The 60,948-nt window shown below is 45.7% G+C and overlaps 1 protein-coding gene across 1 annotated transcript; it reads left to right on the forward strand.

Moving 5' to 3' along the window:
- The first annotated feature begins 14,287 nt into the window (after positions 1-14,287).
- Positions 14,288-60,405, forward strand: EPHX4 (epoxide hydrolase 4). Its single transcript, XM_090048856.1, has 7 exons — positions 14,288-16,510; positions 20,308-20,393; positions 29,325-29,482; positions 37,428-37,556; positions 44,308-44,411; positions 45,421-45,569; positions 59,419-60,405. Exons 1-7 carry the CDS (start codon positions 16,280-16,282, stop codon positions 59,651-59,653), a joined length of 1,092 nt encoding a protein of 363 aa, XP_089904982.1. The 5' UTR covers positions 14,288-16,279; the 3' UTR covers positions 59,654-60,405.
- The last annotated feature ends 543 nt before the right edge of the window (positions 60,406-60,948 follow it).

Genomic DNA, 60,948 nt, shown 5'->3' on the forward strand with positions numbered 1-60,948 from the left:
AGATTCTATGTGGAGCTACCAACTATTATAAGAAGCACATTATCAAGTTATTTGATCAGCTGGATCAGCAATGGATGACATTGGATTTTCAAAAAATTCATAGGAAAGACTACATTTGTAATTCTACCTTATAACCCTGTAGGGAAACCCTGGGAATTAGCTGGGATATTTTTAAGTGGATGATTCAAAGCAATAGATAATACAAACCAATATAAATTGATTAATACAGATTATTTTATAAGATGAATGGATGCATTTGTATTTAAAAATAAAACAGCACATATGATCAGGGTTCTGTATGCAACAAAAAGGTAATGATTCTTATTTGGCATTCCTGTTCCTATTTTTTCAGCAACACAACCATGTAACAGATATTTGAAAATGATCATAACCTTCATTGTCTTCATAATGTTTAATGGAGAAAATGTTAATGTGAACATTGGTATGTATCTTCGTGTAGCCAAAAACTAACTTTTGGATTCACCTGTTCATCAACATTATTTCCTAATGTTTTAACACAGAAAAATTAGTAGCAAACCCTTGTAATAACCATCATGTTAGTGAGATCTAGAGATAGGAATATAAATGAAGATATTTCTGAAGCACACAGGATTAAGGATTATAGGAAGATTAAGGAAAATATTCATTTTCTCAGTCTTTGCCTTTGTGACAGAGGATATAAGGTACCTTTACCAAGTAAATGAATGCATTGGTTGAAAATTAAAGGACTTTCTAAGTACCCATAGAAAATAGAGGGGAATATACTACATACTGCATACTATGAAAGATCTTCAACATTGAATTATTACATTGATAACATTACTACATACCAAATCTAAAATAGAAAGTTATCATAGCAATGCAGCATGATTTGTTTCGCCCTTTACACTTGGCAAATTCCACATAAAAATTATCTTGCCCATGAAATTTGCTTCCTAATATTTTAACAAACCAACCAACAAGTAAGATGGTGAATGATTATCAGGGAGAATGGGATGAATGTATTGGAGCCATTTTCTTTGTAACTGAAGCATGCTATAAGGAATACACAGCATTTCTTTTCACTGATGTATGCCCAAGAAGTAAGATTTCCAAAAGAAGTCGTATGGCATTACATGACAGATGTACTGGTATTTAAATACCAGAGCCTTCTTTGATTTTGTTTCTTGATCCAGCCAAAATATCTGCAGTGTCCTGATAACAAAATTTGCTTAGAGTACTACAGCATATTGAAATTAAAAAATGCACACCTGTAGTTCACTGGCTGTAAATATATTTCTAAAGAACAAGAAAATTGGCAAAAAGAACAAAATCAAAGGGATTTCTAAATATAAAAAGTAATATTTAATAATGCATTATATTATTCAATTCAACGTGATCAAGAAAGAGAAAGCAGCTCAAATCCACTCATAAATAACCACAAATTAAGCACTATTGTAAGTAAAAATTAAAGCAGGAAACTTGTCAGCAAACAAGTTATGGTACATGTGTAGTTCCTCAGAATAAAGGTGTTAAAATAGACCTATAAATAGTAGACACTGAAAATGGAGTATCAGAAGCAGAAATTGCCATGAGTTCTTCCAAAGGTTATTAAAGATATATATGTTCAAGAACTGTAATACAGACAAGGGTCTTTAGGTAAATGTGATATCTTTTATTAGACTAACTAAATAGTTGGAAAAATTGTTCCCAAGAACAATTGCAAGAAATAATTTTTCTAACTATTTAGTTGGTCTGGTAAAAGACATTTACTTACAGAACCTTGTCTGCCTATGTCCTTAGATCAACACAGCTACAGCCAACAACCCATGAACTGTAATGATACTTAGAGATCACACAGAAGAGAAATTAAATGTATGGCAACAGAAGTTATAAGTGACAGTTCTAATATAACATAACATGATTATGGAAGATGAAGAATAGTTTCACACAGGCAACTGATTAATAAATTGATGTAATTTACAAAAAAAAAAAACCCCTATCTGGTAGAGAAAAGGTTTTTAATTTGCAAAGGATAGCATACAAAAGAATAGTGAAAAAGAAAAAAATGCAGTCATAATCTGAATGGAAATATGTGTTAAGTTTTCTTTTTAATTAAAGAAAGTTGCTGCCATAAAGTAACAAGCCAGCTATAAAAGGCCAAAGGAAGAAAATTCAATTTGTATGACTCTTCTTTCCCTGTTTTGCCAAGGATTGGTTGGATGGTGGGGTACATTGTCCCAGATGTTCAGAAAGAAAGCAAGATATGAAAAATGCAATTTTAATTAGGCACAACTGTATTAACCTAACTCATTGAGAAACGATCTGGTAACAACTGCTGCAGTATGCTGTCCTTAATAGTTTATGTCTGTGGAGGCTTGCAGTCAGTTCCCCATTCCTCTAAATCATTCACAGGACCCTGTCACTTTCTCCTTGTATGCAGGTTAAGGGGACATGGAAACAGGATTGTCCCCTCACTATACCAGACATTAGGAGTCTCAAACCTGTTCCTCAAGATTTAGGGGATGCCTTCTCCTATTCTACTTCCAATTCTGTCTTACCAAGGAACTAGAGCCTCTTTGGAACTGGACATCTGACACATGCCAAGTAATGACATCATGAACCTTATTTCCTGATCTACCCAACTGGGACCTTGGCCTGCTCTAAAGAAGGCAAAAAACCTGCTCTATCCCAACCAATCTCACTGTAAGAAGAAAGTTCTCTCTCTGTTTCCAGAATAGGCAATAGATACAAACTTTACAGTAATGCCAGCAGAGCTAGGATCTGTTAATCTGGATGCAGGAGAAGGCTTAGGCTGAAGGGCAGCAGTGTAACCAAAGGTGGGTGACCAGGCATCAACTTTGAGGGACTGCAAGAATAGCAGAAACTGCTTGTTGTGCTTCTTGCTGGAGGGAAGTATGTAGAGGCCAGCAGGCAGTATGGTCCCCATTGGTCTGTCATCGTTCTTAGGGGTTGGAAGGGACCTTACAGATCATCGGGTCTAGCCCTCCTGCACTTGGGCAGCACAGACCACTGTGGTCAGATGACCCCAGCAAGATGGGTGTCAGGATTCTTTTGAAGATTGCCAGGGTGAGTGGCTGTACCACCTCGGGGGGGAGACTGTTCCAAACCCTCAGTACTCAACTTGTAAAAAAAGTTTTTCCTTATGTCGAGTCTGAAGCAATCTTCAATCAGTTTGTGCCCATTATTTCTTGTCCTCCCCTGGGGGCCTTGGTGAATAGCTGCTCCCCCAGGCCCTGATGTACTCCCTTGATCAGAGGCGACCCGAGCAGGGTGCAGGGCCCAGGGCAAAACAGCTCATGCAGGGCCCCACCCCCACTCTGATACTGGACCTGAAGAAGCTGCTACTGCCATTGGCGGAGGTGGCAAGAGGGGGCAGGTAGTGAATGGCTGGACATAGAGCTGCTTCTCCGCCCAGCTCCGCACCGCTGCTGCTCTGCCTGGCTCCGCAGGGCCCCCCAAAGCACGGGGCCCAAGGCGGTCGCCCCAGTTCACCCCCCACTAGGGATGGCCCTGCCCCTGATATACTTACCAGCTGCCACCAAGTACCCTCTGAGTCTCCTCCTCTCCAGGCTGAACAGTCCCAAGTCTTTCAGCCTTTCCTTATATGACCTGGTCTCTAGACCTCTAATCATGCACATGGCCCTCCTTTGAACTCTTTCAGAGGGCCACCTGCATTAAGTCCATCCAGACTTGTTGAAATCACCATTTATTTTGCCACTGATTTCAGTGAAGCCAGCACTTTCACCACTGGTATCTATATTTGTAAGTCTGTATTTAGAACAAATTGATGAGTGTGGGTAACATTGGTCCCACTGGTTTGTCCATCTACTTAGATGATACATTCCCCCCACAAATCCCAAGGGAGGAGGAGAGTATCATCCATGGCCAGTGTAGGCAAGACCCCCTTTCTCTGAAACTGAAGAACTTGCACAGTAAATATGGGTGGTGACTGAAATGGATCAAAACATTTTTAAATGTTAACACTTTATAATATCTTACATAGGTAATTCATAAATATTTGAGTTGTGTTGATAAAGCAAAAGGAAAGGGAGGTCACTTCTTGTTCTATTACTTGGAAATGTTAATGTTATCAATAATAACATTCTAATATAATAAAAGCCTTAGTCTGTCTGTCTGTCTGTAATGTTCTATGAGCACTCTGATTGGTTGTATCAGCAGTCAGTCACAATACTGACTGAAACAAACAGAATGCTCTGCACAGACAGACACATAGTGGAGCGCTGCCATGACAGTGGGGACTGAGGGCTGGAGCTGGGGGGGGTAAGGCCTCTCAGCCCTGCTCCGTGGAGGTGGCAGCAGTGCAGAATGCTGGTGGTGCAGTGCTGGCCTTGCCCCACCACTCTGGCCTTGCTGCTGTATCCAAGGGGTGGCCTCACTCCCAGCCCCCATGCTCCTTGGAGGCAGAGGCAGCGCTGGCCAACTTTGTCCCCGTCGTCATGGTCATGCTCCGTTCCCGGCAGAGGGGACACAGAGAACAGCAGGGACAGACTGGCATGGCAGAACACCACCATGATGCAGGGGACAGAGTGGAGGGGCAAGGCCAGCTCCATACCGCCAGCTCCCCACACTGCTGCTGCCTCCAAGAAGCAGGGCTGGGGGGGGGACAAGGGGCAAGGCAAGCTTCCCCCCACTCCAGCAGGCAGTGGTGGCGTGGGATGGTGTGTAGCAGAGCTCCATCCCTGCCCTCCCCTCCTGGCAGGGAGCGGGGAGGCGGCAGGGAAGAGAGGAGGAAGGGAGGGAGAGAGGAGAGTGGGATGGGGAATGGGGGTGTTTCTGGTGGCGGTGCCCATCCCCCTCCACTGCGGCCACTGCCCAGCCCTGACAACAGCCAATAGAGTGGGAAGGCGGCAGGGAGGGATGGAGGAGAGAGGGAGGGGAGGCAAGAAAGGGAGGGATGTTGCGTGTGGCTGGACACAGACTGGTGGCAGCACAGGGCACTGGGTGTCGGCAATCACCACTGGGGGAGAATGTGGCGGGTGGGGGGGTGCACGGGGCTGGAGTCAGAACATCTGCACCACAGGGCTCTTGGTGGCAGTGCTCCATTCCCCACTCTGTCATCATTCATGATGGGTAATTTGCTAGTCATTAAAATAATGTTTTTGTAACCTTTAAAACGCTGGAGTGATGCAAATGTAAAAATGCACAACTAAATGTAATATTCTGTTGTACTTTCTGCACTGCAGTATGTTGATTTTAATAAAACAGTCCTAGACTTATTGCAATTAATATTAGTTTTGTCACTAATTTCAGTGGAGCCATCACTTTCACCACTGGTATCCATATTTGTAAGTCTGCATTTAGAAAAAGTAGGAGAGAGCATTTGGTCTGTTACAGACAGAATATTGTCTATAAGCTGTTTAATGTTAAAAAACAGAGTGAATATCCTTTTTGTACACATATGATTATGGCGACACTTGCCTGCCTGTACACTAATGCCAGGAGCCTGGGCAACAAGCAGGAGGAGCTCATCCTCCTGCTCAGTGCAAAGAATTATGATGTCATTGGGATAACGGAGACCCGGTGGGACTCCATCCATGACTGGACCATGGATATAGAGGGCTATACCCTGTACAGGAGGGATCGTGTTGACAAAAGGGGCAGGGGTGTAGCTGTCTATGTGAAGGAAAGCTACATGTCCCTGCAAGCTGATGTTGGTGACCAGCATGGACAGCTAGAGACCCTCTGGGTAAAAATTTGTAGGAAATATGGCACAGGGGACACAACGGTGGGAGTCTACTACAGACCTCCCACTCAAAGTCCTGAGCTTGACCAGGAGTTCGCCCGGGAACTGACTGAGGCCGCTTGCTCCAAGACCTTGGTTGTCATGGGTGACTTCAATTACCCGGACATCTCATGGGAGGATCACTCAGCAAAATCCGAGCGGTTGCAAAGCTTTCTCTTGTGCGTGGATGACCTCTACCTGACTCAAGAAGTCTATGGGCCAGTAAGAGGCAAAGCACTGCTCGACCTGGTACTGGCTACGGGGGACGACCTAATTGGCGACCTAGTGATCGATGGGAAGCTGGGTGACAACGACCACGAGCTGATCACCTTCACCATCCGCCGTAAAGCTGGCAAGTCAGTCAGCAACACAGAAGTCCTTGACTTCAGAAAAGCCGACTTTGACAAGCTCAAGAGGCTTGTCGGTCAGGCCCTCAGGGACCGTGACCCCAGGGAGATGGGAGTTCGAGAAGAGTGGTTGCTTCTCAAGGAAGCGATCCTCAATGCACAAGCTAAATCTTTTCCAACACAGAGGAAAGGCAGCAAGAAGGCACAGCAGCCCCCCTGGCTCTCCAGGGACCTAGCAGACCTCCTGAGGCTAAAAAGGAAAGCCTACAAAGGATGGAGGATGGGATTCACCTCCAAGGAGGATTATTCTGCACTGGTCTGGTCCTGCGGGAAGCAAACCAGGAAAGCCAAGGCTGCAACTGAACTCCAACTAGCTTCAAGCATCAAGGACAACAAAAAGTCCTTTTTCAGATATGTGGGGAGCCGGAGGAAAAGCAAGGGCAACGTTGGACCCCTGCTAAACCAGATGGGGCAACTGACAACTGACGCCCAGGAAAAAGCCAACCTATTAAATAGGTACTTTGCATCAGTCTTTCACCAGTCCCATGGGATGCCCATGCCTGCTATGGGACAGGGAGATCCAGGTGATGGGGATCCCCTACCCTCCATCAATGCTGACCTCGTGAAGGAACACCTTGAGAAGCTGGATACCTTCAAGTCAGCCGGCCCTGACAATCTGCACCCCAGGATACTCAAGGAGCTGGTGAGCGTCATAGCCCAGCCCCTGGCACGGATCTTGGAAAACTCCTGGCGCTCTGGTGTACTGCCCGAAGACTGGAAGAAGGCCAATGTGGTGCCGATCTTCAAGAAAGGGAGGCAAGTGGATCCGGCAAACTACAGGCCCATTAGCCTGACTTCTATCCTGGGGAGGATCTTAGAAAAGTTTATTAAGGAGGCCATCCTTGAGGGACTGGCCCAGGCTAACATCCTAAGGGATAGCCAGCACGGGTTTGTTGCAGGTAGGTCTTGTTTGACCAATCTCATTTCCTTCTATGACTAGGTGACCTATCACCTGGACGAGGCAGAAGAGATTGATGTCATATGTCTTGACTTCAAAAAAGCTTTTGATCTGGTATCCTGTGATCACCTCTTGGCCAAACTGGCCAGTTGTTGCCTTGGCTCCACCACGATCCCCTGGCTGGGAAATTGGCTCCCTGGTCAGACCCAGAGGGTTGTAATTGATGGCAGTCACTCATCATGGTGCCCTGTGACCAGTGGGGTCCCTCAAGGCTCTGTCTTGGGACCCATACTGTTCAACATCTTCATTAATGATGTGAACATTGGAGTCAGGAGTGGACTGGCCAAGTTCGCCGATGACACCAAACTTTGGGGCAAAGCATCCATGCCAGAAGATAGGCGGGTGATCCAGGCTGACCTGAACAAGCTCAGCAAATGGGCAGACGAGAACCTGATGGTGTTTAACACCGAAAAATGCAAGGTTCTCCACCTTGGGATGAAAAACCTGCAGCATCCTTATGGCTCGGCAGTGCTACGTTGGATAGCACTACAGAAGAAAGAGACTTGGGGGTCATCATTGACCACAAGATGAACATGAGTCTGCAATGCGATGCTGCGGCTAGTAAAGCTACCAAAACGCTGGCTTGCATCCATAGATGCTTCTCGAGCAAATCCCGGGACGTCATTCTCCCCTTGTACTCAGCCTTGGTGAGGCCGCAGCTGGAGTACTGCGTCCAGTTTTGGGCTCCACAACTCAAAAAGGATGTGAAGAAGCTTGAGAGAGTCCAGAAGAGAGCCACGCGCATGATCAGAGGTCAGGAAAACAGATCTTACGATGACAGACTGAGAGCCATGGGACTCTTTAGCCTGGAAAAGCGTAGGCTCAGGGGTGATCTGATGGCCACCTATAAGTTTATCGGGGTGACCACCAGGATCTGGGGGAATGTTTGTTCACCAGAGCGCCCCAAGGGATGACTAGGTCGAACGGTCATAAACTCCTGCAAGACCGTTTCAGGCTGGACATAAGGAAGAATTTCTTTACTGTCCGAGCCCCCAAGGTCTGAACAGTCTGCCAGCGGAGGTGGTTCAAGCACCTACACTGAACATCTTCAAGAGCAAATTGGATGCTTATCTTGCTGGGATCCTATAACCTCAGCTGACTTCCTGCCCTTTGGGCAGGGGGCTGGACTCGGTGATCTTCCAGCCCTGATGTCTATGAAATCTATGAAATATTATCTACCTTATATCTTTAAATGACTTATTAAATGCAGTGTTTTTTGAGTTAACAGACACATTCTGTCTTTGCATTAATTTCCGCTAATATTCATAGTTTCATAGTTTCATAGTTTCTAGGGTCGGAAGGGACCTGAGCAGATCATCTAGTCCAACCCCCTGCCATGGCAGGAAAGAATACTGGGGTCAAATGACCCCAGCAAGGTGTTCATCTAACCTCCTCTTAAACACCCCCAGGGTAGGAGCCAGCACCACTTCTCTTGGAAGCTGGTTCCAGACCCTAGCCGCCCTGCCCGTGAAGTAAATCCTCCTGATATCTGACCTAAACCTACCCTCTGCCAGCTTGTGACCGTTATTCCTGGTCACTCCTGGCGGTGCTCGGGGGAACAGTGACTCCCCCAATGCCTCCTGATCCCCCCTGATTAGTTTATAACAGGCCACAAGATCCCCCCTCAGCCTTCTCTTTTGGAGGCTGAACAGGTTCAGGTCCCGTAGCCTCTCCTCATAGGACCTGCCCTGCTGTCCCCTGATCATACGAGTGGCCCTCCTCTGGACCCTCTCCATGCTGTCGACATCCCTCTTGAAGTGTGGTGCCCAGAACTGGACGCAGTACTCCAGCTGCAGCCTGACCAATGCCACATAGAGGGGGAGGATCACCTCTTTGGACCTGCTCGAGATGCATCTGTGGATGCATGACAAGGTGCGGTTGGCCTTCCTGACTGCATCCCCACACTGCTGGCCCATGTTCATCTTGGAGTCAATGATGACCCCCAGATCTTTTTCTGCCTCTGTGCTGACAAGAGGGGAGTTCCCCAACCTGTAGGTATGGTGCCGGTTGTTCCTCCCGAGGTGCATCACCTTGCACTTGTCTGTGTTGAAACCCATCCTATTCTCATCCGCCCACCCTTGTAACCTGTCTAGGTCTGATTGTAGCCTGTTGCATCCTTCCAATGTGCCCACGTCCCCCCACATCTTAGTGTCACCAGCAAATTTGAACAGGGTGCTTTTTACCCCCTCATCCAAATCACTGATGAAGATGTTGAACAGTGCGGGCCCGAGGACCGAGCCCTGTGGAACCCCACTGCCCACGTCCGTCCAGGTTGAGAAGGACCCATCCACTACCACCCTCTGGGTGCGGCCCACCAGCCAGTTGGCAACCCATTTGACTGTGTGGGTGTCTACACCACAGCCCCCCAGTTTCTTAATGAAAACAGGGTGAGAGACAGTGTCAAAAGCCTTCCAGAAGTCCAGGAAGATTATATCCACTGCTACCCCTACATCTAATGATCTGGTGATCTGATCGTAAAAGGCCACCAGGTTGGTCTGACAGGACCTGCCACTGATGAACCCGTGTTGGTTCCCCCTAAGCATGCAGTCCCCTGATGGCCCCTCCTGGATGTGTGCCAGCATAATTTTCTCAAACAGCTTGCCTAGGATCGAGGTAAGACTAACGGCCCTATAGTTTCCCAGGTCCTCCTTCCTGCCTTTTTTGAAGATGGGAACCACGTTGGCCCTCTTCCAGTCCTCCGGTACCTCACCAGAGCACCACGAGTGCTCATAAAGCCATGCCAGGGGACTTGCAATGACCTCGGCCAGTTCCTTTAGAACTCTAGGGTGGAGATCATCCGGGCCAGCTGACTTGAATATGTCCAACCCCTCCAGAAGCTCGCTAACTAAATCCTTGCTAACCCGTGGCCCAGGTGTGCCTCCCCCGGGGCCCGAGGGGGGCCCAGCAGGGAGGTGGCTGTTCTGGTCCCTACTTAGGAAGATGGAGGCAAAGAAATCGTTAAACATGTTAGCTTTGCCATCTGGTGTGACGACCAAGTTTCCCATGGCGTCCTGCAAGGGCCCCACATTACCCGGGACCTTCTTTTTACCCCCTACATATTTAAAAAAGGACTTCTTATTGTCCTTAATCTGGGAAGCTAGTCCCAGTTCCATCTCTGCCTTGGCCTTCCAAACTACCTCCTACATCCCCAAGCAACTACAGAATAGTCCTCCCTGGTGATGACCCCTTCTTTCCATTGGGTATAAACCTCCTTTTTAGCAAGGAGACATTCCCAGATGCTTTTGGTGAGCCATGGAGGCTTGTGTGCTCTCCTACTCCCTTTGATCCTCTTTGGGATTACCTTCCTTTGGGCTTGGAGGATTGTCTCGTTAAGGAGCGACCACTCTCCTTGGACACCTGGCTCCCCTCCCCTCCGGGACCTCAGCACTTCTCCAACTATCCTCCTTAGCTCATTGAAGTCTGCCCTCCTAAAATCTAGGGCCGCTACCTTACTGCATGCCTTTGCCACCTTCTACTGACAGCAAAGAAAATGACTTCTAAAAAGGTAAATGTTAAATAGACTTTTATGTCCAAAATGGGCCCAAGGACACCAAGTTGCCCTGTATATCTCTGCAGCAAGAAGTATGTTTTAGACCAGTGTTTTGTTTCTTGAACCAGTGTTTCATGCTCCCAGAGAGCCAAAAAAGCTTGAGTGCCACAATTTAGACCAATCAGTTTAATCAAGAAATATCACATAATCTCAGCTTCATCTTTTGAGTCATCAACAAGTATAACTCTAGATTTTATTTTACCATTTTTCAGGGAACACAGAATTACACAACTCATTGACTCTTGCTTTCTTATAACACAGATATCATTGGTTTATTGTAGTTATTGTTCTTTGTTATGGATTGTATCAATCATTTCAGTACTAAATAATACTATTAAATTAGAGCTAATAGCTATTATCAAACTACCTCTATTGGAGTGTTTTAATAAGCTGAAAATAAAAATACAAAAATAGATTTTCTATATCAGGTTTTAAATTTTGGCACTACCATTCAGAAGTAAATTGTCACTCTTTTTGAGAAATGAATTCTGCTTGAAATAATATATATGTAAAGAGTACATTTGGTGTGGTTTTAGTAAAAATACCTCACAATGTTATTTTAAATGAATCTCAATGAAATGCTAAAATAAATTATTTATGAGTTGTTTGAAAAGATAATTATAAAATATTAGGCTGTGATATACCTATATATTTATATTTTAAAAATAATGGAAACAAAAGAAATGCTAACAGTTGACACCTCCACACACTCCCCACATCTCATTTGCTGAAAAGTCATAAGAAAGAGTCTTTCTAAGGAACTAGAGATGATTTTTCAATAATTAAATATTAATAAAAAACTAAATATTAGAATTGTAACTGTGTGTGATTACATTTTGGATGAATAAGTCATAAAAATTCTGCAGGACAATACTGTTAGTAATAGAGAAATAGAAATTTAAAAGTACATAACGGATATACATGCTGTATCATCTTAATACTGAACACTGTATTTACAAAATTAGAGCATGTTATGAAGTGCATTGCAGAAACTAGGTATAAGATTGCAGCATTCAGCATGACTCTGAGAATAAGGTCAGGGATTGGCAACATTTTTGGGCGGAGTACCAAAAACACCCACAAACTTGACTTGTAAGATGTGGACAGTGGGGGAGTGGCGAAGGGGCCAATCCTTGTTGTGTGCAGTGCAGCCTTGACCCCTCCTCACCACCCACCCCAAGGCATGTGTGCCAAGCAAAATGCCTTCAAGTGCCATGTTCTGGCCTATCCCTGAATTAGATCATTTTAAACATGGTTTAAATTGCAGACATCCAAACCAGTAGTTCTGCAAGGTGCTGCAAGACTCTTCCAGGGGTGCCGCAACATGGTCACTACCACAGCTGCAGCCAGGTGAAAGTGTACTTACAAAGCCAGATTGTGACGTGACTGTGGAGGAGTGCCCCTTCCTCACTGCAGCCCTTCCTAGTTCAACCCCATACAATACCTGTCAGAAACAGATAGGCACCTGGGCCAGGTGGGACTGTCCGGTGCACCTCTGTTTCCAGGAAGAGTGAGATTTTTGAAATGTCCAATCTATATGTGTGTCTACACTCTCAAGTTACTGCTCTAAAAACTCAACTTCTCTTTCACCAACTGAAGATTCCTCACATTGGACAGAACTGTTCTTCAGGCCATTGTAGAGGACACATCAACCAATATTTTTCTTCTGGCACTTGAGTTCAACATCTCCAGTGCACTGGCTTTCAAAAAGGGCTATATCTGCATAGGTCAGGTAACAACATGTTATCCTATCCTACACCAGTTGCTCCTAAGTATGGGAGTCTATGTTGCAAGGCTGGAGCTGAACCTTCAGGCAGTCCTTAGGGCAGCTATGAAATTTACCATTGGTTCATTTACTAGAGCACAACCTGTCACAGAAAAGCTTATTTGGTAAGTGTTCATCCAATAACTTTTCTTTATATGGCCAAGCACTGCAAATGTCCTTTGATGATCATGGCATGAATGATTGTTCTCTGCATCTCAGTGAATTACTGTGTTCAGAATGTTATCTGCCATTCTCACTTTCACAGTATTCTGGAGACAGCTGAGGTGGAACGAGTCCAAACTTTGGGTATACTTCACAAAGCAGGAATGTTAGGACCACTGCGCACACTTTTAATTTGGTCTGGAGTGTGATGCCTCTCTGATTCCAAAGTGGTCTTGTAGCTGTCCAAACACTATGCCTTCTTAGGCAAGAAACAAGATTTTAGGTGGTATCTTTTATTGGACCAACTGCATAGATGGAAAAAATATTAGATAAGCTTTCAGGCACAAAGTCCCCTTCCTAGGATTCCTAGGCAATTCTGTTTGAAGTTTCATCAGTGCTTATGGTGTTACACATCATAACACTATCAGGATAGTGAAATTTAGGAATGGATTGGAGTTCCTGTCCAGCAATTTCAGCTTTTGGTGATATATGAAATTTTGCTTGAGCAGGTTGATAGAGGACTTGATCTTTTTTAAACAAGTGACCAACTGGAAAAGGAAGCAGGCATCCCACTATGGTTCCTATGTGTGGCAGGGGCAGTAAGGTTGCTCAGCCATGGGAACATGGTGGCAACAGCAAGATCACCACACTGCAAGTCTTACTGACAGTGCTACAGCATGCTGAGCTGCAGGAACATGGTGGCAGCAGCAAAATCACCACACCACAGGACTTACTTGTGGAGCCATGGCACTGAGCCACAGCCAGCAGGGGCAAGGATGCCCAAAGGAAAAATAAATCTGCTGCCAGTGTGGACATGCTTTATAAGCACATGCCAATTCACCAGCGGGGTGGCAGGGCAAAGTTAAAAGCCCCACAAGCCAGTTCAAAGGCAGAACCAGAAGTAAGGTCCTAGCAGTGAGGGAATGCTGCAGCCAAGCTACAAGCCCCAGGAGAGGTGGCTGGTGGCAGCCTCTGACTGAGGAGCTGCCCCTACAAGATGACTCAGAGGAGTCAGGTAACTTACCTGGAGAGGTGACATGGAAGTCTGACTCCAGAGAGTGGAGCCAAGGCAGCAGCAGATCTGCAGGACAAGAAGAGAGGGACAACTGGTAAAGAACCATGAGTGAGGAACAAGCGAAGGCTGACACCCCTCTTGCCCCTTTGGGGGTATATTAGTTCATCTGGACTGAATCAAAGAGGAAGCAAGTATAGCCATTGACTTGGCCAGGGCGAACCAAGCTAAAAAAGGGACTGAACAAATCCGAGGTAAAATGGGATCCATGCAACAATGGAGTAACCATGGGTTGATGCTAGCTGGGGTGTAGGGGAGGTGAAGCCCCAATGTTCTTGTGCTAATGATTAGCCCTAACAAGATACCACTGAGCTGGGATTGACACCTTTCCCCCAAGATTGAAGTTCCAACAAAGACATGGCAGGCGAGAAGCACTGGTGGTCTTGGTAACTGGTGCCAGTGGTCAAACTGTTGGGCTGCAGGACCACGGTTAGTTCCGGGCAACTAGAAAACTGAAGCAGGGAGCTCAAGACAGGCACAGCAAGTTACAGTATGTCCTGATGAAATGAGTTCACTGGGTTGGTGGACTGTCAGTGACAACTGTAAGTGAAAAAAAATCACAAATGAGTTCATCAGACTTTAATCTTTGCCTGTATTAGCCTCAAGTTAAATAGATCTTAATTAGTCCAAATTTATTTTTCAGTCCTGTTGTCAACATCCCCAAAAAACCCAATCACCAGAATGGCAGCAAGCAAAACACTGAATAGGGTGTGCACAAGAACAAATCAGCAACATGCAACATGCCATTTCAGCAGGCAATAGATATGCACCATAGTGTAAAACAGAGTGGATACACAGAGGATCCAGTGAACACATATACTCAATCAGGTTGCAAATATTCATTCAAGAAAAGGAATAAATAATCATAGTTACTTTTTTAAATGAAACATCTTATGAAATTAAACACTCGCTGTTTGTAATGCATTTCAAAACCTCCCTGTACATCTATAAAGAAAGTTTGGGCAATACAAGAGACAATAAGATAAACACAACAATGGGTCACACAGCCTCAAAATATTCGATGTCAGATTTTTACTATTATTTTTATTCATCATGTACAATCATTATTAATTTTTAAATTAATTTAAAATCATAATATATTTATTTGCAGGAACGTACTTGGAGCATAGGTATCACCCACGCAGAAACCATATGAAAGACTCTAAGTATGCACAGAAGTAATGATTCTGTTAATGAAAGATTTGCATAATAACTTTGAGGCATATTTCTAATGAAGCCAGAGCATAAATAAATGAAGACTTGTCAATGCAAACTGAAAAATTATTTAATGTTCTTTCAATGTCAGTCAGTGATGAGATAGTTATATCTATTACCATGAAAGTGAGTAACTATATAAGACAAATAGATTAATGTACCTTTCATCTTTTTCACTAATGCTGCAGACTGGAATTTTGTAAAAAATGAGAAATTTGCAAATGAATCTTTTCAATACATATTGCATTAACTAACACTTAGGATCTCAGTGTAGCTCTCCTCATTGTGAAATCACCTATAAATTAGTGTATACTGGTTTTCAAGAGAGCATGGAAGACTACTACAACCACATTAAGGGCAAAAAAGAAGGCTTAATGGTAAGAAACAGAAATTTGTGGTATTTAAACACCATGTGTTTGAGCAGAAAAGGAAACAGAAAATGACTATCCACTAGCAACAAATAAACATGATTGAATAATCTGGGTTAGGTACTGGTATGTAAAACTTCTACTATAATGAGTATTTTACTTATAGTTTATAGTCATATCCTGATTATAGGTCATACCTAGTGAGAAAGTCAAACTTGCATGGAGCAATTCTATCAAAAACCAATTGTGTTGTTTCATGAGTTAATTGGAATAACATTTTGCATAATTGCACCTCTCCCATCACTTTTTCAGCTTCTGTTTTTCAGAGGTAATGTCTGACACCCCCAAGAGGCGGGTGCATGGGGTCCTGCCCCCTGGAGGGCCACTGTGAAGACATCGTCAAAAATAAGTGCACCTGCAGAGAGCGAAGTTGTGATCTTTTGAAGAACAGGTGTCTATTGCAATGCACGTATGTCTCTGTAACTTGGCTCACGGTGTCATCATTTTAACATACATAGTTAGGATTTGCTGAACCGATGCGGTTGAAATGCAAGCAATTAATATTTATAGAAGTGATATGTTCATGCTTATGTAAGGGGAGAGACAAAACATAAGGGAGGCCATTCCTTTTTTTTTAATGGCTTTTAATTCCCGTTGAAAGAGGAAGTGATAAGGTGCTCGTGCTTACACCTGCTGTTAGAAGACGGGGACGTGACTGCAGTTGCTGACACGACTTTCATGATGTGCGTGCGCGTGTTGTGCGGCGCGGGGCAGGGAGCAGTGCCGGGGGGCCCTCTGCCAGGACGGGCGCCCCGGCCCAGGGTGGGCGGAGGCAGGGGGGCAAGGTGCGGGGTGCATTTCTGGGCTGCCCGGCTGGCTCCCTGCAGCTGGCGCGAGGCAGACGTGCTGCCTCTCCCGGCTGGGCTGGTCTCCATGCCTCCATTCACGCGGCTGCTCTCCCTGCTGGCGGAGCCCGTCTCCTCGGCACTGACGGGGAGGGAGGCTGGCGAGAGGCAGCTGCCGCCGCCGCCGCCGCATGGCGAGACCCGGGGAGCCTGCGGGGCGGATCATGGTGCCGCTCAGGGCTCTGCTCTTCTGGGCGCTGGTCTATAGCTACTGCGGGCTCTGCGCCTGCCTCGAGCTGCTGAAACTTTTGTGGAGCATCGGCAGGAGGCCGGGCAAGACCTTCCAGTGGGTCACCCGCGAGAACCCCCCCGCCTGCCTCAATGACCCCTCCCTGGGCACCCACTGCTACGTGCGCATCAAGGTAAGGGCCCCCGCCCGCCCGGATGACTTGCCATGTCCGCCTGCGCGGCGGGAGCCGGCTCCTCGCGAGCTGGGCGGCGGCGCTGCCCTGCTCGGCCCTCGGGGCCCCGGGGACACCCGCACCCCGCCGCGGTGACCGGCTGCCTCCCTCCCTCCCTCCCTCCCGCGCCCGGCTCCGTGCGCATCACAAAGATGGGGCTTGCGAGCAGCGATCCATTTTGAAACGCTCACGGTCTCGCCGAGCAGCTGCCCCCTCGCCGCCGCCGCCGCTCGTTGCCGGCCCCGGGCTTGGCTGCGCGAGCGCCGGATCCTCGCGGGTCGCCTTCGTCCTCCGCGCCAGCGGCTCGACCTTAGCGGCAGCGGCTCCGCTCAGGCCGGGGATGGCCTGACTCCCTCCCCGCAGCAGGAGCCGCTGGAAACCCCGTGCCAATAACCCAGCGCGGCTGAGCCAGGGGACGTGGCGTGTGTCCTAGAGCAGTGCTTCTCCAAGTGGTGGTCACGAGCCACCGGTCGCCGGTCCGCAGCGAGTTGCCAGAAAAGAAGGACGTACATTTTCAGAAGCAAAACATTGATACGTCATAGCACCACAGTTCCTACGTTCCAGCACCCCAGATGACGTCACGTCGTGCGAGGTGAGGAAAGGGATAGAAACGGCCGGTCGCGCATTTGTGTAGCGCTGTTACACGCAGCTGCTGCCACCGGCTGAACCGGGCACCGGCCCCTGGCCCACTGGAAAAAACTGCCGGTCCGCCACACCAGCTAGTTTGAGAAGCACTGCCCTAGAGGGCATTAACAACCAGCTCGCTCCGCTGCTGGTAATTACTCTCAGGAAGCTGCAGGGACATGGGGAAATGCGAGGTGGCCCTCCCCGCACTTCTGGGGCTGCCAGATGCGAGGAGGCTGAGTCCTGCACGAGGCATGAACTGCGCGCACCTTCCTGAGGTGACCGCGGTCCTCACCTGGGGCTGAGCTGCCTCTCACCTTGGTGGGAGCACCAGCTCCCATGTTGGTAAGAACAGGATGGGGTTGTGAAGAGCAAAGATGTCTAGGCTGGAGATGTCTTGAGCAGCCAGACTAGGTTGCCCGCCTGCTGACTGACTCATGAGTGACAGGAGGCTCCTGAATCTGTGGGGGCACCCGCAGAAGCCACCGACCCTGTCAGGGGGGGCACCAGCCCTACCAACAGCATCAGTGTTGGCCGTCCGGGGGGCACGTGCAGCCCCACGCACCCCCTACCAGTCACCTCTGGGCCAACTGAATTCCTTCTGCTGGATTCTGAAGGTGGAAGGTGTCCTGTCTCCCACAAAAAATAACCTGATTTGCCTCCAACAAACGAGGCTGCTGCTGCTTGGTGCTAGCCTGCAGGGCTGCAGAGTGTGCCCTGACTTTAAATGAAGTGAGGTCTGGACAGGGTTGAGCTGGGATTGCACCATCCCACCATTTGGAAGCCAGATCTGAGTCAAGATGGTGGTGGCTCTTTTGCCTAAGTTACAAGATTGCAGGGCTCCCAGTATTGTCATAACGGCTAGTCTTCCATTCCTGTCTCTTGCTTTCTCATCCTTTTATCCTGTCATTTTTCTTAGTTTCTATCAGATCTTTCTCCATGACTCTTTCCAATATTCTGTTTTTACTGTCATCCTTCACTGTTCATGTAGTAGCACCTCAAGTCCCAGTCATAGCGAACACTGGCCAAAAGGCACCTTTGTGCCAAAGACATTGCAACTTAAGACCTATTTCCCTTGTACTGCTGTCATATTTCTGGTGACTCTTCTACCTGTGGTCCCCTACTCTAATAACTACACTAAATGAAGTGACATTGGCTGCAGTGAGGAAAGCATATATATAGTACATTTTAAGGTTTTTGTCAAAACAATATAAACACTATATTTTCTTGACTTTTTCATTAATTGCTGATGGACTCTTGAAAGTAGTGCTGGCAATAAGCATTCAGAAACTGTAATCTCCCAACCTGGTGAAATAGAATTTCAGTCTCAGTATTTGTTTCACTAAGTACCAGATATTAATAAAACATAAGCAGTAACGCTGTAGAGTCCATGGGGAACCTATGTGCAAGGTGCACTTCACTGCTGTTTTTCATAAGAAAATTTTGACAGAGATAATGAGTCAACAATATATAGTAAAAGAGTAGGCACTACTCTGTGTTATAAACCAATTTATAAATTCAGTTGTATGCATTCAGTTTGCTAGTGGATCCATTTAATTGAATCCCTGCAGAGAAAAATCACCTGATAGAAAAACTTTCAAATTTACATCTTGCCTACACTGTAAGAGATGGTCTGGACCCTCCAAAACAGACATTACTTTCCTTTGCATCCCCCTACTAAGTGCCAGCGCTGCCCATGTGCAGGATCTTCAGCATTAACAGGGCTTGAATAGCCATTATGACACCACAACAAGGTAGGATCAGGACTCCCAGGATGCTCCAGGGAAACTGAAGGATATAAGTGTGATAATGGTCATGACAGGGTAGACAAGCAAAGAGTCTGCTGATGGGGGGAATCTGTTGACAGGAATCAGCAGAACTGCCTTGGGGCTCCCAGTTATGCAGACTGGGGAGGGAACAGCTAAGTAACTTTGGGGTGCACACTGGACTGAGGACAAAGAGATTGCTTAACCCTTTAGAAGGGGCAGAGAACCTCTGGCTGGGTGTCCTCTTCCCCAGTAAATGCTTTTATTGAAGAAGAGCTACCTATTTTGCTGGTCACAACTTTGCACTTACTCTGCCCAATAATGAGACCAAGTCCCTCTGCCAGGAAATGAACTGAGAGCTATCTCATGGAATCAGGGTGCATGGACCACCAAGGGGTTCAGGGACTGAAATGCCAGGGTCTCCTGAGCCTAAGCAAGTACTCCCCTGGGGCACTCCACACAGGCATCTTTTTGCATCTACTACTGAACTGATTTCTTGGGTGAAGACCATACAAACCCAGGGGCAATATCCAGGCCATATTATTCAGTTCTATAACTATAAACTTTAGGACATGTCTAGTCTATTGTTGAGCATGATGTTTTCCTCATTAAGCAGGCAGGAATCCAAACAAATCTACTGGATCTTCATTTCAGTCTTTTTAAATTCTACTAACCCTGACCTTCAGCTAGTGTAAGTCAGCAAAACTCCATTATGTCAATTGTGAATGGCTCTGCTTCTGGCAAAATAACAACAAGTAACTTGCCTATTGATAATTTTCATCATGATAATGAATGATTGAAGCTTATTTCTCAGAAGGCTCACGGCCCCAATCAATAAGAGTGAATGCAGACAGGGTTGGAAGAAGACAGTGAATTAATCTTCTTTTCTGTCCCTCTGAATAACATCTTTATGGACCTCCAACTTTTAAAGGTAAAAATAAACATGCTTTAAACCACATCTATGCAGGAGAGGCAGAAATACCTGATTTTTAACAATCTTAATTTGTATCACGTTTGATTTAAAACATTCCATTTGGTCTGTCAGCTGTACACCAGATTGCAATGTGAGACAGTTTTAATTAGCTAAGAATAGCCTCATCTAACTGACAAGACTGACAGTAGAATGTACTCTTGGTATTGACTGAAAGCCTTCCCATTTAGTCACTGTTTGGCATCCTGTGGGAAATTAATGGGTGCTGGTTCCTAGCAAATTCCACATGCCCTGTTACCATCTCAGGTGGCATATTAGTTGGAAATATTATCAGAGTGCAATGGCTGAATAGGCAGAGAAATAACACCGCTTAAATCCCAATTCCAGCAACATTGTACAGCAATACAAACAGAACACTTCTTTTCTTTTCTTTCCAGGATTCAGGTTTAAGATTCCACTACGTAGCTGCAGGAGAAAGGGGCAAACCGCTCATGTTGCTGCTTCATGGCTTTCCAGAATTCTGGTAAATCTCACTTCTTGCTGTCCTTTTGTAAGATTTAGATGCTCACTCTTATGACACTTACATCCTCTGATATTTTCCATGACTATGTTCAAGTATCCTGGTAAAGCTAAATTTTAGAACAGGACAAACCATCACATTTGATTATGGTCTTTTTTAATTGCATCCTTTTTTTCTAATTGCACCAACTGCAACATAATTCCAGGAGTTGTTACAAACCAACATACCAAATCTTCTGCTTCTATTCAAGATCAAAAAATATTTCTTGAAGTGTATATCGTTTTCATGGTAGTGTTACAGTGAAATTGTAGCCATAATGGTCCTGGAATTATGTGGGAAGCAAGGATTTTTTTAGCGTGATGTCTTTCATTGGACCAACTGCATAGGTCCAGCGCAAGCTTTCAAATACAAGACATTCTTCAAAGACAAGGTCCCATAATTAGTTCACCAGAAGACAAATGATGGCACCTGTAATAAATGACAATGCCTAGTGGATCAAAGTTAAACAAACCATAAACACTTGCTCAGAATAATTGTTGTGATTGTTTTGGCTGTAAAATTTAATCCATGGCTGCCAAATTTAACAAGTGAAGTATTGTTTGTTCTTTATTTAGAGCAATTGCATTCAAGGAACAAATAGGTTATACAGGATGTGATAATTCAATAAACGGTTGTCTTTCCTTCTGAACCACAGATTTTAGCTTGTTTAGGTTCACTAGTGGAGACATTGCTGTGCAGGTGAGACATAAAGGGGTCTTGACCACTTCTAATAATGACACCCCCAATGACTCCTTTTCCAAACTTTGAGGTGCTATTCTTATTGTTGTAAACAGATGTCATTTACACTGATATTTATATTATATTGATATTTTAAAGTTCTGAGCTGTCAAACTGACTAGAGTGCTTAGAAATGTTTTACTGCCAACATACCTCCATCATAACTGAACTAATGAATCCGAATATTTTAAAAGAAATATGGTAATGATTCCTAAATAGAGATCAAATTGTGTTCAATTTATGTCCATGATGGGCTGACATAGGCAACCAATCTCAGATTTACCCAACATCTACAATATTTTATAACTATTGAAGGCATAGAGGCTGCTGGTGAAAGCATGAGCAATTTTTCTCATTAAACTATTAATTTAAAAAAACAGATTGTTTTAATAATATCTTGCTAATTAATTGGGTAAGGAAATATAAATATAGATTAAAAGGTGCCAGTTGGTTGTTAACTATCTTTTTTTTTTCATATTCTAGTCTAATAAGATATTTTAGATGACAGATTTTATCCAAATAACAACCCTGTTCTGTGTGCATGTGTTGTGTTTCTTCTTTAATTCAGACTTTCTGCTAATGTAATAGTATGAATAATCTACTAAATTTATAATACTGATATAATTTAGAAAATCATGCTCATGTTCCACTTAAAGCATCTAGTATTATTTTTAAAGAAAATTAGACAAGACTCCAAAATTTACTAAATTGATTGTTTGTCGTAGCTTTAGCCTCATTCAGTACCTGACAGTTCAAATGGAATAGAATATTAAGTGTGAAAAGAGCTGTTTGAGATGTATAAGAATAAAATATGCATGCTAAAAAAATTAGGGTTGTCATAACACTGAAGGATTCTTATGTATAAACCAAGATTCTGTGTTTAAAATGCTAAATAAAATAACTGCAATTTTAGAGCCGTTTAAGGCAGCAGTGAACCTATACTGTTTGGATAGTAAAAGCAATAGGAGTGATTCCATAATTGGGAAACTTAATTATAAAATCTTCTAGCTTTTAATGCCTCAAGGTTATACCTAGGACAAACTATATAACAAGCCAGGACTGACGTTAGTGAGCAACTGAGGATGTATAAAAACAAAAATCAGTCAATTACTATATATAAAGCACCACAGGCATTAAGTGCCTTATATGCAAAGGAATTTTTAAATCAATAAAAATGTTATGAGAAGCCAATATAAAGACTTCAAAGTGAAGATAATATGTTGTGACATCTGAGTGCCTGTAAGAAGGTATCTAAGCTGCTGAATTTTATATAAGCTGCCTTCCCAAAATAACACAATCAGAAAATCCCCAAAATAAGTTACAATTACTTAGCCTTGAGAAAAACACAGGCATTTACCAACATTTCCAAATCGTCCATGCAAAACAGAGGTCAGGTTAGATATACTTCATACATAGTAAGGTGTTCTATGAAATGCACAGAATTCTCTGAGGTCAAGGGCAGAATACCCTCACTGGAAGGCCCAGGTTTTGGATCTGCTGCTTTTGATGGTCTGCCAAGGTTAGAATTTGGTAAGCTTCTGGGTGCAGTGCAAGAACTAACTGTTCAGTCAAGCTTTTAATTGATTGATGGACCCTTGTGACAGCAGGATGTGGGCATAGAAAGTGGGCATATTCTTAAAAAAGAAAATGTTTGCTATGCCCTGTTACTTTTTCTTTGTGAAGTATTTCTCATAGCTCCTACAGTTACCATGGTAAACTTAACTCATGAGGCAGTGTATATTGATTTTTTAAAATTCATTATTAGAGAACTACATTACTTAAATCTTATACTTCCATTAAAGTAAAGGCAGTCACATGGAAAGGTGATAAATCCCATATTTATATAACTAAAATTTTCTTCGCTTAATCCAGTGCCAGTGTAATGGCCATATTGTATGCAGAACCCTTTATTGGTTCATGCTAGACTTGATGCAGAAAAGGCCAGGGTCTGATGTAAAATATTATTTGCAGGTTGGCAGAATTTTCAGGAATCTCCCTTATGGTATTTGACTACCCAAATGCTTCATTCATATTGTTACTTAAAATTGTTGCAGAAAAACTTGACTCTTAGCACAGAATAGTTCATCAAATGTTATCTATGGTTAGAATGATCACGTTATTTTTCATGTCCTCTTAAATTGTGTCCTAATGGGGCCCAGTTCTTCATGGGGCTGTGCACCTCCCAGACAGTGTTGAATAGCCACAAAATTAATTTCAGAATGAGTTTAGGGAAAGTAGCACTTTGCAGGATCAGGCCTTTACCTTTTGTGATTTTAGCTTTCCCCATTTTTATGCAGTCACAAACAACTATTGCTAAAATCAGGAATAATCTCCATCTACCTCTAGATTATTACTAAACTCGTCTTTATTCTGGATTTCCTTTAAGTGATTTCTATCTTTATAAATAGAAGCATAAACACTGAAATTCTGTGTTCAGTACTGATCCAGTGATAGCTGTTATTCTTTGTTATTTTAGGATTAGACTGAGTAATACATTGATGATGAACCATAGCCATATCAGTTGATCAGATTAATTTGTTACATTCTTTATTATCCTTTACTTCACTTAGTGGATGGATTACCCATTTTTTTTCCCTGAAAAAAAAAAAAACAAGTGTGTTTATCTTGTCATCTGAAGTCTTGATTTCCATTCTATCCAAACCCTATTTGGCATATGAACAAGGCAAGGAGGAGAGATGACTTTGTTTGAATTCACACTGAGGTGAAATAGTACCAGAACATGGGATGTGCAACTTCAAGGTTTCTCTAACTTATGTGGAACCACTGCAGAAGCTAGAAATGACTGAAAACATCCGGAGTCAGGTCAACTATTGTTCAGTTATGTTTCTTGTGTTGTGGGCTTCAATAGGTTGGAAAGGTAGAACTATTTTACCAACTCATCTCCACTCAGAGATTTCCCTTCTAATAGTAGAATTCCTACCTGGACAAAACCATCAAGCTAAAGCCTAAAGAACTGAATCTTATTTTACTTTTACACACCCAAGTGGCACTTTCATAATTGTGCCATTTTTTCAGGGGTATAGGTTTAGCCATGTTGGTCTAAGGACATGGGCAGACAAAGTTATTTGGGTAAATCTGGTATCTTTTATTAGACCAACTGAAATAGTTGGAAAAAATCTTCTTTGCAAGCTTTTGGGTATAAATACCCTTCATCAGGCGAAGGAAGCATCTGCACTTGGTCTGTGCTCTTTCTGGATGATACCGGTCAGAAAGAGCACAGACCAACTGCCATTTATTGGCACTTACACACAGTTCAGGATTCATGAGCATGGTAAGAAGGCTGTACTGCAGCTACAGAAGTGCCTAAGTGAAACAGAATTGCCCAGACCTGAGCATAATGCCGAGTAAGTCCCAAAAATTTAGTTGCCAAAAAAACCTCACCAGGAGAAGACCCTTCTGTCTCTTAACTCACTGGTTTAGTTACATCTTTAGGATATTGCCCAAGGAGCAGGGCACCTATGGACTGGGCCTGGGGTTTTCGACCTTTTTGAATCATCGTATCCCTCGGCAGCTGGACATGGAGCAGTGTACTCCTGGCCGCTGAGTGGGGAAAGGAGGGTTGGAGAGGAATGGTGTGCAGCCAGATGCCAAGGGGGGGGGAGGGGGGCATGGCAGCAGCTGCCTCATGTGAGCTTCGTCTGCCCTCTGCATCCGGCTGGGTGGGCGGTGCCTGCAGCAGCGCTGGATAGCACGTGGCAGAGCTCCATCCCCTCCTGCCCTGCACAGCCTTCTCAAGTACCCCCAGGGGTACATGTACAATCCCTGGCCTAGGTTCCCCTCAACCTCAGCCTGAGATTGTTTAAACGTACATCTCCTTCTTCTCAGCACAGCTAGTCCAGGAGAAGAAGCACAAGTCAGAGGGAATATAGTTAAGTGCCCTAGTGTACATGTCTACACATGCATTTATTCCAGCCTAGATTTACTTTGCAGTAGTTTACTGCACAGTAAGCATTTTTGGGTAGCTGTCTACATGGGCAAAAATTAGGGAGAAAATTTGTTGCCAGGTCCCTGCAGCCCGGCAGTGCACCCCTGTGGCCAGGCTCTGGCTGCAGCTGCCAGCACCCAGCAGCCAAATTTAGAAGCCAGTCCCACTCTCTGGGCAGTCCCTTTCCTGCCTAGAAGCAGTGTACCCAGCTTAGGGGCAGCATACAGAAGCTCCTTTCCTGCCCACTCTGCTTCCCAGTGCCATGGCTGCTCCAGCCCCTGCCATTAGCAGTGACGGCCAATACCCTGTGCTCCTGCTGGCCATGGTGCTGACCCTGCTGGTCCCAGCAGGCACCCCCACCCAGGTTCCAGGAGAGCCATGCACCCAGTGCACCAGGTGTGGGAGGACCTGGCCAACCACTTCTTCCTGCACTGCCCACTCTAGCCCGCCTGCACTGCTGCCCACAGACTCCCCTCTGCCCCCCCACCCCCCCATATCATGGTTACTGTAGACACACATCAGAAGAACAAGTCTTTATTTCCCTCAGAAACAACAGACCCCCCCTCCCTCCCCAGCACACAGAGCCCCTCCACCACCCACCCCAACACCCAACAATAAAAAGGCCTCTTCCTGCTGGAAACTATATACAAGGTGCGTTTTTTGTGAAGTCCTGGAGTGGGGAGCTGCGGGATGGGGGTACCTAGGGGGCAGGCAGCCAGCACCATTCCGGCCTCTGGCCATTCCCCCCATGGGTCTGTACACTGCAGTGACTGCAGCAGGCGGGGGGCTGGTCCAGAGACAACAGTACCTGATGCTCTGCCAAAGTGGGTGGCCTCCCCTCCAGCTGGCAGGGTCCAGGCCCAGCAGGGGTTGGACTTGATGATTCTTTGAGGTCCCTTCCGACCCTAGCATCTATGAATCCATGAATCTATGAAGCATCCAGTCCTGGCACTGCTCCAGGCATCTCTGGCTCCATGCCTGCATAGGGCTGGGTTGAGCAGCGAGCCTGGGGCAAGGGCAAGGAGGTGGGAGGGGGCAGAGGACCTCCCAAGCCCAGGAAGGGGTCTGCTATGGGGCAGTGGGTGACTGCTAGGGGGCCTGTGGGACCATAGCTGGAGCCTAGGCAGCAGCAGTCACAAATGAGGCCACTAGGCCCAGGAGTATCCAGGGTCCAATGATAGTTGTCTGCAGCCTGCATGGCCTGGCCCAGGATGGTATTTTGCACCTGCAGGACCTCAATACACTCCCATTCCAGGGCCAGGAGCTCAGCCCAGAAAACCTCCTCCCAGGCAGTGTCCTCCCTCCACCACCTGGCTTGGTAGGCCAAGTCCTCCTCCTGCCATCTCTCCTCCTAGGCCAAATCCTCCTCCCACTAGCCCCTAGTGGTCTCCTCCAGTTCCTGAGCCATCACCACCAGCTCTTGGAGGAGGAGAGCCCTGTCCATGATGCACCTCTGGCACAACCAGTGCATCCAGAGGGCCCCAGGGCTAAGCAGCATCTTCCCTGAGCCAGCATCCCCATTGGTGCCTGTGGCTTCTCCCATGTGCAGATGCTGTACCTGCAGAGCCATGAGACAGAAGCTTGTTATGAGTTTGCAATATTTCAGAGATAAGATGCTCTGCACGAGGGGCTGTGCATTGCCCAGTCTCAAATCCGGGGTCAGCTGTGCATGGGTGCCCAGGGACCATGATAAGTCAGGCAGGTAGGCCAGGGCCTAGCCAGCCGCTGGCCAAGCTCTCCATCCTTGCATGCTCCCCTGGGGCTGGTGGCCCACTGGGTGCTGGCCACAGGCAGCCTGCCTCCCCAGCTCCATTCCCAGGGCAGGAGAGGCCAAGTTTCTGGTAGCACCTGCTGCTGGGGCTCCAGACTCTCTTCCTGTCCCCCTCTTGCAGGCCACCTGTTCTGCTGTGCTGTTGCCCAGCCCACAGCACCTGGGCTCAGGACACTCAGGGCTCCTGGACAACTGGGACAAGGAGCTAGCCATTCCACAGCTCTCCCTGCTAAGGGCCTCTCTATGGAGGCTCCCCAGAGCCAACCCTCTGCCACGCTGCAGCTGTGCCCCAAGCATGCTTCTGCTGTGTGTACCCCAAGCAGCACACAATGAGCTGTTTGTGTAGGCCAAGGGGTGCCCCACCAACTCCGCCCTGCTGCAGCTGATCTTTATGGTGTGGTATGGCCTGTTCCTCCCTAGCTGCGGGAACATGAGCTGTTAAGCGGGGGGGAGGAAGAGGGGGAACCCAGGGTCAGGGCTTACTGTGTATCCAGAGCTGGCACAGCTAGCAGCTCAGCACAGTCCTTCCAGCAGATGAAGGCATCTGGTTGCACCCGGTGTCCTCAGCCCATAGGTCACAGCATGCAGGTGCCTGGCCAGGGGCTCCACCTAGGGAGGAGTTGGCATTGCTGACTGTTAGCAGTGATACGGCCAGTGGCTCCTTGCAGCTGACCCTGGGGCTGCACAGCTGCCAAGGCAGGTGCTGACCAGGGCTCCCTGAGCTGCTGGTGAAGCAAGCAGGGGGGGAGCTGGGCAGGACAGAATGCTGAATACCCGAGTGACCCTCTGGCAACACATCACTGGTGGTTCTGGGGTGGGGTGGGGGCTTGGGAGACCACCCATGCTAGTATAAAACCACACAGTTGCACCCTGAGTCCTGGGGTATCAGAACAGAGGTCAGCTGCCACATAAAGGGCACAGTCTTGTAGGCACAGCTGGACCAACAATTGTGGTTAGTCACAGCCACCCACTGTGCCCACAAGGCCTTGATCCTTATGTAGCACTGCCATGCTGATCAGTGGTTCCCTCGCTCCTGCATCCTGCCCAACAGGGCCTCAAATGTGGGTGTCAGAGCTCCCACCCTGCTCAATCTGGTGCAGCACCTCCATGTCATCCCAGAGTGCCAGGAGGTCACCAACCTCCTCCTGGCCCCAGTTGAGGCCCTGGGTGTAGGGCAAGGACATGTGCACATGGGAAGTGCCAGGTCTGGATGGGAAGGAGAATGCCATCCTGGGTCCTATGCCAGCTCTCTGGGCCCCCCATGTGGCTGTCCCTCTGTTGCTGGCCTTGGACAGCTGCCAGCAGCGCACAGTGCAGGGGCATGGCAAGAGACTGGCAGCTGTAAGGCAGAGGCTATGCCCCACAGCACCTGCAGGCACAGGGCAGGCTGCTGGAAGTGTGCACCAGGGAGGTGGTGCTGGCCCTGTTGCCAGAGACAGCCTGCAGGCAGCCCTAGGGAAGATGATGACAGGGCTGCACCTACCTGCCCAAAGCACTGCTGGCTGGGGTGGTGGGAAGCAGACACAGCAGGACTGTGGCCTGCCCAGGGGGACACAGAGCACCTGTAGTGCCCTCAGGCTACCTGGTGCATGTGCCCCAGGGCACAAAACAGTCATAGGCTTTTATAGCCTGCAGATGGGCTGCCATAGAGGCAGCCCAGCCCTGGAGCAGGAGAGGCTCCTATGCTTTAGCACCCTAGCGGCTGGGCAGACCAAGCAGCAAATCTGCTGCCAAGTCACATCTATACACGAGTTACTGCTCAGTTACTAATCGCGCTTAAATGTGCTACCTGCATTTTACTGTGCAGTAAGCATGCACATGTGTAGATGTGCACTTACCACACAATAAACTAGGCAGCTGCACAGTAAAATGTCTTGTGTAGATGCACCCAGTAGGGAAAAGACCAGGCTATAACCTAGCCCCCATACATCTGTTTATTCTGATTATCTCACTGTTTTATACAATGATTATTAAATGCAAGTTACAGCATTCCAGTTGCAGGAAGGGGGAAGGGCACACTAAACTGTGGCCTGGTGGTGTGAGCACTTTACAGGAAAGTAGGCAATGCAGATTCAAAACCTCTGTAGGTGAGGGGGCCTAGAACACAGGTATTCTGCTCCCTGGGTAAGTTTCCTAGTTAGCGCATTAGTGAGCTAAAAGGTGGAAACTCCTCCTCTGATGCACATGCTCCCAAATGTTCCTGTGCTACCACAAGGAATCCAAACAGAATCCAAACTGCATAAGTGCCAAAAACTCCTGTCACGCAACTATGTAAATGGCACTTATACAAGTAAATATGATTTAGCCTATTCAGGTTGTAGTGTTACAAAAACTGAACCTATAACATTTAATAACACCCCACCAAAGAAGCGGTACTTCAGACTGAGTTACAGCATTATATCATTTAGCCTTTTAACTATAGCTTTTTCCCTTTTATTAGGTATTCATGGCGTCATCAATTGCGAGAATTTAAAAGTGAATATCGAGTTGTGGCACTGGACTTGAGAGGCTATGGAGAAACAGATGCTCCTTCTCACAAAGAAAATTACAAGTTAGATTGCCTAATTACAGATATAAAGGACATTTTGGAATCTCTAGGTGAGTTAGCACAAGCCAAACTGCCGAATTTGTTGAAGATATATGAATAGCTTTCCTGTGAATTACAAAACTTTTCCAAAGTATTTTTTTTAATGCATACATGCACAAAGCTGAGGATTTGATGTAAATTTATTTTGACTTAATTTTGTCCATACTAACACTTGAACGACATGAAAAAATTGTATTCAAGCCAAATGCATAGACAATATACAAAATTGTTTTTCCATCAGATGTAAAGCCCTATAAATATCTCTTTCTCCAATCCAGCATTGGAATTCAGGAGCAAAACCTCGCTGTGTTCCACTGAATTCTATGCAGGATTTTCAAAAGTGTAGGATTAGGGTTTTAAGGTTCAGTCACACTTGCAGAGTCTTAGTTCTCAAAGAAATAACTCAAAACAATGTGGCAAGCTTTTTTGACATCCATAAAGTAAAATTTGTGTGCTTTACACTATATGACAGTAGTATGAGCACTGCATGGTGTTGCTAAAAAGAGAAAAAAAGGAAACAGCTCACTAAATATTACAGCATGTTCTCAATTGTTAACATGCATCTGTTTACTGGGCCCTTAATGCAAGGGTGCAAATGGTCTGGCTTGCCTAGTCATAAGGAGAAGCAAGTGATAAATAGTGGCCTGCCTTTTCTTACACTAGCTACCCTAGTAGCAGCACTCATGGGGATGCAAGCCCTGCACAATTCCTATGAATACCCTATACCAGTAGCTCTCAACATTTTCAGACTTGAGGCACACCTTTGTTCAATTCCAGGCACCCCCACCCCCCAACTCCTGTGAATTTAGCAACATCCCATTTTAAAAGCTATTTTATTTATTACTATTGTGATAAATTGTATAAACCCCTGCAGAAGGGCTTGGGTAGTGGAGGCAGGGCAGCCACCAGGCAGCAGCGACTAGCTCACATCTGCACTTTTCTCCCTGCACCTGCTTACTGCCTCATACCTCAGGGCACCTTTCAAAAGATCTGTTGGCACACTACAGTGCCCTGGCACCCTAGTTGAGACTCACAGCTGTATACAGGAAAAAGGTAGCTGTGCTGCATATAGACACAGCAAAAGATACTTGCCCTCAAGGAGATTCTCTGAGTCACAATCAGTCTGTCTTGCTGGGTACTCAAGTGGCAGTGAATACAAATTTTTATTCCTTACTCTGGGCAAACTATAAAGTTACAATCTAGCCCTCAGGTTTGAACTGAGAGGTGCCCTGGGCATTTTGAACTTCAGCAAGAGATTGGACATACAACCCACAAACCGTGTTTGTATTTTCCAACTTGTGCTATCTTTATTAATCTCCAAGGTAAAAAGCCATAGTTTTGTTTGCTGAAGTGCTCTAACAAGCAGCCCCTCTCCACAGGGATTTAAAGCCTTCAGGAAAAAGTGACTCCTGACACTTATCTCCTAAGTTTGTTCTCACCCCAAAGGTGAACTAGTTTGGAAAGTCTCACTAAAAAGTGGCCAAACATTTTTATCAAAGAGTGGTTCAAAGACATCTCTCCCCCAGCTGCCATTCTAATAGCACAGAATAGCAAAATAGTTTAGATTTTACATATCTGACTTGGCATATAGGTTCACTATTGTAATTCTCAGTGAGGAATAAGGACTCTGCAATGTATAAGAGCACTGGTTAAGGAATAAAGGGTGGAATTTCTGAAAGCTCAGTTTAAAATTTGACTCTGCTCACACTGAAGTCAATAGTGAAATTCCACTTGGCATAATCAGGTCAATGCTGAGTACTTTTGATAGCCCCACTCAAAAAGAGATTATGAGTATGTGAAGAAGCCTTCCAAGCCCACCCATTTCAGTGTGCAGTAACTGCTGTAATGAAGGTATGACCCCACTCTTCAGATGATGACGACACTTAGATCCAAATTCATTTACTAAAAATATAAAAGATGCTATACCTCATCAGACAATAGGTCATCCAGCCCAGTATTCCATGTCTCACAGTGGCACAGATCAAATTCTAAATGGAAAAGTACTTATGCAGAACCTATCACAACTAAGCTGTCCCTTTTCTCCTATACCTGCTAGCATTAGAGGCCTAGAAACTCCCAACTTGAGGGTTCCAGTCCTGATATCATGTTCAATACCCACTGATGGGCCTATCCTGCATGAACTGTTCTAATGCTCTTTTGAAGCTGTTAACCCTCTACAACATCTTGTGGCAATAAGCTCCACAAGGGAATTATACACTGGGTGATAAACAAATTAAAGACTTTTTTTAAGCTGCTCCCTAATAATTTTATTGCATATCCTCTAGCTCTAGTATTGTAAGAGATGAATAGTATATCCTTATTTTCTTTCCATATCCACACCATTCCTCATTTTATAAACTATAGTGTTCCTCTTCAGCCATCTTTGGTGAACTGAAAAGTCCTGGTCTATTTTAGTCTTGCCTTGCATAGAAGCCTCTCCATAAATCTGGCCATCACTGTTGCCTTTCTGAGTACCTTTTCTACCTTTTATAGTGGATTTGGGTTTAATTAGCTCAAATAGTCCTTTAACAATACAGAAAGTTTTTTCTGGGCCCACTGGCCTCTCAGGAAACCAGCATAAAACCCACTCAGTACCCAAACATTAAACACAGTCTGCACAAGGTTCACTCACAGTCCTCAACAGGTAAACTCAGACCCTGAGAAGGTGCCTCCAGCTGTCTGCTACCTTCTTCCTATACTACAATCCTCCTTCTCTTCCTTGGAGTGGAGTGATTTCCCCCTCAAAGCTGCTCTAATTAAAGCACCTTCCCCTCCACCCTAGAGCACATGTATAGATTCCCAAAGTGATGCTCTTCCTCTTTTTGCTTTCTTATCTTACTGCTTCCAGTTCTTTCACCTCCTCTCTCTCTTATCTCAGTCTCTCCAACTTCTTTCCTGGAAACGTTTTAATTTCTTTTGGCCAGCCTCTTGTCTTCCATAGCTTACTCAGTCCTAGGAGCAGGACTGTAATTAGCTTTACTGCCTACAGCTGACTGTAGTCCCTGCAAGCCCGCAGACTCTTTCAGCCTGGAGTGTTCAGTCTGCTTATAAGCCTTTGCCAGCCAGCCTGCTACTGTTCTGCTATACCCTTTTGGAGGTAGGAGGACCAGAACTGCATGCATTATTCAAAGTGGGCATTAGGGCTCTGCGAAGCTTTGGTCGCTGATTTGATTCGGCCCAATTCGGTGGCCAAATCTCTGAATCCGAATTGAATCGGGAGATCCTTTAATGTCTCCAAATCGAATTGGAACCCGCTGAATCAATACAGAAATATTCGGTGATTTGGACATGGATACAGCTTTAAATGTTTTTTCTTCTACATACCTCAGGGTACTAGGTGGCTCATCAATGCTGCAAAGCTGGGGCGGACAAAGCATCCCACAGGAGTGCAGGGGGGTCCCCTGGCTTGGTGATCGACTGCAAAGAGACCCTGTGTGCCCCACCAGACCCAGGAGATGCCAGCTGCTGAGCCAGTGAGGCACGAGGGGCTCCCCAGCATGCTCAGCAGCAGACCCAGAAGTGAACCAGAAGCACTTCCAGTCCATTTCCAGTTCTACGGGGTAGTGTGCTGGGGAGCCCCCCGCACCTCCCCAGCTCAGCAACTAGTGTCTTCCAGGTCTGGGGGGGACATCCAGGGTCCTCTTGTGTCTGATCGCTGAGCCGGGGGGCCCCCCTGCACTCCTGTGGTACGCTCTATCCACCCCAGCATTGCAGCAATCACAAGCCACACCTGGTACCTGGAGATATGTAGAAAAAAAACCATTTAAAGCTGCGTTGATGGCCGAATTGCTGATTCTCCAAATCAGCATCGAATCTTCATATTTGGATGCGGCCGAATCGGATCAGGGACAGTGATCCAAATCAATTAACTGAATCACTGTCCCCGATTTCAGACCGATTCCGAATTGAATAGGGCACATTTCTTACACCCCTTGTAGGCATACCACTGATTTATACAGTGGCATAATGACATTTTGTTTTGTTTTCAGTTCTCTTAATTCCTAACACTTTGTCCAATTGACACCTGCTGAACACTGGGCTGATGTTTTCATAGAACTATCTACAGTAATTCTAAGATTTTTCTTGAGTGGCACCAGATAATGTAAAGCCCATCATCATGTGTGCACATCACAAGTTATTTCCCACCTGTATTACTTTGAACTTATCAACATTGAACTTCATCTGCCATTTTATTGCCCATTCACTCAATTCTGTAAGATCCCTCTGCAATTCTTCATAGTCAGTTTTGATTTTTTACTACATGAATTTGGTATCATCTGCAGAATTGGGCCACCTCACTATTCACCCTGCTTTCCAAATCATTGAAGAATATGTTAAACAGCACAATTGCTTACTTCTCTTTATTGTGAGAACTCACCATTTATACCTACTCTTTGTTTCCTGTCCCTTAGCCACTTACTCATCCACAAGTAGACCTTAAATGTAATGCCAGGGCAGCATAATTTCATTAAGAACCTTATGATATCACATTTTTGGCATGAATGCAGTTAGCAATTCTACTACCTGTGCAGTGTGGACATTAAGGCTGTGTGAAGCTTCGGTCCCTGATTCGATTTGGTGGCGATTTGGCCCGATTCAGTGGCCAAATGTCCAAATTGGATCAGAGGACCCTCTAATCTCTCCAATTCAAATTGGAACCCTCTGAATCGATTTGGAGAGATTTGGAAAGTTTCGGAGATTCGGACATAGACACAGCTTTAAATGTTTTTTTCTACATACCTCTAGGTAGCAGAGTCTTGTGAGTGCTGCAATGCTGGGGCTCATGGAGTGTCCCACAAAGCGCAGGCAGCTCCCCAGCACACTCAGCAGCAGACCCGGAAGGGGTACCCCAGGGAGCGTGCAGGGACCCCCCTCCCTGGCTTGGCGACTGGTGCTTCCCGAGTCGGGGGGGGGGCATCCAGGGTCCCCCTGTGGTTGTCCCCCAGGGCCCCCCTGGCACACTCCCAGCAAACCTGCAAGTGGACCAAAACCACTTCTGGGTTTGCTGCTGAGCACGTGGAGGCCCCCTCCAATCCCCCACCCCACCCCACGACTCCTGTGGGATGCTCCATGTGCCCGAATATCACAGCCATCACAAGCTGCCCTAGTACCTCAAGGTACATAGAAAATGTTAAAGCTGTGCCTATGTCCAAACCACTGATTCTCTGAATCAGCATCAAATCCTCAGATTGGCATTCGGCCAAATCGAATCAGGGACAGTGATCCAAATCAACAAATCAAATCACTGTTCCTGATTCAGGCCGAACCCGAATCCAAATCAAATAAGGCGTGCTTCATACACCCCTAGTGGACATGTAAGCATGCATACAGCTGCCTCCCATGCTCAATTGATTATACACTTGCTAGGCAGGTATACTGATAGATGCACTAGTCACAGAATTCTGCCCATCAAAAGTCCATGATTGGTTGGAGGGGAAGAGAAAGGCCCTCGTGTTTTAGCTCCAAGAGCTGAGCTGTTAAAGTACTCATCCAAGAAAAAGGAGACCCCTAGTTTAGGTCCCCCTTACCTAGCAGGCTTGTATCTAGTTCTTTCTACCCTCCCATCACAGTGCTAAGTACCACACCTCAGGTTAGTCATTAAAGTATGCCTTCTCCAGCCCCCACACTCCCCTGAGCAACCAAGAAAGGGAGGTATGTGGGACCAGGAGAAAGAAAATGAGACTAGATGCGAGGATCAATGAGTGCTGCTACTCTGGAGCTCAGGTTTCTAGCCTATATCCTTACATGCAATGGAACAAAAAACTTCAACTACTTTCCACCTATATTATTCAATGACTGCTAAATGCAAGGTGCAGTGGCTCAACTTCAAAAGGAAAGCTGAGGAGTGACTTCATTAACACCTGCTTTATGACATGATGGTTAAAGCACTATTCTCAGATGTCAGAAAGACATAAGTTCAACCCCTTTGGGGGAGGGAAGACCTGGACCCTGGTTTCCTGCTTCCTGAGTGAGTGTCCTAAACACAGGGATAAAGGCAGGGCAGAAGGATGGAATCTTCCAGGTATGTAGGCATGTATGGAGCCATGTACTTGCCTGGCCTGTACATAGCCTACTGAGTGTGCACAATAACCGTGTGGACACTTATGTACCCACACTCTATTGGTAATAGAATCACAAACAGTGCATAAGTGCCACTTACATGGCTGGTAAATGCCATTTAGGTGTGTGAAGCATAATAGAATTCTACCCCATATATTCAAAGTGTTTTATAAGGGTTAATTTGGAACAAAAAAGGTGGTCTTTAAAGTCATTGTGCCTGCAGTGTTTAATTTCAAACTTTAAAGTCACGGTGCATTCTGGAAAAAAAAAATTAAGTAAACACTCTGTCATGACTACACATTGAAATAGACATTTGCTTCTGCAGCTGAGATTTTGAACAGTGTGTGTAATTCAGCTATACTGCATTATAGAATGCTGTGGGTCCACCCACAGTGCCTGGTGCTCCCCCCACCAGGTCTAACCCACCTGTTGCACTCACTAGTCCTCCTTCACCTCTAGTCTCTTTTGCCACAGTGTTACCATTCCTGTTATTTTACTGAGGAAGCAGTCCCAGGAGGTCCCTGAGGGGAGGAGCTTCTCCCTTCTGACTCTGTCCTTGAGCTTCTCTGCATAAATCAGGCTCAGGAGGGGTCCCCATGTTTCCCCTTAAAGGCAAAGCACTTTCTGGGACTTCAGCCATCCCAGGCTCAGCCCATTTTTCTCTGGCCAAGCCCTCAGCCCTAATCCACTGCCTCAGACCTTTGCTCCTAGGCCTCAGCTCTTTGCATCCCTGCCCAGAGCAAGTCTAGTTCTGCAGAATGTTCCTGGCACCCTGTCAAATGGCCTCAAAACTTCACCCATAGCCACAACCCAAATCTCCAGTCAAACTCAAAACAGCAACCTAAACAGCTCTAACTCAAATATAAATCTTTCCAGGTCTCTGGTCCTCAAGCCGTCCTACTTAGGTAGACTTGTTTCCACCCCCTGGTCTACCAGGTACTTTACCTGGGCCAGTCTGACTTAAACTACAATCACTACCACTCAGAACATCTTCCCCTGTAACAAGCAGGCTCAGATTGCCCCATCTAAAACCAGAGCCCAAGCCCAGCCCAGCCATCTTTTGGTCATCTGATCCAGTTCACTACTCCCATTGCTCAGCTGGTGCTGATTCCCACATCAGCAGGGTAGCCCTCTACACCCAGTGGCTCAGTTCACAGAGGCAGCTCACACCTGTTGTACGTTTGCTGTCAGGCTCTCTGGGGGAACGTTTGTTCACCAGAGCGCCCCAAGGGATGACGAGGTCGAATGGTCATAAACTACTGCGAGACCATTTCAGGCTGGATGCAAGGAAGAATTTCTTTACTGTCCGAGCCCCCAAGGTCTGGAACGGCCTGCCATCGGAGGTGGTTCAAGCACCTACATTGAACACCTTCAAGAGCAAATTGGATGCTTATCTTGCTGGGATCCTATGACCCCAGCTGACTTCCTATCCTTTGCGGGGGGGGGGCTGGACTCAATGATCTTCCGAGGTCCCTTCCAGTCCAAATGTCTACGAACCTATGAAACCTGCCCCAGATACACTCCCCACTTCCTAGTAACAAGGGTAGGGGTTTCCTGTTACATGCATACATATAGAAAAGCACTGAAGTTAACCCACACAATAAGATGAAATACTGCATGCAAGCAAGGTATAACTGCAGTGGAAAACTGATTTTAATCATCTGTAAATATTTTTACCATACTAGAACACTAGGCTTCATTTTTACATTTAATAGTAGAAGTGCAGATGTTTTAACTGTTGTAGTATGAATCATTTCTTAATAGAAAGCTGCAGAATTTGAAGTATTGTTAGCAAATATGTTGGGACATTTTATCATTATGTGTCATTTCATTTCATGTGATAGTTCTTGTGAAGATACGTGCCAGTAAAAATGTCCAAATCTGTTTTTGTGGCAGGGTACAACAAGTGTGTGTTGATTGGCCATGACTGGGGTGGAATGATCGCTTGGTTGGTTGCTATCTGTTACCCAGAAATGGTGACTAAGCTTATTGTGGTTAATTTCCCTCATCCCTCTGTGTTTACAGGTAAGTTCTGAATAATTTTTTATTTTAATCTAAGATATCCACATTTTCACAAACATGGCAGTTTTGGGACATGTCTATACGGTACAATGCAGTGTCATATAGAGATACCTTAAGGTAGTTGTGAAGCCACTCACTCACATACTAGAGTCTATGCAGTGCAACAAAGTGCCATGCCTTAGCACTGGAGCTGGAAGCAGTATGGTCATGTTAGTGGCATAACTAAGACAGGTCAACTGGGGCAACAACCCTGGGTGTCAAAGAAGACAGAGGGAGGAGAGGGGCCACAGAAAAACAAACAAACAAAAAACAGCTGCCACCACAGCCACACAATCCTGCCTCCACCACCAGCAGCTAGAAGTCACTGCTGCCATTGTGTGGCAGCTGTCCCAGTCTGTTTCTCAGTAATGGATATTTTTGTATAGTTGTGGGGTTCTTGTCCTTGAGAGATCACACAAGGAAGAACTGGAGAACCATCTTTATTTAACAATAACTAACAACTCCCTAACACTAGAAGTAGGGACACCAGAGGTAGGGACCATCTCAGGGATAGTTCTGTCAGGCCTTCAGTCAGCGCAGATGTAGTTAGGAATCTCCTGGAAGGGCTAGACAGTTTTAAATCTGCAGGTCCAGATGCCCTCCACCCAAGGGTGTTCAGGGAGCTGGCAGGAGTCATTGTGGAGCCCTTGGCCCAGCTGTATGAGCATTTGTGGTCATCTGGCCAGGTGCCAGGGGACTAGAAACTGGCTAATGTGGTCCCAATTTTCAAGAAAGGGAGGAAGAGGACCCAAGTGACTATAGGCCTGTAAGCCTCACCTTGGTGCTTGGAAAGATCTTGGAGAAAATCATTAGGGAGCACATCTGTGGGGGGCCAACAGGGGAGATCATGCTCAGGGGTAATCAGCATGGGTTCAAAGGCGGGTCCTGCCTGACCAACCTGGTTGCCTTTTATGACCAGGTGACTAAATCCTTGGATAATGGTGTCACCATGGACGTAGGTCTTTCTAGACTTTAAGAAGGCCTTTGACACCGTCTCTCAACCCATCCTCATCAGTCAATTAAGTGACTGTGGCATTGATGCCTACACAGTTGGATGGGTAAAAAATTGGCTGAGGGGGCACAACCAGAGAGTAGTGGTGGATGGGTAGTACTCAACCTGGTGAGATGCAAGCAGTGGGGTACCCCAGGGCTCAATCCTCAGGCCCGCACTGTTTAACATCTTCATCAGTGACTTTGATGAGGGGGTAGAAAGCACACTGTCCAAGTTTGCTGATGACACTAAGATGTGGGGCGAGGTGGACACACTTGAAGGGAGATACAGGCTGCAACTAGATTTAGACAGACTACAGATGAGAAGAGGATGGCGTTCATCGTAGACAAATGCAGGGTGCTGCACCTTGGGAGAAGGAATCCACAGCATACATACAGGCTGGGGAGTTCCCCTCTTGAAAGCACAGAGGCGGAACAGGATCTTGGAGTCATTACTGACTCCAAAACGAACATGAGCCACCAATGCCAGACCACAGCCAGCCAGGCCAGCCATACCTTGTCATGCATACAAAGATGCATCTCAAGGCGGTCCAGAGATGTGATACTCCCCCTCTACACGACTTTGGTCAGGCCACAGTTGGAGTACTGTGTCCAGTACTGGGCACCGCACCTCAAAAGGGATGTGGCCAGCCTGGAGAGGGTTCAGAGGAGGGCCACCCATTTGGTGAGGGGGCAGCAGGACAGGCCCTACGAGGAGACTGAGGGACCTGAACCTGTTCAGCCTCAGCAAAAGGAGGCTGAGCGGGGACCTGATGGCTGCCTACAAACTCATCAGGGGAGATCAACAGCAAATAGGTAGAGCCCTTTTCTCCCCAGTATCACCTGGGGTGGTGAGGAACACTGGTAATAAGCTGATGGAGAATAGGTTTAGATTAGAGATCAGAAGGCAATATTTTACAGTTAGGGTGGCCAAAATCTGGAACCAACTTCCCAGGGAAGTGGTCCTCACCCCTACCTTGGGCAAATTCAAGAAGAGGTTGGATGATCACCTGTCTGGAGTCTTGTGAACCCAGCATTCATTCCTGCCTGTGGCAGGGGGTCAGGCTACATGATCTGTTCAGGTCCCTCCTGACCCTAGCTACTATGAAACGATGAAGCTATATAAGAGCAGAACAGCAAATAGTACCACATAATAATGCAGCTTAGGCAGCACTCACTCCTGTAGGGAGCTGAACATAAAGACACTTAATACACAACAGAGTATAGTTCCACATTAACTAGGCCAGGGGCAGGCAATTGCAGCCCCTGGGCGAGATCCAGGCCACCAGGCCATTCTATCCGGCCCCATGGGACCCATCCAAGAAACAATTAGTACTGTCCCGCAGCTGCTCCCGTGAAAGCCAGCAGGAGGTGGGCTTTCAGAAGCCGCATGCCATCAGACTGGGCCATCTCTGTACCTGCACCTCTGTGGAGTTCCCAGCACTCCAGCTGGGAGCCCCATGTAGAGGTACCAAGTGCAATGGCACACAACTGGACAGCTTGTGAGTGGGGAGGGGAGTTCCCCACTCACCTGCAGTGCTGGGAGCCACAGAGCCAGCCTGGTCCAACCCAATGGCACACTCCCGGCTGCAGTGTGGGAGCCCAACATGCTGGGGCAGAGCCCACTCGGCCTGATGTCACATGAACTGGGAGCCACAGGGAATTGTGTGCTATTGGGCCAGGCAGGTTCCATGTCACCACATGCAGCTCCTGGCATTCCTTTGGGCACCCCTTCACAAGTTCCCCGCATCCCACACCCCTTTGCAGCCCCCCATATGCCCCACAAATCCCACATGCACACACACCACCCATACCAATCCCCCCCATACAAAAGTAAAACTTTATTTTGAGCTATTACGCAATCCGCTCTATATACACTATGCAAACACGTAAAAATCAAGACGAAAATTTTTTTTGAAATAAAATTAAAATATGTTATAGTAGATATTTGATTTTTAGTATATGATTTGGTTTTTTTCCTGGTTCCAAGATGGCAACCCCGCCCTCCTCAAAGGAGTACTTCTGGCTGGGAGCCCCATATAGAGGCAAGGGGAGGGACTTATAGTGGCAAAGGTGAGTGGTTAGAGGTGGGACTTCTGGTCTCAAGATGGTGACCAGGGGGCAGGGCACCTGTCAAAAGACAGGGCTATCCCTGTGGCCCCCGACAGCTCACCAAAAGTCATTAAGCAGCCCTCCAGCTGAAATAATTACCCACTCTTAAGCTAGACTACAGTGCTTGGGCAGAGCTAACTCCAGGGGCGATGTGCACCCCCTGAGAACACTGGTGTGCCCCCCGTCAGACCACACTCCCCGTTTAGCCGGTGGGTAGGGGGTCAGGCAGGAACACCAGTGCCCCCCGCCCCCTCCCCCCGTGAGTGCCGGCCAGGGAGCGGAGCCACCAGCAAAAGCGGCTGTGCCACTTCCAGAAGTGGCTGCGGGAGTTCTGGCAGCAGCATGGCTGCTTTTACAGTGAATGAGATTGGCTCCCTTGCAACCAGCAGGATCGGACCCTCCTCCCTGGTTGCTGACTGGTGTTGCACCCCACCCCCCCCGACTCAAGAGGCACCAGACACCCATTGCTACCCCAGATATTTCTGCATAGTTTTGCTTGGTTCCATGTAGACACTGATGCTCGTTTATGGGCAGATTCATAGAAGCTCTGAAGAGCCAGACCCTAAGATGTGCTGTGAAAGAAGGCTACAGATGCTCAGTACCTCTCAATGGGTGCAGACAGAAGTGCAGCTCCCCACTGTAACTCATGCTGCTCTGCAGGAAGCACCATGAGTTATAGTGATGACCCAGACTTCCACTGTTTGAGGGATCTAGCTGCAGTCTGGAGTGGCTGCAAGTCTCCAGTCACTCTACCCTAGTGGCGCTGCTTCCCACCTCCCATACCTGGCTCTGTCTTCAGAATGGTTGTGGAGGAAGGGAGCAGAGAGGGCTCAGTATGAGGGGTTTTCAGCCAGTGCTGGAGGGTGGGGCAGGTAAATAGGAGCCCTCCCCCCTCCTCACCTCCGAGCTCCAATCTACCCACCCCACTCTCCAGCACTGGCTGAAAAAGCCCCAGACCAAGTTCCCTCCACTCCCTCCCCTTCCCTCTCATTCTGAAGACTGCTGGGAGCAGGGTTGGGCTCTGTCAGCTCAGTTCTGTTCCCAGTGCATGCTCACAGACATTGATGAAGGCACTCTGCTTTGAAGCACCTTCATCTGAACCCTCATGGGGTTCAAATTGTTGTGGGATCAAGTCTTTTTCAAGTGCTCTGCAGCCATGCACTTCTGTAAGTACACAGCTGTAGAATGCTTTCAAGAGGCCAGTCACACAACAAACATAATTTCTGTCTGCTCCCAAACTTTGGATTTTCAATTACATGAAATACTGACATCACAAATATTTTTCATTAATGCACAGTTACACAATAGGAAACAAGGGTCCTTGCATGCAAACACACTGGCTTTTGTTTTTCAAAAACAGGAAGCTTAATCCTCATTTATACAAAAGCCATTTTAGACCACTTGGGCAGTGTTTACATTTACATTGGCTGAATGGTGTTAGCCAGCCTTTGTGTAAATGAGTATCAGGCTTTTAGAACGTGACCATGATATAGCTGACCAGTGAAATTAAAAGTTATGGTCTTGCACTACATTAGAACACTATATGTTATAACAGAACAATCACAGCAATGTATTTAACAGAAGCCCACATGTGCAAAAGCAGGGAGTTTAAATTAAGGATAGCGATATATTAGGAGATCTGTGACATGTGGCATGCAAAGGGCATGTCTGTGGTATAGCTGGCTCTAGCCAGCTGTGCTTGATGTACACTTTCCCAAGCATTAAGTGTCTACACAGTATTGAGATAAACAGCAGCCACTCTTTAATTTCCATAGTTTAATTGTAGATCTGTTTTTTTCTCATTAAAAATGTGGTTTCACCCCACTTCAGGAAATATTTACCAGAACAATACTTAACAAGGGCTTAATAATTATCTCTATTTGATGTAGATCTGTTAGTCAATGAAGTCATAATGATAAAAAAAACCAAACTTTCATAGTTTTCCCCAAAGTCTCCATACAAGGATTGCTTGGACTTACCATCATATGCACATATCCAAATGTCAAAGGTCTCATGGCAGATCATCTGTATGTATTACTAATAATCAATGGCAAAGTGGGGAATTCTGCCTATTAGAAAATGATTGGTTAACTTTTTCCAATATTGAACAGATCTCTATAGTCCTCTTTGTAGAATGACAGTATTTAAATGAAAACTTTAGAGATCAGGCAATACTGAAAATATGTTAGTTTACCATTGTCTTATAGTACAGAAAAGTCAAATGACCAGTGTTGGCGAGCCAAAGGAAAAGCATAACAGGTGAAGACATTTAAGAATTTATAAAACCTGAATGTTTCAAAAGGCACTTGGGACTCTAGCTACTGATTGCAATTACATTTACTTCATTTTAAAAGTTAATTTCATTTTTAAGAACTGACAGTTGAGATAGAGTTCCCTTTTTAGGGGCAACTTTTCACTTTCAAATAACTGCATATCTAACTTTACATATAGAAACCTTTAGACTTCCACCTCCTGTGCTTGCTACCTACACAATAAGAGGGCTACACAGAAAATTTGTATTACAATGCTTTGCAAGCACAAAATTGCACTTCCACTTGCTTAAGGTCCTTAATAGCAACAAAGAAAATAATTTAAACTACATTATGCATGCTTTCAATGTGCCTCTGAAGTGGTATGATGGTATCTTAGTTACAGTTTTATACCTGCTAAGAAAGAAGACTTTGGTTTTATCTTTTCATAAACAGGACTGATGCTGTTTTGAGAAAATGGAAAGGATTATTGTCCACAGATTTCTGTGCATCACATTTTTAACGAGGAAATGTTTAATATGCCATTTATGTAATTAGCATATTAAACATATTAGCATATTAATTTTTGTAAAATTGGAAGATGTTTTTGACTAGTAACAAGAGATCTCTTCAATTAGTCTGAACAAGATACCAAATCTTTCTAGACCAGAACCCATTTCTCAATTTTTGGTTGGCCTCCCTTCTGTGGTCTGTTTTAAGACAGAGAAAAATAAATTGGTTATACGTTAACAACCACTTCCTGTATTTTTAAAACTATAATCATTCCTTTTTAGATAAAGCATCTAACCGCCCCAGATTTTCCAGAAGCAAGGTGTTTTTGGCAATATATTTTAATGGACCTGCTTTTGATTGGTGATATTTTATTGAACCCAAGACAAGCTTTTGGGCACAAAGTACTCCTTCAAATTTTCCAGAACAGACCCACATTTTAAGGCTATGTTTGGTATCTCTAAAGAATATCTGCAATAAGACTCCTGCCCTGAATTTGAAAAATTGGTCCTGGATTGTTCTGCATCCCTGGCACACTGATACACCTGCTGAGAAGATGTATCACAATGCAGCCTCATGTCAGCAGAACTAATTAGCCCACCTGCAATGCCACACTAAAGGTAGCTACACTAACTGGCACTGGAAATGGTATAGACCGCTTTTAGTTTCAGAGGTCTGTGTAACACCTGGAACTATATCCCAGATTTTGTTCCTTAAAAATGTATTCATTTTATTGTCATGCAGCAGAACTAACTAAATCCTTTTCAAAATGTTCCTTTAAAATAATTATATAAACACTATTTTTGTTGTTGTTATCAGCTTTCATTTTTAATGCATGGGCATTTTTGTTCCAGAATATATTCTACAGCATCCTTCACAACTGATTAAATCTGGTTACTTCTTCTTTTTCCAAATGCCATGGTTTCCTGAATTCATGTTTACAATAAATGATTTCAAGGTGAGCAAAAATAGTGCTCTTGTTTATATGTTTAACATGTTACTGATGGAAATACCATCACTTGCCTTATTCTTTTCTGACATAGTGATGGTTATGGAAATATTAAGGTTGGCTAATAAGACTTGACTACAATCTGGGTTTTAGCACAGCTTAATTTATATTAGCCTTAGCATTTAGCAGACTAACTTATGTATGTGTAGAACTGAATAATATCCATTACTTAAATAACTTCAGCCAGGCTTCCTAGTAGGTACTTCAATACAGCTTGATACTCCTGACCTCCAGCATGATAATATATATTTCAACAAGACTACCCAGCTGGTCATATGCTACCAGTTTCTGTCAGAGATCAAATTCTGTGTATAAAAGAATACTCATTGAATTTAGTGGGCATTTGTGTATACAGTGGAACCTCCTCTAAGGAATGTTAGCCCTTTTTTCTCTCAGAACAAATCCAAAATATTTACATGTTAACTTCCTTCCACAGTAATACAACAGTAGCTTCTGAGGAAGGGGCTACCTAGTTCACAGCAAGGACTTCTAAAATATGAAACTTTTTATGTGCTGTAAGTTGCCTAAGTAATCTGTATGGCCAGACCATGCTTCAAGCATCAAAAAAAAACTAAAAAAACTGAATTGAAGTTTCTAAAAGAATAATGCTTTAAATCAAATCACAGCATTTAAAAAAAAATATTTTTTATCTAGGAAATCTAGGACACTCAAAATCTGTATACTTGCCTTTGCTTATGGCAGTGTTAGGACCCAATGTAATGAAGTTTGTAATATTTTTTTTTATATTATATTTATATAGCTTGTTACTCTGACATAAAAGTCATACCAGAAAAAAAATCTCTATATTTTGTTATTTGTATCTACATAAAAAAAGTATCTTTACCATTCACTGTACTTCAAACAAGTGGTAAATGGATTTTAGATGAATAATTCTTACCCAGGGAGAAAAGTGTTACAGTCTTGTCATTAAGATAGCTTAAGTGCTATCCTTTTGTAGGTTCTGAAAAACCTGTTTACCAGCCAGACCACTGGCATTGGAAGAAAAGGCTGCAGATTAACAGCAGAGGATATTGACGCATATCTCTACATCTTCTCTCAACCTGGAGCACTAACTGGACCAATTAACCACTACAGAAATATTTTCAGGTAAATATAACATTTTCAATGTTTATAAACCAAGTACCATGTCTCAGATGGATCTCTGAAGATAAATGTCACATATTTATGTCTTGACTTCCCTGGATAAAGGGGGAGTTGACTTCCCTGGATAAAGGGGAAGTTGATCTGAAGTTTGATAGTGGGTTTCAGCTCTTTATTTATGCTCCCTCCTCATCATCCTCAAAAGTACCTAGTTTCCTTGATGTCTCTCGAATCCCAGTGCAGGTTGCACAATGATCCTTAGCAATGATCACGGGCAACACATCCTATCCTCTTCCCTCTCTGAATTCAGATGATGGATTAGAAAAGCAGATGATCTTTTCTTTCTACAGATCAGGATTCCTCTTGTTGCTATTTTCAAATAGTTATTTTCTGTGCCTCCCTATTATCTCCTCCCCCATGGCACACTGTGCAACCAACAGACAAAACAATGACAGACTGGAGGACAAGGGTCAGCTGGTGACTCTAGAGGCAAAAAGTCAATATTTCAATATTCAAATTCCTCCCCCCCCCACAAACAATTTTTCTATTCTTGGGCCTTTTCAGAAAACTATAGAGATGGGTCATTCTTCTCTATATACAACAATCCTTCCTCTAAAAAAGGGAACACAAAACTCACTGAGTAGGCAAACTCAGGCACAGCAAATCAGAGACAGAAGAAATAGTATTGCTTATACTAGGGGTTGGCAACATACAGTCTGCAGGTCAGATCTGGCCCATGGAGCCACTGGATCTGACCCACAGAGCCAAGGGGCTTTGCCTATGCTCATGCCCTTGCCTGTGTCCACACCCATACCTATGCTGGCGGTAAGCAGTGAGGAGCTGAGTCAGGGCTGGGCAATATCCAGCTGCCTCCATGGTGCCGCTGCTTCACCACACCTCCCACACCCTCTCCAAGGTTGAGACAGGGGTACAACTTCCAGCCAGTGGGGAGCTGTGCCAGGGCTGGGCAGCTTCCAGCTACACTGGCACTACAGCTGGGAGGCTGGTGCAGGGGCACAAGGAGAAGTGGCAGCAGCATGGACACAGCTCGTTGCTGCCTGGAAGCAGCAGTTGCATCCCAGCTGGGAAGTGAGGAGCAGGGAGAAGTAATGATGGTGTGGGTACAGCTCCCAGCTGCCTGGAATGGTGCAGGCACAAGGGAAGCCCCCCCACCATTGATGTGCTGCCAAAGCCATTTGGCTTGAGTCAGACCAGAGCTGGGTTGTTCTGGCCTGTGGCTTGCAAAGGTTGCCAGCTGCTGGCTGATACCAATTGAATTGTTTAAAACAATGCAGGAAGTGATTTCACTTGTCTACGACAACATCTCACCAATGAGCAATGAGCACCAATTAACCAGGTGCTTCTGTTAAAATAGTCAGCAGTGAAATAGTTAATGTTCTGATATTTAAAATTTCATTAGGATATGGATAATATAAATAGGATGGTCACATGGCACAAGGCTATTGTTTCAAGTTTTCTTAAAACTTGAGAAGAAAGACTCCATCAATTGTCATTCAGATTGTTTTCAGAAACCGAAGAGCTAGCAACTGTTTTTAAAAATGGAGGTGCATCTTTGGGAAACTGAGAGGATACAATTTTAGGGTACTAAAGCCCCACAGGTCACAATGGAGCAGCCTTGGGATTCATTTAGTTCTAGGCTGTCTGAAAGATGTCAGGTGAACCAGTTATGAGTTGCAAGGGAGATAACGTGGCACATAAATACCTGTTCAATAGGAAATAGTTTAAAGCCACCATTTGATTTTCCTTAAGACACAGGTTATCACTTAGATTCCAATTATTTTCATTCTGTTAGCTCACAGTGGCTTGGAACTGGTGACCTGGATGTTAAAGGCTGCATATCTCATTACTATCTAGGCCATTGTCTAGATCAGCAGGTCCCTCAGAGCATAATTTACTACCATAGTTTTTCTAAAGATAAGTTTGAAAATCCCCAGTCCCTGCTACTAACCTGCATATCTATGTATGGAGAAGACTTCAACAATTCTACAAAATAAATCTGAAGCACAGAAAAAGGGGGGGGAAAAAAAACATTTATTAAATCTATTCCTTCTTCAATATAAGCCAGATAGTCCAAGAGAGTTTACTGCATGACAACAATGAAAATCGTATTTCATAAGAACGCAAAGTACTTCAGATTACAGGCTTACTCCTATGAAAACCAAAGAAGAATTTTACCTTCAACAGAAGCAGGATGAGGGTAAGCTAATGTGAACAGCATCACTAAATGCCCATACTCATAAATGAAAACCTCTACCTTTAAGACCTTATCCACAGAAGAAATAGCCTAAACAATTGGTTTCTAGACTCTTGGCTATGCACCTTGTAGTCTGCAGACTTCACTGGTCACGTGATAATGGTCTTCTATTTGTTGCCACAAGTGTTAAGGTTCTTTGCTGAAAGCCGGGAGGAGAAACTCAAAACAAAGTAGAAGACAGGGTGTAACTATCACTACTGCCTATACCTTTTTATGGAAAGGACATTCTGTCCTATAGTTGTACACTGTCTAGCAAAATGGAGCCTTGGTTTATGGTAGCATCTTTTAGGTGCCATTGCCATATGAATAAATCATCATAAAATAAAAAGTGAATGTAAAGAAAGAAGAGAGGCCCTCAACAACTAGAGGCCAGAGGGTGTGGGTAGGTGTGGCTACACTTTAGTGCAACACAAGCTGGTTAACACAGATCAGTGACAATCCTGCCCTGGAGTGACGTAACTTTGAATCACATAAGGGCCTTGGTACACAGTTAAGTTTAGGTGGCTTCTGGAGCTCTTAGCCCCTGGACAGGCTGCACATTAACACCTTTTATCTGGCTTAAAGCACAAGTGATGCAGCATAGAGTTACACCACTCCAGGGCAGTATTATCTCCAATCTGTCTAAATTTGTTCTTGTTCCATTACCATGCGGCCACTTCTCACACCTATTCCATTCAAGTTGAAATCCTCCAGTATCCCAGAATGCTATGAGGGCCCCAATCCTTTCTTTCTCTGGCACTCAGGCAGCACCCACTTCCCCACACTCCACCAGCCAGGCTGTCAGGCAGCCAGGCATGCCTGAACTCCAAGGGACCCAAACCTTTTTTTCCCCCAGAGCGCCTGATGGCTGAAGTGTCTCCTGTCACTGCCCAGACTGACTCTGCTCTTACTTGAGCTCCAGAGAAAAAAGAATTAGGCCCCTTGGAGCTCTGGTCTCAATGAAACTGACATAGCAGCTCTATGCTGAGAGCAGAGCAATCAGGGTTTAAGCTTGGCAGCCCTGCTCTCAATCCCAAACCGCTGTGTCAGTTTCAGCAAGAACAGTGTGTCCCAGAGAAGCCAATTCTCCAGGTTTCTCTGGGCTTCTATACACATGCAGGGAGCCAACTCGATTAATCAAGTCTGCTGGAGCGTAGAAATAAACACGCTCCACCAAATTCTAGCATCACATGCATCAGCTGAAAAATGGTGGTGGGTGCTTTGAACTAAAGCTCGTTCGATGAGCTCAATCAATGAGCTTTAGTTTAAAGTGCCCCACTGCCGTTTTTCAGCACAGGAAGGCTGATGAACGTGACACTCAGGCACTTTTAATTAGCATGGCTTGCTTATTAAAGTGCCCCCCCACACACACCTCCCAGAGCACATGTAAAAATGCCTTCTGTTCTCACTGAAATGGACAGCAACTCTGCACTGAGAGTGGGGCCTCCAGGCTTAAGCCCTGACAGCTCTGGTCAGCATGGAGCCATGTCATGGCGCGGGGTCCCCAGGGATGGCCGTGATGACCCTAGGGCTCCGTGACCATGCCTGTTCCGCTCTACGGGCAACTTCTAATCTCACTTGCCATGTCTTATTGGTTGAAATAAGTTGGGAGGCTTCCCATGATTTTATGTGGCAACAGTCCTGCTGAACCCCACTAGATCCTGCTGATCTTGGATCCCTTGCCAGGTCTTACTCAAAGTCAGGGCCTTGTGGGACACCCAAAGCTTTATGGGCTAGATGCGTGGCTCCAAACCCACCCCTTTACCACGCCCCATGCCCCGCAGGTGGTATTCAAGCATTGTCCTTCTGAGGCCTTGATCTAGCTTGGCCTCCTGTCATCACTAGGCCCTTGGCCCCTGTCTGCATGCCCTCTGGTCCTGGGCTCTCCACAGCCCTGTCTGCACACCCTCACTGGCGCTGGGCTCTCCACACTGTAGTGTGCCCCAATGAGGCTTTCCTCCCCAACAGCCTTAGTCTGGTCCACCAATTCAAACAACTAACAACATAAATACAAGCCCCTGGGCTATAACATAACAACCACAATAATGATGCATAAGCTGTGGTTTGTTTTTCTGGAGGCTCGCAAAGAATCACAGACACACAGTCATCAGTTGGCACAAAAGGTTGTATTAGTTTGCAAACAAAGGTCAGAGCAGAGTGGGGCACTGATGCCCAAATCAGCTTCTGACAAACTAATTGTGTTTGCAAGCAGAATTTCTCTTCTCTCTCCTGAGCACGTGTGCAGACACCAGAACTCTTACAGCTACTTCCGTTTCATACAAGCATACATGTAGTTATATCATTACATACATTGCATGTATAGTATAATTAGCTACTTAAGTATGCAGGGCAGAGAGGTAAATATGCATCAGCTTATTAAGTATGCTCAGAAACTACAACAGTTCGCCAAAAGTTCATACCCCAAGGCCACAGTCAATTGAATTCCAGCTTCTGCAATCAGCATGAGAAAGTCTCTCATGCCTTAGTCTAAGGCGGGTGAGGGGGAGAAAGGAGCCTTGGACAGTATTTCTTTCTTATCAGGTGCAAGATGCAAGCTGCGTATTTCTAACAATATTCCATTTCTAATAATATTCCCCCCTCAAGATGCTTTCTGCTCCCCATTCTTAACTAGTATTTTTAACATCTGCCTTACTACTCACTAGCCACTTTGGGGCTAAAGGAAAAGCCCTCCAAGGCCACCGGCCTCCAGCCTCTTGGAGTCTCCCACAGACCCAGCAGTTGGTGAGATTGAAGATACCTGCAATTCTTTTCATCATGTCAACATACAAATTTGCTTCTGGGGGAGCAATTGGGGGAAACGGGGATATAGGGTGGCGGCTAGGGCAATTCAATCCTGCCTCTTTTACCACATAGATAACAACAAGGCATATTAAGATTCCCACTATATTCTCCCTCTCTTGAGATTAAATACAGCCTAAACTTTTTCTTTGTTACTTCCTTATTTGATTTTCTGGACTCTGATTAAGCCATCTCAGGCGCACTTGGAGATCACCAGTAGGTTTATAGCTCCACCTGCTGGCTTCTTGTTCCGAGGACGGCTCAGCTTCTGGAGTGAGCCTGTCCTGGGAGCTGGTGTCCTCTGACGCTCGTGGATGTCGTTTTACACGGGTATGGTGTATCCAACAGTCATGGCCAGCAATCTTTACAGCGGTGTGGGTTGTTAGAAGTACCTGAAAAGGGCCACTCCACCTCTCAGCCAGAGGTTCCTTTTTCCACCGCTGCACCAAGACCCAGTCTCCCGGGCGGAAGTCATGTACCGGGACGTCTAAAGGCAGACGTTGAAAGGAGGCTGCATATCTGTGAAGAGAAGACAAGACAGACGGCAAAGCAATAACATACGTGTGAAGCTCGCTATTACTTAATTCAAAAGTTACATTTTTTTGCATCCCAGGGGGTAAGACTCGAGGAGGCATACCAAACATAATTTCATATGGGGTTAATTTAATGCCCCGTCAGGGAGTGTTTCGAATGCAAGTAAGAGCTAACAGTAATGCTTGAGGCCACTTAAGGTGTGCTTTAAAAACTCTACTCATCAAGATCTGTATTAAAGGTCCTATTCATGCGTTTTACTTGTCCTGAACTTTGTGGTCTCCATGGTGTGTGTAGTTTTCAAGTGATCTTGAGGGCTTGTGCGACCTCTTGAACTACTTTTCCCACAAAGTGTTGTCCTTGATCCAACTCGATGGATTCGGGCAGAGAATACCGGGGAATGATTTCCTGCAACAGACACTTCACTACTGTAGCCGCAGTGGCAGTCCTGGTGGGCCATGCCTCGACCCAACCGGAGAGCTGGTCTACCACGACAAGTAAAAACTTATGATGTCCGGACCGTGGGAGCTTGGCAAAATCAATTTGCCATGCTTGTCCAGGGTACGCTGCCCAGGGTCTACCTCCCATTGGCACAGGGGGTTTCGTTCGAGGGTTTACTTTCTGACATGTGATGCACCTGGTAGTAATGCGCTGAGCTTCTATATATAGCCCTGGGGCTACTGCTTGGCGGATCATTAGATCACCCATAGCCAAGCCTCCCATGTGGGTACTTGGATGGAGCTGATGCAGCACTTCCCGAAGCAATGGCGTAGGTATCATGACTTTCCCTCCTGGTACTATCCACCACCCCTGGGAGTTTTTTTCTGCGCAAGCCTCCTGTGCAAATTTATCTTCTTCAGGGGAATACTGCGGGACTAGATCCCGGATGTATGGCCATACGGCATGGGACAAGGCCTGCCTGGCTACTTCCTCCACCTCTCCACCAATAAATGCGGCTTCTTTTGCTGCCGCATCAGCCCTTGCATTTCCAAGCTTATACTTTTCCTCAGCAGCCTTCCCATGAGCTCACACATGAATGACTACCTCTTTAGGCTGGTGGAGTGCCTCTAGTAGCTTGATAATCTGAGGGCCGTTAGCAATTTTATTCCCAGAAGCCGTAATGAAACCCCTTTCTTTCCACAATAGTCCGTGCGCATGAACCGTAGAAAAAGTATAGCGAGAATCAGTGTATACATTAACCCGCCGGCCTGTCCCCAACTGTAATGCTTGGGTGAGCACAGTGAGTTCCGCGGCCTGTGCCGACCATGAGCTTGGCAATGATTCCCTCCATACTACCTTATCCAAGGTTACCACTGCACATCCTGTTCGTCTTTTTCCATTGATGACAGAGCTGGAACCATCTACGAAGTATTCAGCATCTGGCTTTTCAATTGGGTCCTTAGCAAGATTAGGTCGCACCTGGGTGGTTTGATTCAGGACCTCAAGGCAGTCATGCGTTGGTCTCCCTGGTTCTGGCAGCAAGGTTGCAGGGTTCAAGGCTGTAGTATGTTTGAAAGTAAGTTCTGGATTAGAGAGCAAAAAATCTCATACCGTGATTGTTTGGAAGGGTTGAGAAACTTTCCTCCCTCAGTCCCTAGAATCTGGGGAACTCCATGTGGTGTGTGTATTTCCATGTCCGCACCCATGACTATCTTCTGGGCTTCTTCGACAACCACTGCTGTGGCTGCCACAGCCCGAAGACAGGCTGGCCACCCAAGCGCAACCGGATCTAGAACTTTTGAGTAATATCCCACGGGTCTCCAAGTTGGGCCTGATGGCTGCGTCAGCACCCCTGATGCAACCCCTCGATTCTCATGAACATACAGTCGATATGGCTTTTTATTATTTGGGATGGCTAGGGCAGGGGGCTGGGTTAATGCTGCTTTAAGCAGATCAAAGGCATGCTGCATTTCTTTAGTCCATTTCCATTTAGTGAGACTCTCCTTAGTCAGGGAGTCATACAGTGGTCTAGCCTTTCTACCATAATCTGGTATCCATAGTCGACAGAACTCAGTTAGCCCTAGGAATGCCCGCAGCTCCTTGGGTGACTTAGGTGAGGTTAGACCTTGGATTGCCTGTATGCGATTTGCACTCAGGGCTCTGACTCCTTTTGAGAGCTTATATCCCAAAAATGTAACTTGAGGCTGACATATTTGGGCTCTCTCTCTAGAGACCTTATATCTTTTTTCTCCTAGAGTGTTTAGCAGTGATCTGGTGGCTTCCTCACAGAGTTGCAAATTTGGGCTTGCAATAGCAGGTTATCCACATACTGGAGGAGAGTCACTGCGGGGTGTGATCCCTTTCACTCCTCCAAGTCCTTCTGAAGGGCAAGTCTGAAAATATGGGGGGCTGCTATGAATCCTTGTGGGAGAACTGTTCACATGAGCTGGGCTCTATGGAAAGTATCTGGGTCCTCCCATTCAAAAGCAAACAATTTTTGACTCTCTCGGTGAAGGGGAATGGAGAAGAAAGCATTTTTCAAATCTAGCACTGAAAATATTTCAGCTTCCCCAGGTACTTGTGTCAAAATCGTGTGTGGGTTCGGGACTACAGGGTGGTCTGAAAGGACCTTCTTATTTACTGCTCGCAGGTCTTGGACCAGTCTGTATGAGACCCTATCTGCCTTCAGCACTCCAAGAATGGGGGTATTATATGGTGAGGACCCTTCCACTAGCCATCTGTACTTCTTGTATTTCTCTATTAACGGCTTGAGTCCAACTCTGGCCGCTCGGCTGAGTGGATACTGCTTTACCCAAATGGGCTCCTCCCCATCCTTGAGTATGATCCTTACCGGGGAGACCGACTTAGCTCGCGCAGGGGTTCCATCAGCCCATACCGAAGGGTCTACTCCAGTCATGTGATCTTCAGAACTTACTACAGGGCGTCGGTCTTCCAGGAGAGCCATCTGATAGTTCGAGCTCTGCTTGACAGGTAACTGGACCCTTATCTGGTCGTCTCTGAAAAATATCTCAGCTTGCAGTTTTGTGAGTAGGTCGCGCCCAAGTAGTGCAACTGGGCAACTTGGAGAATATACAAAGGAGTGCTCAAGCAAATGGTCCCCCACTTCGGTAAGGAGTGGCTTACAAACAGGGAGTCGGGATTGTGTTCCCTCAATCCCTTCCACAAGAACATGCTGCTCACTAGCTCTTGCACAGGGGGGTTTTTCTGGAATCATTGAAAATGTAGCCCCAGTATCCACCAAGGCTTCAAAGTTTTTGCCACCAACCCTAATGGTTACCATGGGATCTTCTCGGGCTCCAACCGGAAGGGTAGTGGCCTTAGATCCCCGTCCCCTTCATTCTGTGTCCTCACCTTTTCCTCTGCCCGCATGAGGTGACCTCTTGGTTCACCCTCTCTCTTCTCCTTCAACTTTGGCCATTCCCTCTTCCAGTGTCCTTTCTCCCTGCAGTAAGCACAAACGTCTGCTCCCACTCTTTCTCCTTTTCCTTTCTGTATCCCAGCCTGTCCAGGGTTACCTCCAGTTATAGCAGCTGCCAGCGCTGCCATCTGTCGCTGAGCCTTTTTATCCTCTTTGCGCTCCTGTGCCTGCTCACAATTCCCATATACCTTATATGCAATTTCCACCAGCTCTGAAATTGGTTTCCCAGGACCTCCCCCAGTTTTCTGTAGCTTCTTACAAATATCAGCAGCGGATTGACCAATAAACATAAGATTTACCATGCGTTGATTATCTGGGGCTTCTGGATCTAGGTCTGAAAACCTGCGGAACGCCTCATACAGCCTCCCGAGGAAAGCTGAGGGATCCTCTTCTTTTCCCTGTCTCACTTCATACAATTTAGACAGATTAGTAACCCAAGGCACTGCCTTCCCCATTGCTTCCACTATAATCCCCAGATACCATGCACTCAGCTCTCTTTCTTCTGTGGTATGATTATCCCATCTCGGTTCCTCAACAGGGCAGGTATCACGCAAGGTACGACCAGCAGCTCCCTCTGCTTCTGCCCTGGCTGCTGCAATGCACTCTGCTGTCCCCAACACTAATCTCCTCTCCTCCAGGGTCAGGAGGGTTTGGAGCATCATCTGGACATCAGCCCAAGTGGGTCGATGGGTTTGCCCAATGGATCGAAACAAGTCCCTCATCTTTTCAGGGTCTTCACGAAAAGAGGGGCTTTGATTCTTCCAGTTAAATAAATCTGAAGTACTAAATGGGGTGTAGACAAAAGTTGCATTTCCCCCCTCTCCAATAACCTCTCGCATCGGGCAATTCAGCACCGGCCGTGATTCTATAGTCTTGCGCAAATAATAGCCCTTATTCTCCAATTCAGATGGGGCACTTGGCTGAAGCACACGCTCTGAATCATTAGGTATGCTTTGATACGCCGGTGGTGGTTTCCCTGAGGGAGAGAGCGGTGGTGCAGAGGGACTGGATCCTGAGGAGGTGTCTGATTCTCGCTACTTGTTAGGGTGACAGGATAATGAGCCTGGTACTCGACTAATTCAGGATCCCTCCCCCCCTCATCAGACTCAGGGAATACAGGCGGTCCTCCTCGAGTCTGTCCTTTAACAACCATCACATGAGACTTTACTAAGCATTTCTTAATCCAAGGTGGCTGATTTTGAACCACCCACAACCAACAATCTATATAAGGAAATTGATTCCAATGTCCATTCTGCATAACTATTTCATGGATAGCTATCACTTCTTTTACTACAAAGGATCCTTTCGGGGTCCAGTGAACCCCAAATGTTGGCCACTCGAGTTGACAAAACTTAATTAAATCACCCTTTTTCATCTTCACCCCATAATCTGCCTGCTTTGCAAATTTGCTAAAGTTCTGTAAAACACAACCCAAGGGAGTATCTGAGTTTTCTACACGGGAGCTACCCGCACCCATATTAATGCCCACAAAAGTACGCTTAACGCACACCAAATACCAAAAGATCCTAGTCACAGACTGTTCACAAAAGTACGTCTTACGCACACCAAATACCGGGCCCAAAATCCTGGTACAAAACCAAATCGAACAAATCTTTGCCCCCGGATCCAGAAACCAAATTGGGCAAGGGAATTTGTATACTCACTCAGGTATCCCGGAGATCTCGATCAGAATGCCGGAATGTGTGTCTGGCGTCCTCAGAAACCAAAAATTTTGCACAGGTAGCTTTTAACCTCCTGGATACCCCGACTCACGTCTCAAGCCCCCGGGCAAGCCCAAAAAGGCGGCTCGGTGTGCACTCCCCGTGGCGGCAGGGACGATCTTGTCACTGGGTTCCGGGGTGGTCCAGAAGACGTCCCATCTGGGTCACCAATTGATGCATAAACCGTGGTTTGTTTTTCTGGAGGCTCGCAAAGAATCACAGACACACAGTCATCAGTCGGCACAAAAGGTTGTATTTGTTTGCAAACAAAGGTCAGAGCAGAGTGGGGCATTGATGCCCAAATCAGCTTCTGACAAACTAATTGTGTTTGCAAGCGGAATTTATCTTCTCTCTCCTGAGCATGTGTGCAGACACTGGAACTCTTACAGCTACTTCCGTTTCATACAAGCATACATGTAGTTACATCATTACATACATCGCATGTATAGTATAATTAGCTACTTAAGTATGCAGGGCAGAGAGGTAAATATGCATCAGCTTATTAAGCATGCTCAGAAACTACAACAGTTCGCCAAAAGTTCATACCCCAAGGCCATAGTCAATTGAATTCCAGCTTCTGCAATCAGCATGAGAAAGACTAAGGCATGAGAAAGACTAAGGCAGGTGAGGGGGAGAAAGAAGCCTTGAGCAGTATTTCTTTCTTATCAGGTGCAAGATGCAAGCTGCGCATTTCTAACAATATTCTATTTCTAACAATAACATTGGAAGTTACACTCTGCCTCTTTAAGGAGGCAAGCTTCTCCCTCAGCAATGTGTGCCTCCTAGCTCCAGATACTTTAGGAACTTCTAGAGCCCATTAGTCTTACCAGCAGCAGAATAGGCAACCAAGCATCTCTCAGTAACATTTCTGCAATAGCTTCTTCCCCCTGGCTGCTGACAGACAACTAACCTCCTGCCAGACCCAGCCCTGGGGCTTATATCTGGGCAGGGCCCTGTTTGTTTCTGGTCAGTGTCACAGAGTGGGGCCTAGGAGCAGCCGTGATCCCTCTAGCGCCCCCTACCGTGTCAAGTAGGCAATCCAGCACCTTCTTTTCTCGCACGCCACGTCTTGTTGGTATATATAGGTTTCTATGGGAGGCTGCCTTTGATCCCCTTGTATATGGTGTTATGCTGATACTATCCCCCATTCTGTATGGAGTGACCCAGTGCACCCCAGCCTTATGGGCTATGCATGCCTCCTACCTCCCCTTTAGCATGCCCCAAGCCTCGCAGCTCTTCCGGATGTTATCAGGTCCTTTTCCTTTCTGCGCCCTGCCTAGCGCACTTGGGCTTGTCACACCCTTGGCGCCTCTTCTCTGGCGCCCCTGGGCTTGTCGCGCAACTGGCGCCCCTGGGCTTGTCGCGCAACCGGCGCCCCTCAATTCGTTAGCCCTCTTGGGCTTACTAACAGTACTCTTCCCAGCTGGGCTCAGGCGGCCTGAGCCTTACCTGGCCCCTTTGACCCTTTGGGGTCCCCACCACTGGGGAGCCCCTCTGGGATCCTTCTCAGTCTGCACCCCTCCTGGGGTTTCTATCAATAGTATATGCCCACTCCTGGGGCTTCACTCAATACTTGCCCTCACCGGGGTTTCTCTCTGTACACGCCCTCTCGTGGGGCTTCCCTCAAGTACGCGCCCACTTCTGGGGCTTCTTTCTGCCCTCTCCGGGCTCTCTGTAATCACGGACTCACCCTCTCCGGGCTCGTCTCTCTAGTAGCACCCACCCTGGGCTTCTCTTTGTGTGGCTTTCCCCTTGGCGCCTACCATGAGCCCCTGCAGGCTTCTCACTGGTGCTCCTTGCCAGTGGGGCTCAGGTGGCCTCAGCCATGCCTGGCCCCAAAATCCTCTTTGCCCTTCTCAGGGCTGGGGTCTTGCACCCCAACTACAGTGCCCTCACCGGCACTGTGCCCCTCCCCAGGGCTGGGGTAGTACACCCCACAATGTAGCGCCACACTCCGGTGCTGGGAGTACCCCCACTCTACTGGAGCTCTCCTAAATGAGGCCTCCTCCGTCCCCTTATAGCCTCTCCCAGTCCTCCAGTATAACAGTAACGAAACAGAACCATAAGCCAAACAGCTGTAACACAACAACAAGCCTCCTGGCTATAACATGAGATTTAAGTTCACTTGGCTCTCTTGCAATGACCTCCCCGTCAGGGTTCTTTCCACCCTTACCATGCTGTAGCCGCTTGGGTGGTCAGGCTGCAACAATCAGCTCTCCACATGTTAAGAGCTTCAGAAGCTGCTCAAAATTACCATGTAACAAGCCCCTTTCATGCTGGGGGGGGGGTCCTCTACCAAAAAGATTTTCCAGGTTTAAGTCTGCTTTGCAACACAAAACTGGGAGTAGGGATCTGGCTGCTGCTTGTTTTTTGTTTCAGCTAATTTATTAGGCATATGAAGATATTTTTAAATAGTTACAGTTCAAAACATATCAGATAAAGCAAAGGGCACTTGGAAATGTTTTGCAAATAATTGGTGCAGATGTGAACGACTGGTGCCTCCCAAGATTGGGAGGGTACAATTTGTGGGCAGCAGCAGCAGGGTGGCAAGTGGCAACCACCTGCAGAAGCCAAAGAGGTGGCGGGGGGGGGCTGGGGTTGCAAGCAGTGATTGGTGGCCACCCACAGAAGCCGGCGTCAGCGGTGGCGAGCGGCAGCCACCTGCAGAAGCCAGCAGTGGGTGAGTAGTGACTGCCTGCAGAAGCCATTGGTGGCATCAGCAGTGGGGGGGTGGCGAGCAGTGTTGGCCAATCTCAGGGGGGGCACATGCCCTCCCATGTTCCCCTATGTGTCGCCTATATGTACAGAGATATTACTGTATTGCAGAAATTTTAACAAAGTTCCTTTCCAAATGAATGACTTTTAAAATGATCTCTTTCTATAGCAATTAAAAACAGGCTAGATCAGCAGTGAGATTTTGTTTTAAAAGGCATCTGTAGGTTTCAGACAATGGTAAATGCAGTAATAAAGATACCTTCTAAAGATGTTTATGTCTAATTTTAAAGGACTGTAGTCCAAATCAGTATTTTCCTGATAATGTCATAGATAACTTAGACCCTGAAAGCCTACAGTGAAACTTTCATATGTTTATAATTAGAAAGCTAAACTGATTGACATTTACGAGAAAGATTTTTGAAAAACAAAATTAAACTTTGTGTTTTGTTTTTAAAGTTGCCTACCTCTGCAGCATCATGAGGTTACCATGCCTACTCTGTTGCTATGGGGAGAAAAAGATGCATTTATGGAAGTCGAAATGGCAGAAATTACACGGATTTATGTTAAAAATCATTTCAGGTTAACTATTTTGTCTGAAGCCAGTCATTGGCTCCAGCAGGATCAGCCTGACATAGTAAACAAGTTGATATGGACTTTTTTAAAAGAAGATGTAACACGAAAAAGAGAGTGACTTTTCCTATGTGTTTTAAAAGGTCTTCATAAAAGCTCTTAATTTAAAAACTAATTGTTATCAGGGCCATATATCCAGTCTACCTTCTATTTTGGGTTCTGTTAGAGAAAAGTGTTTTCAATATACTGTATATATTTGAACACCAATGTTATTACTAAAAGAAAATGATAGTGTGAAAGTATATAATGTTAAAATTAGTTTTACTTGTATACCTGTCTTTTGCACATAAAAACACATGCCTTAAGATGTATGTATTTGTACAGTATGGACATCATGGAAAGTTGCTTGGTTTTGGTTTCTCTCTTGCTTTACAATTTTAATGTGTGGTGCCTTTTACAAATTTATAATGAAACAATGGAGGGGTGCCATATAAAATGAAATCATATCTATCAGTTTTCATTCTACCAGCTGATTTTTTTTTTTACTGTACTTGACCATTTAAAATGTTTTTATTGACTGCATTTTAATGTATCAGGCAAAAGAAAAATTTCTGCGCACTTTTGTAGTCTTCAGGTGATAACTCATACATATCTTGTTGTATTGTCAAATAACAGCTGCTGTTTATGGTGTATTTTTTCCTAATTGGAAAAAAAAAGTAGAAATCTATACACACAACCTGTCTGAACAAGTAGACTGGAAGAGCTATATTCATGACATGTATCAAATCCACCTATGTCTAATAAAATATATCTTATGCCCTTCACCTGACTCTTTACAGAGATACCGTATTTCTTACTGAAGGTGAATACTAGCTTAAGTTTCTGCTATCACCGTGCAGACTGTCTCATGCTTTTATTGTTGAAATTTGTACAAAATAAAGCCTCCCTCCTATGATAACTATTCCTGTCTCCAAGGAATGCTGCCAAATGTTCCTGCTTAACAAAGAAGAGATTTGATGACTATAGCAATCCAGGTTATGGTAAACTTCACTAACATGGGGTGCATACACAGGTACTAAGTCCACTTAAAATATGGCGAGTTAACTACATCAAATTAAGTTAAGCCATGTCAGAGCAAATACGCATACAGCTCTTTGACATGGTGGCAGCCATCTTGTGAGCTAGATCAACTTAACTAATATAACTCAAGATAATACACCAGATAGACCTTGTTATGACTTAGTGTATGACCACACTGGGTAAAAAAAGGCATATTAAGGAACATCATATAAACCTGACTGTATAACGTGCAATTATCTTCTATTTGTTTACTGATATATCCATATATTCTCCCATCAAAGGCATGGCAGGTGAGTGAATGAACGAAGATAGCCCCCAATTTCCTAGACCCGTAAG

Source organism: Crocodylus siamensis, chromosome 5 (genome assembly GCF_052110815.1).
Source record: "Crocodylus siamensis isolate JL-2025a chromosome 5, ASM5211081v1, whole genome shotgun sequence".
Lineage (NCBI taxonomy): Eukaryota > Metazoa > Chordata > Crocodylia > Crocodylidae > Crocodylus > Crocodylus siamensis.

Bases quoted from the DNA above. Each gene is read 5' to 3' on its own strand.
- EPHX4 (XM_090048856.1), top strand. From the start codon at position 16,280: ATGGCGAGACCCGGGGAGCCTGCGGGGCGGATCATGGTGCCGCTCAGG. The intron at 16,511-20,307 runs GTAAGGGCCCCC...TTTTCTTTCCAG, and splicing joins ACTGCTACGTGCGCATCAAG to GATTCAGGTTTAAGATTCCA. The intron at 20,394-29,324 runs GTAAATCTCACT...CCCTTTTATTAG, and splicing joins CATGGCTTTCCAGAATTCTG to GTATTCATGGCGTCATCAAT.